This window comes from Cupressus sempervirens, chromosome 6 (genome assembly GCF_028749045.1).
Source record: "Cupressus sempervirens isolate cs-2001-9-10 chromosome 6, ASM2874904v1, whole genome shotgun sequence".
In the NCBI taxonomy this organism is placed as follows: domain Eukaryota; kingdom Viridiplantae; phylum Streptophyta; class Pinopsida; order Cupressales; family Cupressaceae; genus Cupressus; species Cupressus sempervirens.
The window spans coordinates 676,390,250-676,462,338 of NC_143123.1; the positions used below are offsets into that span (position 1 = coordinate 676,390,250).

General features: G+C 34.3%; 1 pseudogene; it reads left to right on the forward strand.

Moving 5' to 3' along the window:
- The first annotated feature begins 14,091 nt into the window (after positions 1 to 14,091).
- LOC149553998 (protein CTR9 homolog pseudogene) lies at positions 14,092 to 57,580 on the forward strand (annotated as a pseudogene).
- Positions 57,581 to 72,089: the final 14,509 nt, after the last annotated feature.

Genomic DNA, 72,089 nt, shown 5'->3' on the forward strand with positions numbered 1-72,089 from the left:
CTTAGTAACAAATTTGTAAACAAGTAGTAAATTATTTAAGGGAAGCTTGGCCTCTTTTCCATAAACTAAGTTAAAAGGAGAGAACCCTATTGACTTTTTTACTGTGATCCTATCCACTCACAGTGCTAGATTTAGCTTCAAATCCCAAATGTGATTCTTCTGATAATCTTCAAGATGTTTTTGTTGCTAGACTCTACTTGTCCATTGCCTTGGGGATGATATAGAGATGAGTATGATATTGCAATGCCATATTTCCTACAAAACTCAGTAAATTCATTAGATCTAAAACACATATCGTTATCTGCTATGATCTTTTGAGGAACTCTGAATCTAGTTAAGATGTTTTCAATAAGAAACTTAATTACCACCTTACTTGTCGATTGCCAAGTGGATATAGCCTCTACCTACTTGGTAAAATAATTAGTGGCAACTAAAATCCAACTATGTCCGCCACTTGACTTATCACTAATCTCTCCTATAAAATCAATTCCCCACATTTGGCAAGGCTCCTCTACTTGTAATGTTCTTAAGGGGAGTGTGTTGTCATACTTCAACTTACTGGAGAATCTCTGACAAGTTTCATACTTTAGAACATAGGTATGACAATCTTTAAAAAGTTGAGGCCAGTAGTAACTTTCTCATAATATCTTATGTGTTGTAGTCCTGGCTAAGAAATGACCACTGCAAACCCCTTCATGCATCTCTTTGAGAATAACTATTGACTGGGAAACATCTAAACAAAATAATAAAATCCCATCTTGATTTTTCCAATGTAAATTTCCCTGATTTATATCATATTTTGTAGCTTGTAACTTAATAGTTCTTTTATGATTTTCATTCAAATCATCTCTACACTTAGTATGCTGCAAATAATACACTATATTTGTGTACCAAGGGCATCTCTCAATACTAACTTTAGTATGATCATCATCAATCTGGTTTACTTGAATGGCCTCCAAATTTGATTTAGTCATAAGCTTAGCCAATCCCTGTCCTCTAAATAATTTTGTGATCTAAATATCTATATTAAATTCTTGGATTTGATTTATCCAATGACATTGTCTCCGAGTAGTTTCAAATGGTCTAATTATATCCTTGATGGCAGCATTTGGCACATAAGTAATGACTTCAGCTCCAACTAGATCGGGTCAAAAGGATTTAACTGCCTTAACAAGAGCATTAACCTACTTTTCATTTATGTCATAATTTAGTTTAGCCGCTTATAAACTCTTGCTAAAGAATGCAATTGGTTGTTCATGCCCCTCATCATTCTTTTGTAACATGACTGGGGCTATAGTATGGTAAGAGGCAAATGAAAATAATTGGAAAGGCTTCTTGAAGTTATGAGATTTTAGAACTGGAGCTTCTTTTATAGCTTTCTTTATCTTAACAATTGCTTCTATAGCCTCATTATCCCAGGCAATCTTTTCTCCCTTTTTAAGCATCTTAGTGATAGGTTTAATGATTTTGACAAAATTAGAAACAAGTCTTCTCACAAAGTTGATTTGTCCAAAGAACGATTGGATTCTCTTGATTATTTTAGGTATTTGAATATTGTTGATGGTTGCTACCCTTTCTAGATCAATCCTTACCCCTTCCTTAGAGATTCTATGACCTAATAGTTTTCCTTCAGTGACCCCAAATTGACACTTTTTAGGGTTTAAAGAAATTCCAAATTCAATGGCTCTAATGAAAATCCTCTCTAAATGCTTACAATAGTCTTCTACTTTCTAAGAATAAGCAGTAAGGTCATCTTGGTAAACCACCATAATTAAATCAATTAATCCATCAAAAGAAACATCCATTGCTCTTTGAAAGGTGGCTCTCGCATTCGTTAGCCTAAAGGGCATCCTAGCATAAACATAAGTACCCCAAGGTGTAATGAAAGCAGTCTTATACTATTTGGATTCTTTAACTTTAACCTGATTATAACCTGAGAATCCTTCCATCATAGATAATAGTTCATTACTAGTTACTTTTTGCAATAAAATCTCCATATTAGGTAATGCATAATTATCTTTAAGAGAAGATATATTCAAATTTTTGAAATCTATACATAATCGTATATTGTCATTATTCTTTCTTACTGGGACTAAATTCAAAACCCATGTAGAGTGCCTGATAGGTTTAATAATTCCAACATCTCTTAGTTTAATGAGTTCATCTTTCATTTTTGGAGCTAGGGTTGGATTTATCGGACGTTGTCTCTGCCTAAAAGGCTTTGCATCAAGTTTTAGAGGTATTTCATGTTGAAACAAGTCTTCCCTATATGCTTTAAGCTCATCGTAACTCCAAGAAAAAACAAGTTTATATTTTCTTAATAGAGCAATTAAGTCAGTCCTTATTTTGGACCATAATTTCTTTCCTATATAAACCTTTTTGGGAGAATTTTCACTTCCTAAATTTATTTCCTCAATACCACTTTGGCTTTTAGTGGATTTGCTATTTTTTGTACTTTCCCTTTCATCAAAGATTCCCTCTAAAGCCACTAAACCCTTAGGTATTTTATTTGGTTTCAATTGCATTATTTCTTTTCCAAATAATGTTTTCTTACCATCATTTTCTTCTACACACCCATTCCAATCAACGAATTGATTTCCATAATCCTCTTAACAAGTTAAAAATCTAATGATATCTTTATCATCCTCAAACACTTGCTAGTTCTGCACATTTTCTAGTATTGAAGGCCTGTTTTTCATCTCAACTTGAATAACCTCATCAAATGGGATATTTATTTGCCTAATAGCAAAATTAGCCATTATATCAGCCAGGTGCTAACCTATTAACCCATTTAATAGAAAAGGCATCAAAGAATTCTAGCAAATCCCACACATAATTTTGACATTGTTTTAACCTTGGGCTTCTAGTTGAAAACTTATGCCTAATTTGAAAAATAATTAAATTTGAATCCCCTAAGACAGTGAGTAATTTAATACCATAAGCCTTTGCGATATCAAGACCAACAATTAATGCCTCATATTCAGCAATGTTATTGTTAGAGTAAATAATTAATTTACTAATTATTTACTCTATTTACTTAAGCTTACTTAGGTTAATGCATTTATTTATTAGTTGTAGTCTTGGATTTAGTTATAAGTTGTTGACAATATGGGAGTTTGTTACCTTCTAAGTCATACTTATCCTCTCACCTTGTTTGAGGACTTTCCACCTCATGTGGATGTATACTTAGTTGTCACACTTATCTCCTAGCATCTTCTAGCTTGTTCTAGGGGATTCTTTGAGCTCTTTATATTCGAGCTCCCCCATTGTATTTCACAACCAATATCATCACATTCTCATTGTAAATACATATTTTCTTGTGTTTGCAATATTTTCTCTCTCATGTCTATTTAGGGTTTTCCCCTTGCTCCATGCTCTTCCTTCCTTGGTTTCCCTTTGATAGGTTATTACATGCAGGTGATCTTGGGCATCTTCGAAGTTGGATTTCATCAACTTCAACATGGTATCAGAGCCTCCCTACTGCTGCTTGGTTGAAAGATTTTTGAAGCCATGATTTGAAGTCACAAACCCTAGTTTGTTTATGTATTTTTTCTTCAAATTAGGGGAATAAAATTTTTTTGGAGCACTTTGGACCCAAATGGACAGTGCCATTGGATTTGAAAGGCCGTTTGCAATCAAGATTCATATAAAACTTTTTATTTTTGGAAACAAGGCTCCGGGAGGCAAAAAAATCTCATTCTAAGGCATTTTGTATAGACTATACGGATGCAGGGTCAAATTTTTTTTTTTAAAAATTAAAATTTGTGCACCACCACTATGGGGCCACCACCACGCCACCGACGCTCAGCCTGCAAGCCATCGCAGCCTACTGAGTGATCGCAGTACCACCGTGAACTGGCCGTCGCCCACCCATAGAGCTCCGCCAATGATAAACACCTGTGCCTCCACTCGTCCAAGTCTTGCCTCCAGCGGCCCCTCAGCTCTACTGCACAGCTCCACCCATGACAACTCAGAGCCGCCCACTCCAGTCTATTGCTATTACGTGGACATTTCTACATCATTAGTAGTGCCTGCATGGGATATCACCTAGTTAGCACTTCAGACAGTCAACCACAGTTTGTTGCACAGTTGGCAGCCCGTGGGGGTGATACGTGGCATGGGCACCACGTGGTACATTGCCACGTGGACCCGCCATGTAACCCCTACCATGTTAGCTCCCTGCCTCGTGGGATTCTTTTTGCCTTGACGGGCTACAGGCTGTCAAATTTAAGCTTGTGATTTGCTGACATTAGCATGATGTCATCTTGCATTAGCATACCTTGCTTGCACATCTCCATGGCCAATTTTTGACCTACCTTCAATTTTTTGGCCATAACTTGAACATACGAAGGTATTTTTTTGATCTGAGAGAAGCGCAAGAAAGTTGGTTCCAAGACAGAGACATTGGTGTAAGTATTTTTAGGTTTTGATGCATTTTTATTGCCCTTTTTTTAGTTAAAATTTGAAGTCTTTTTTTGATCTAGCATGCATATCTTTTGCATCCCATGTTAATTTTTTGAAAACGTTATATTTTTGGAAAGCTAGTTTTGTCACCTTTTCAAAAATGTAGTCCTTTTCCTTAGATTTTGGCCCATGCTCTTTTTATCATATTTTTTGCATTTTTTCTCTATGGTGGATATCTTGGGTGTTTTAGGTCCGAGGATCATTTTCCTAGCATGGTTTCCTTTGTTTTGGGTTGTCCTATCTTTTGTGTCAGCTTTTTCTTTGTTTTGATCATTGTAGCCATCATTTGTAAGCTCTTTTGTATACGCATTGAGATAAAGTGTCACTTTTGCATTCTTGGGGTCATGAATGTTGTTTTTGAGTTAGTTTCATATGCACTATTTTTATAAAGCACCATGGGGGGATAGTTTTCTGCTATTTTAGGCCTTCTCCCTTTGTCAAGTGAGTGTCCCTTTCATGACATTAGCCCCATGCAACATTGTTGTGACCGTGTCTTTATAGGTGTTTGTACCTCTTCCTCTCTCATCATTCTTGGTTCGTTTGTAGGAGACTTTGGCTCACCTTCTCAATTGCCTATCATCTCACCTTGTTTGCATTAAGGGAGGGTTATTTTATTGTTCTAATGCATTCGTGGTTCAATGGTTTGTTAGTGTGAGCTATGTATTTAGTGGTTGATCCTATATACAAGGCGATTGCAGTGGCTGGCTACCTATGCATTTCGATGAGATGGATCATCTACCATATAGAAACGCTCGGTTCATGCCTTCTTCTTCCTTGGAGGTTCTTCAGATCAACAATTTTATTCTTGATGGCAGATTTGCAGCTTCTTCATGCTTTAGTGATGCTCTTCATGATCACTCCTTGTTCCTGTTTTAGGGGACATTCCCCTAGTTGGAGGCTTCTTCAGTTCTTCACTAGGTTTACCTCTTTTTGGGGGAGGGCTTTTCCCATGTGGTTTTCTCTCTTTCCCCATTTTCAGAGGTTGCATCTTTTGCATTTGTACATGGGTACCTAACATGGCCTTGTTACTGGGACCCATTCTGCATTTTTTTCTTAGTTTTGTGAGCTTAAGGCATTTCCCTAAGTTACACTTAAGGGGGGTGTTAGAGTAAATAATTAATTTACTAATTATTTACTCTATTTACTTAAGCTTACTTAGGTTAATGCATTTATTTATTAGTTGTAGTCTAGGAGTTAGTTATAAGTTGTTGACAATATGGGAGTTTGTTCTCTTCTAATTCATACTTATCCTCTCACCTTGTTCGAGGACTTTCCACCTCATGTGGATGTATGCTTAATTTTCACACTTATCTCCTAACATCTTCTGGCTTGTTCTAGCAGATTCCTTGAGCCCTTTATATTTGAGCTCCCTCATTGTATTTCACAACCAATACCATCACATTCTCATTGTAAATACATATTTTCTTGTGTTTGCAATATTTTCTCTCTCATCTCTATTTAGGGTTTTTCCCTTGCTCCATGCTCTTCCTTCTTTGGCTTCCCTTTGATAAGTTATTGCATGCAGGTGATCTTGGGCGTCTTCGAAGTTGGATTTCATCAACTCCAATAGTTATTAGTACATTCAAAATTTAATAAGAAAGAAAATTAAAAAAATTTACTTGATGGCAAAATAAATATAACACTGGCCCCATTTCCTTCCTTTCTACAAGCACCGTCAAAGAACATTTTCCAAATGTCATTACAATCTTCTTTTGCATAAATTGAAATTGGATCAATAGTTTAAGAGGTAGGTTTAGTTATGCTTACCTTGAAGTTATCTATGTCAGAATGGCAAAAGTTGACTTCAAGATCTTTAATATAATCCTCAACTAAGTAATATGACTAGGGTTCTCTCTTAATTTTTATTTCCTTGCCCCCTACAGGTATGGTAGCATAAGACAAATCCAACTACACATGACCTCCAACCAAATTTTACCATTGCCTAGATAACAACATACCATAACTTGTTGATATCTTGACTACTATGATGTTAGTTCTAAATGATATATATGAAAATGATGGAAAATGAAAGTCAACATTTTTAATAATTCCAACTATAGGTATAGATCTAGTATCCATAGCATAGCATTTACCAAAAGGAGTATCATCGTTGAGACCTATTTCTTTCATTACATCAGCAAACATGATATTAACTACTATGCCAGAGTCGATCATACAATTTTTTACCAATTTATTATTTACTAACAACGTTAGATAAAATGGGTCTACTTGATTTGACTTTTTATTCAATGTTGTTCCTAGATATAAAATAGGTGGCTCTTTGTTATTTCTTACATTATCCTTATTACTAATATCTTGCACACTAGATAATATCTTCACAGTCTCATCCCTGTAATTAGAAAATTCCATCATTTCCATTAGAGGCACAATGATTTTTAATTGAGATAAAGCATGACTCATAAAACTATGACAATCACATATTTTCTTACCATTAGTATGCATGACTGGTTTCTTGGTCAACCTATAGGGTTGATTATCTTCTTTTTGCTTGGCTTGAACCTGATTACCAATATTTTTAGATGCTTCTACCTACTGCTAATTTTTTGTGAATATACTAGCAGGACTACCCTAATCAGAATTACCATCCTAGTTTCTTCTTTGGTAAGTGAGTTTAGCATGTTCTACTACTGCAATAGTATAAGCTCTCCTTTCTTCTGTCATTAATCTGCAAAAAGTAGGCGTATCCTCCTCATCTAAAAACACATGTTGAACACAATGTTGCTGATTAGAGTCCCTATAATAACAATCAAAATTTTGGTCTTCATTCATAGAGTCATCTTCATCTTTACCCCATAATGGTTCTGATGATATAGTGTTGACTATAGGTTTCTCTTCATTTTCTTGATTTTCTTCCTCAAAAATAGCTTGTGCAACAATACAATGTTTAGGATCATAAGGCAACCTACAAAAATCACACCATGTGCCATCATAAATGATATTGACCTTCTTTAAAGGATTGGGGGTGTCCTTGGCATAACTTGGTCTTTCTGATTTCTCATCTTTCCAATTCGTATTGTAGGGCATATCCTAGAGTCTTACCCTGTCATTTCTATGAAAGGGTGGTCTTTCATTTCTATTTGGTTTGACCTTTATTTCCTTTAACATATCCATTATTTCTTTTAATTCATCCTTCTTAGGTTTTTAGGATTGTATAATTTTGGATCATCCCTCTTGTTGATTCTTCCTACTACTTTCCTATCATTCTCAATTGTCATGACAATTTTGAAAGCTTGTGGCAGCGAAGAAGGCTTTTGAGACCTTATCTCATAGTAGGTTTTACTATCAAAAGCACTTAAGTAGAAGCCAATAAAAAATGAATCCATGGGTCTAGTTTCCCTCAGAATCCTATTGAGAACTTTGTTAAATATTTTGTTGAATTCTGATACTAATTCATTTGTGTTCTTTTTAATGCTTGTTAATTCATGTGATGCAAAGGATGTATCATTGTGATCACCAAATTGCTCAATAAACTAATCAGCAAAATCACACCATCCAGAAATGGATCCATCCAACAAACTTCTATACTATTCTGTAGCATCCTCAATTGACGATTGAACAAAAAGTTTCATGAATACATCTTCGTGGTCTTCTTCAAAATCTTCAATTACATTCTTCCAATTAATTACATGTCTTTCAGCATATTCTATTCCAATTCCTAAAATTTTTGGAATAGCATTCCTTAAGTCATTTGATATAGGATTCAAATATCCTCTAATCCCATTGAAATCAGGTTGTTTGTATCTTTCAATTGCCACGGGCTACCTTATTACTTGATTTCTAATGCCCTAACTTTGCACCACATGACCCTGGATGTTTTAATTTTTATTATTTTGATTGAACCCATAGGATTGTCTGGTGTTTCCACCATTTTTCTGAATTCCTCTATTATGTTGCCCATTGTTCTATGTTCGTTGATTGTTATGGAAATGTTTGTTAAAGTTATTATTTTGATTTATATCTCTTTTGTTGTCATATAATGGATTGCCATGACTAGTACCAAACTATGCCTCCAGATTCTTTCTATGAGGCAGATTGTACTTTGGTGGTGTATTTTGATCAGACCTTTCTTCCCTCCATCTATCAGACTTTTCTTCATTACAAGCTTTTCTAGGTCGGGAGGTAATAAGATCTTTTGATATTCCTATTTTTGCAAGAATATCATTCGGCTACATTTTTAATGTCTTGTCCAATATTACATTGTTACCATTTGTTGTTTCAACCATCTTTTTTATTATCATATCCCGTTGCATTATTTTTTCTTGTTCTTCGTCATCCTCAATATGATTTATCTCACATTCTAGCTCTTCATCAACCCTAGGAATGTGAAAAAGTGGATTACAATTTTCCTCATCTTTTTCAGGACTGTTATGACTTGATTCACATATTTTGGGTTGTTTGTAGTCCTTTCCTAAAAGTTTTTATGTCCTATGTAAAACATTTTTTCCTTTTGATTTTTACCTTTCTTATTTCTTGGCCTTTTCTCAAAAGTTAATTGTTCAAGTCTTTTAGGTCGGGGATTTACTGATCTTCTACCCCAGATACACTTCAAAAGTAAAAAAATGCTACTTAAAATATATCATTAAAACAAGATAGAGTCACCACTTTCTCTTTAAGAAAGAAATAAAATATAGGTTCTTTATCTAATAGAGTTAATGCCAATAACTTGAGAACAATTAGCTGAAAATAAAAACATAATTTTTTTTGTCTTAGTTGCTTTCAAGAGAAGTGTAGACAACTTAGATTAAGCCAAAACTTAAGACTTTTGAGCACAACTAGAAATCTCAAGAAGAAACTTATGAATTTAACTCAAATGCTGATAAGAAACTTGAATATTAGAATCTAAAAGTTATAAAAAAACAAATGAAAATACTAAAAGAAAGCTTACTAATACATTCATGATTTTGGTAAATGCTCAAAAGAAACAAAATCTAAGAACTCACCACAAAGATATGCTTAAATAAAACTCTATACTAGTCTTGATGAAGTATGCAAAGCTTACTTATGACATCCCAAACAATGTTGCCAATCTGTTAGTAATCAAAATCATTGGTTAGGTACCTGTGATCCTTGCCTACTCGATGCTGGGTATCTAACTGATTTTGTCCAACTTGATAGGATTAATCTAATCGATTCAAATTCTTTGTGCTTTTGGCTCCACCAAACCAAGGCTTGTTCACCAAAATCCTGGATAACAAAAACTCGGATCCAAGATGATTTACAGCAAATTATAACATAAAAACAAATCCCTCAATTGGCAAGTTTTCAAGGAAACTTCTAGATTATGATTAATAACTTCAAACTTTGATTATTTTATTAGATTTGTGTGTTGCGAAAAGAAAAGGTTAAAAAAAATTATTATTACAAATAAGATTCAAACTCTTTAAAAGAAAAGGCTAAAGAATTGCCAACATATGGGTTGAAAATCATGGACAGATTAATGATCAGTGCCAAATTTTAATGGGTAATAGAGTCAAACATATATTTCTTACATACAACTTAATGATATTAATGATATTATATTTGTTGATAATTCAATTATTACGATGCTGCGGATTGTTACATTTTTGCATATTCAAACTAGTCTATCATGATTTAACCTTTATGTGGACACAACAGATACAAATAGAGGAAAGATTATATCCTGCAATATTTGTATTTATCAAATCTGAGAAGCAATGAACAATTCAATGTACCTATCAAAATAGTAAATTATAAACAAATAATCATCAAAATCACAAAGGATGAGTTATACATGTACAAACTCTAAAACAAATAAAATTCTTACTGATTTTATTGCTAGATGGCTTGTATTGAAGACATTCAAATTTGTTGATGCTCTATTCAATGCAACTTGATCATGGCCAACTTTAGTGTTTATGCTCAACAATTTTCAATCTCCAATTGCTTTGCTCAATACTTCAACAATTTCCCTTTGAAGAAATTTGATAGTATGTATACTTCAAAAAAATATTGCAAGGAGTTTCATATAATATGGGCTCTATGCATTATTTTTTAGAAAAACCATATGAATTCTAGGGGTATCCAAACTCCTTACATACATATTTATAAACACCCAAAAAGTGTCAGTTATAATAGCAAACATCACAACCTTTCATGAGAAAAACTAACCAATAATAATATGATCTTAAATAAAACTATCAACTGCTTGTTTTGTTACTTTACATAAACAATCTACAAAGGTATGCTCCCCCTTAGCCATTTCAATTACTATAATACTCAAAATCCATATGTCTACCTTTGAATGGAAAGCCATATAAAATTCTAGGGTAGAAGCAAGGATAGATCCTCAAGCCAAACCACAAATTGCTAGATTAGATAACTAACAACATTCACTTCCACACGATGCTAGAATTAGGGATGCAAGGGATCTCAAGCTATCATCAAAACACAAGTATCATTTAGGAGCCTCATTCCAAAACATATTGGCACACGTCTTTGGAATTCTTCACGCGCGTCTACTGCTTATGTCTTCCTTTCAATCACGAATCTCGTACCTCTAACCAAATCAAAATAACATAAGATATAAGTCATCAAATATCGTGTATGCCATGACAAGGGCTCTTCAACAAATTGTAATGTCTTGAACTTCATAACATGATTCGGGTCACTGTTTGTCGATGACAATAATAGGATAACCTGCCCTTACGCGGCTACCAAACTTCCATAACCAAATTCCCACACTCTGCTTCATGGTGTAGAATCCTTGATAAAAATAAAAACTCTTGATGTTGATGTTTGAGAAGGAAGGATGCCCAAAATGCATAGGTGACAAAACCGAATATGGAAACATCCATCTTCAAATGGTTAAGCCTAACAAGTAATCATTCAAGTCCAAAAAATGCATTGAAGCAAATCTATTGTCATCAAGGTTCCTTATTAATAATTTTTTTATGCCGCTTTCTGCAATATAGTCATATGAGGATTATATGTCTTCTTTGTTAATAGAGAGATGCAAATATCAAATACTCCTTCATTCTCAAATATCATATTCATCTTTATTTGACATTGTTTGGTATTAACTTAACACATCCTGATCTTATGTCCCAAAGTTATGAAGGCCTTAAAATGGTTGTCTCAGACAAATCTAAACCATAATTTTCGGACATTGCATAGTCATCAAATGTTAGCAACTGTAGGGTATCCTCTTTCTTGTGCAGATAATCATAAAGACTCCCTCCAAACATATATCCTATGATTATACATATATGAGAGGGTTTTGTGCAAGCCCCAATGAATTGACAACATTCTCTAAGATCATTATTTCCCAAATGCATTCGTGCTCAAGAGCTTCATTAAGCTGTTTTGGCTTAAGGACCTTAATTGCAACATTATGATTAAAATATGAATCATGATAGAGATCTCCACAGGAACCAGATGCCAATCTTCTCTCAGCTTCATAGTCATCAAATGGTGTGATTGACGAGGAGATTTCCCTATGTTCTGATTTCTTTTGCATAATCTCACAACTCTGTTCATTTTCTTTAGACAATATGATGATTAACACTTCAACCCTATTTAAATATTCTCTTTTATAACTTCCAATTTCCACAAGGAAAGTGCCCTCCTTTCTCTCCATTACTACTAAATTGAAACCTTGACTACTAATAATGAAGCCTTTTGCTAATGTTAACCCATTGGATCATGCATTGTTGAAACATCAAGAACCAATGTTTTAGAGTACCATTCTTTTTGTCACAATCCTTATTCTTGGAAAAAAAACCACTATAGCCTAAAGGAAAATAATGTAGGAAATATCTTGTTTCTAACTAGTTCCCATGTTGCTGAAATGACCACAATGCACAAAAAAGGCCATGCAAGTTCTATCAAAATTTGGAAACCTTTTCTTGCAACAATAGATTATGGCTTGTAGCAACAAGAAGCACTCCAATCATCATTCAAAAGATTCACAACATCTGTATGTTTGCTTCACCACACTAATTATCTGATGATTAGTCCACAATGAAAATGTGTACAATTAGAAGCATAAAAATGAGAGTTCCATCAGGCTATACCTTGATCTTTAAAATGGGGAAAGGGAAAACATTATAAGGGGGAGCCCAAACTAGGAATTATTACTGAGAGCAAGAGGATTCTTCTTTGTATACCTTAAAATTGTAACAAAGTTTTTGGGATTGTCAATACAATAAAATATGTCTTGAGCCCCTTGATTTTGAATGTAAATCACATCTTCTTTGTGAATGTCTTATGTGCAAAACATCAACTTTAATACATATGTGAATGACTATTGATGAGACTATGCACTATTTTTTTGGTATATAGTTGTTATCGTATTGATTGTTATATGCCTTGAGTTTTGTCCTTTAGAGATTAGTAATTATTTCCAATTGGAGGGACTCATTTTTGTACCTTGATATCCTATATTGGGATAGCTTTTGCACTTAGTCTAATGTTTTGGCGTATCACCATGGTTTTCATCAATCTCTTTCTGCACCCATTTCCCCTCCACAAATGAAGAGCCTACATTTAAAATTCCAAAGGTCATCTAGCGAGGCACAATAAGTGTCCTATATTCATTAGACTTTCCATAGAGTTTGTTGCCTCTACTAAGGGAAACTTTGGGAGTCAACAATTTTCTTTTCTAGCATGCTTCATGGGACCTAATCTTATTTCTAAAAATATAGTACTATATTCAATGTTCACCTGATTCAAGGCATTTTCTCAAAGTACTAAGTGATTTGATTATTTTTTATGCACAACAACTCTCCTATTTGAGGGCCCTTTGTGTCTTTTGATAGATCACACCCTCTTATCCACAAGTCTCTCTAATGGAAAGATCTTATGGAATTTTTTTTCCCCCTTCCCTCTATGGAAATCCAAAGGTTTTTTCTTCCTATCAATGATTCACTTATATAATACCCAACTTATATGGCCAACTCTCGAACACATCATTCCCTCCCACCTAGTCAAGAGGATATTAACTATAGAAAACTTTGGCAAAATCTTGAAGAGGAGTTAGTAGCCATTAAGGAGGAGAAAGCATATAGCCACTAACAAGAAGAACATGATCCTAGGTTTTGTGGTCGATTCAGCGAGTTGATGGCTTGGTTAACTAGCTTGAGAATCTAATCACTTCATAGGTAGTTGCTAGAGATGAAAGAACTAGGTAGTTGGTTGAGGACCTAGAATCATATCTATCAATGCAAAGATTATCTACAATCCATAAGTAGAAAGAAACAATTTCAAGGGGATTAATTAAAAAGTAGTCTACATGGAAGGTACAGAAGGAGGATATTGAGAAGGTTTTTTTCAATGACCCCTCCCTACATAAGCCTAGTCGAAGTTGTTACTTCATGAGGAAGGCCACACTCTAACAATTTTTGGAGTTTTCTTATGAAAGTAACCATGGAGCAATGGAGTGGAGTAGTGACAACCAAAGTGGAACACCATATAAGGGGAAGGATTTCACAAAATCCCTTGGAAGCATTACACGCATAGCTTTGAACCTATAAGAGGCCCAAGAGGAAGAAGAAGTAGGTGTTACCATTTTGAGGGAGTTTGATTTCATGTGTGCATTTGTCACCCCCATTTTGAATCCTCAAATTTGGATGGTCCCAAGAAGCCACAATGGGGAAGCAGCCTTTGCAATGTTACGTAAGTTACTAGACTTTGTTTCTAACATAAACTTCTATGGTAAAGGACACTGAGACCTATAAATGGTTGTCATATTAGATACCTAGCTCAAATCTACAAGTTTACCTTGGTTACGCTAGAGCATGAGGGATAATTCAACAAAGAGAATAAGGATTCCCCCCACTTTCCCCATGTCAACATCCAAACATGAGCTGACTTTTGTATTCTCATTTTCAAGGGAGCATTCTAGCCAATCATAATTTCCATGCAAGTTTCCATGTTTGCTTCTAGATGGTCAATCATAAGCATGTAAAATTTGAAAAGCTAGTTAAAAATGGAAGCTACTTTAGTAAGCCCATGGATGGCTTTATTTAGAAACCTTTTTATGTACTCCCTTTTGCATTGTAGAGTAAATTTCCTACTTTCTACAAGTTTGTTTTTACAAAATTGCATGTTCCTTAAAAGGATACAACTCTTAGCTAGGTTTTTCCTATGCACATTTTTCACATTTATTTAGCTCATAGCACTTTGTTGTTTTTTTGGTTTCCATGTGCCTATTGTATAAGGATTGTGTCCACAAGATTCATTATAAATATAAATCAAACTCGAAGGTTTATTTGATGCAAATTCCTTGCACATTATTTCTATAGGGGTTTGGGGGAAGCACCCCCAAGACAGGGTCAAGGGGCAGTGCCCTAGGTGCACTTCTTGTTGCAGTACAGGGTGAGGTTGAGGGGTAATGCCCTTGTGGTGGTTTTTTAGGGGCAACACCCTCAAAGCCAAAAATGACTAATATTGTAAAAGGTGTTGACTATTATTTTTCAATTGGACAAATTATTCTAGCTCGAATTTTGTGAGTGACAAAAGCTTGTATAAAAATCCTTAGGGTTAGGGATTTCAAAATGTATGATGAGATTCACTAGTACATTTGGAATTTATTTGCAATGAAAAGACATTGTAATGGTGAAGGGCACCCATTTCCCAAATGACTCTAACAAAAATTGGCTCCCATTACACAGGCGTCAAACTTTTGCTATCGAAAGTTGTGACAGTAAGGTATTCCGTCATAATTATGATGCCCCAAGCTATCATAAATTGATTCCATAAGGGGAATAAACTATTAAAGGTCCCATCACATGTGCGATGTCTAGGTGATGAGAATTCTATGGATCTAATGACTAGCTGTCGTACTTGTTTGTCGCAATAGTGATGGATAGGTGGCAGCAATGTTGTGGAACCAATGACTAGTCGTCAGAGTTACGATGAGTATATGGTAGGAAAAAAATAGAATGTGTGTTGTTGGAGAGTGTACTTTCCTAACAAATCTATTTCTAAAATTCAACTTTGGTTATGAACATTATCAAGAGACTGCAACGCTCTTACCTCTATAACTAGTTTTCCTATTATTTTTATCTTTTGACAGTCACAAGAATCATTTGATCTCTCCCAAAAGATAAAAATAACAATAAAATTAGTTATAAGGGTAAGAGCATTGTAGTCTCTTGATAATGTTCATAACCAAAGTTGAATTTTAGAAATAGATTTGTTAGGAAAGTACACTCTCCAACACCACGCATTCCATATTTTTTTCTATTACAATTACAAAATAGGTTAATATTGAGCTTTACTTGGTTTTGATAATAGTTTAATATTCTTTACTAATCAGGGCCAACCATGTGAAGGTGGAAGCTCATTTGGCCCCACCCACCCCCACCCCCCCAAGATCTAAATTCCACACTAACATCTAAAATCTTTAAGAAAGAATCAATGTTTAAAGTACAAAAAAGGTTCCATACTAGCAAAAGTGACATTATTTTCCCATCATTTGGTGCATGTCATTTTTCCATCGCATCCAAAATAAGATTTTGCCACTCTAAATCCAAAATGCATGTTGCATTCAAATACATGGATAGGAGGTGGAGCTAATAAAACACAACACAATTATATTTATTTAATACCTAATTAAAGACCTCAAACAAAAATGCAAACCTATTGTGTTTTTCAGCTCCACTTGTTGTCCATGCATTTGAACATCTTCATTGCTCACGAGTAACTCATCACATGGGTACATCCAGGAATGTCCTCATCACCTCCTACATAAAATGAATTGATTATTAGAAAATTCTCCTTGAGAAATAATAGCTCAAGTGAAATAAACACATGAAAAATGAGAGAGAAAAAGTGGAATCTACTTACCAATAGGCATTTCCATCACATCTATGGCCATGCTACCTATTGAGTGAGTTTTATTATTTTCCTATTGTGCCAAGATCTCTCTATTTATACACATACATACATTCATACATACATACACACATGCACACATGCATGCACACACACACACACATACATACATACATATATACATACATAATACATACATACATACATATATATACATATATAGATACATACATGTATGCACGTATATACAAAGGGATCTTTTTTAAGGTGTTAAGTGATGACTTACCTCAAGATCATCCACAAAAATAACATGGATCAAGAAAAATGGGTAGAGTTCATAAGAAATTTTACAAAAAACATATCATAATAGGTATTTTTAGAAAGAAACAAGCCATTCCAGCAGTGAGAATAGCTGCTACAAATTCTTGTGAGCCAAGGGACCCGAAATCTATGCTACATTTTCTAGAGACATGGGAGAAGTTACTACCAGTTACAGTACTTCATAACATTCTAGATCATATAGTGATGCTCAAATTAACAACAACAATAGATACTTGGGATGCAAAGAGCACAAGGGCACAAAAAAAACTTCCTATAGAACTATCATCATACTAGGTACAATAAAATGAATGAGATACAAAGATAGGAAGGGCACGACAACATGATGCATAGATCATAAGGGCACAACAAAAAAATGTAGTGATCACAAGGGCATGGAAACAAAATCCTAGATCTCCACATGATACATACATACATACATACATAACATTCTATATCATATAGTGATGCCCAAACTAATAGTAGAAGTAGATACTTGGGATGCAGAGATCACAAGGGCATGACAACAAATTCCTATAGAAATGTCATCATATTAGGTACAATTAAATGAATGAGATGCAAAGATCAAAAGGGCATGACAACAAAATCCTAGATCTCCATGTGATACATACATACATACTTACTTATCTATATATATACACATACATATACATACATAACATTCTAGATCATATAGTGATGCCCAAGTTAACAACAACGGTAGATACTTGGGATGAAAAGATCACAAGGGCATGCCAACAAATTCCTATAGAACTGTTATCATATTAGGTACAATAAAATGAACAAGATGCAAAGATCAAAAGGGCACGAAAATGAACGAGATGCAGAGATCACAAGGGCATGATACCAAAATGTAGCGATCATAAGGGCACAACAACAAAATTATAGATCTCCACATGATATATACATACATACATATACATATACATGTATGTATGTATCTATACAAAGAGATCTTTTTAAAGGTGCTTATTACATCTTAGCACAACAAAAAAATTGATCGAGCTACATACATATTCTAGAATCCAAATAATTAAACAATAATACTCACTCAACCCATCCTTAGTGACTTAGCTCAAGATCATGTGCAAGAATAATGCTTTCTGATCCTTCCTTTTCATTTCTTTGACCCATGACAAGTCTTGATTAGTAATCCTCTTAAGTATTGGTAGAGACTTTATCTTGAATCACCTTTGGTCTTTTGACAATTTCTAGCTAAAACATATTTTTCAAAGAGGCTAACAGGGTTGCTAACTTCCTGGAAAATGTGGGGATTGATTGAAATGATAAGATAGATTTGATGAGTGGAGATCACATTCCATAGAGTTTGCTAGGTGTTCTGTTAGAAGATATGCAAGTGTTTGTTAGTAAAGGCATTGGTTAAAATCTAAAAGAATCCCCTTATATATGGTTAATGGTGTTCTTGTGAAGTTTTGGTGTTGTTGCTACTATCCTTAGATTTGAATAATCTTTCTCTCAAATATTTTGCACTATTTTGTCAATACTACTTAGACTAACAAGAGATTATCATGGTTTTTTTTCTATTTATTTGGGCCTCTTTTTTTATATATCTCAAATCAAATGGGGTTCTTGTGAATTCAGTGTAGGTGCACATAGGTTATGGTGGTGGAGGAGGCGCCAGAATCTCAAGTGGCTAGGATCTTCAAGCAAGACAATGAGTAGGAGAAGGATACAATCATTATGCTGCTAGGAGTAGATTACTGTCTAATGGTCATGTTCATGAAGACAGGGTGGTCTTTGACATATTCCAACCTATATTAAAAATTTTGGGCCATACTATTTCTATATATGGTGTGGCTAGGAGGATGATTTTTGAAAATCTCTATTTGGAGGTGATAAATGCTCTGGATTTGATACATACAAACTTGGTTGGAGGGGGTCTTTTGAGTGTTTTCTTTCTTGAAGTTGAGGGAAAGAAGAAAAAGATGAAGAAAGCTTGGTCACTTTTCAAATCTGGGGTTGCAAAAGGATATGATTTGAGTAGGTTTGAAACATTTTTCCAATAAAATGGTGATCTTTTCCTTGCTAAAGTCTCTGTCGAGTGGATTTTGGTCGGCAATGGGATTAGATACCTAGTTCATTAACTTGACAGGTTTGGTCTATTGGGATGATACGTAATGGAGTGTTAGCTACTTGATATTATGTATTTCCTTTCTTAAGTAATTAAATATTTTCTTTCTTATGATATTACTATACAAGTGATTAATGTAGAAAGAAATGATGACTTCAAACTAGATCCAGCAAGTTCACATACATTCTTAAATAGACATTTGTGAGCACTAGGTGTGTGAAGGCTCCATGAAAAAACATGTAGAAGTAAAAAAGGTCATGATGAACATTTTCAATGACATGTTTTCCAAGAGCATACATAAGTTCCTCAAGGTGACTTGGTATTACTGAATTTTAATGTTTGCCAACACCACTGCTCTTTCTCCACGTCTTGCACGAATAAAAAATACTGCCTCCAACATTGTAACCATATAATAAATGGGAATAACACACACTCAAGCCATAACCTAGTTAAATAAGTCTAGTCACTAATTAGCTGGGTTGATTACAGATTCCTATATATTTGTTATCAAATTAGTTATGATAAAATGAACAATCTGTTGTTCCTAGCTAGTAGGATTAAATATAGTTTTCCAAGGTGATAAAATTGCATATGTAGATGCATCACTTGAATGCCAGACATGAAGCACATTCCCCAATTTATAATGAATGGTTGGATATAAAGGCTCCATACATTGGCCCAAGAATGAAAGCCAAGGATGTAACCATGCATGTATTAGCAGAGTTAATGTCATTATTAATGGGCATTATATTTCCCCTACATATATACATTACACATACACACACACACACACATTGCCCATTAACTCTGCATTATTCTTGTATAGGATCTTGAGCTAAGTCACTTAGCATGGGTTGAGTGAGTTTTATTATTTTATTATTTGGATTTTGGAATATGGGCTTTGTTTTATAATTGGCTTTGTTCAAGTCCTAATTTTAATGAAGTAACAAAGTGGTTTTAGGGTGGAAAGAACTATATAATAAAGAGGAAACTTGAAAATTTGAATGTTGAAATGCTGAAATGAAAGCTATCGAGGATCAAACACCTATGGCAGAGTTACAATAATAATGTAATGTTGAGTTTAGATATATATATTTTTTAAATGACATAAATCACTCCCCATTTTTTTTAATTGTGGAGAGGTGTGTGAGAAAGAGGGTGGAGAGCTCTGAATGTTGATGGATATTTCATTACTGTGCCCTTGTGAACACTGCATTTGTTTGTCATTCCCTTATGATCTCTTGATTTTGTTGTCATGCCCTTGGTGGAGATCAGTGGAGATCTAAGAGTTCATTGTTGTGCCCTTGTGATCTCCTTGCCCTTTCTTTGCGATTTAATTTTTGTGGCATGCCCTTATGGTCTTTGTGCCCTTTGCAACACACTACAACATTTGGGTCAAATTGTGATGGAAATTTGTGATGGCGGTGTAATTTGTGGTGTTCAAGTTCAAATGTAGGAGTGCTTGCTCTGCAATTTTCTTCAAGGGGAGAAGAGGTACCTATGTAAATGTTCTCTTCTTTTCCTTCTTGTTGCCATGGTTCTTATACCTACTAAATTGCAAGAATTACATCTATTTTTTAAGTCAAAAAAAGTTCAAATGTATCAAACTTCAAACTTTAAAAGGGTCAATTGTCGATTGTATTTTATTATTTTCTCATCTTGATGCACTTGTTTTGTCCTCGCCTCTATCCAGCACTTCAAAAATTTGAAATTTGGTTCCTGATTCTTAATTTATCAAAGGTTGATGAAGCATTCCAAAATACGTGTTTCATTTTAAAATATTAACCTCTTCATCAAAAAGGTTAAGATAAATTTCTAAAATACGTGTTTTCAAATAAATTATTAACCATTAACCTCTTGAAAGGTTAAGGTTCAGGGTTCAAAATATGTGTTTCAATTTGGAATCTTAACCTCTTCACCTTAAAATGGGTTAAGATAAATTTTGAAAATACGTATTTTCTTCCTAACCATTAACCCTTAACCATTAACCTCTCATCCAAAGGTTAAGGTTAGGATCTCAAAACATGTATTTTGAATCCTATTATCAACTCATACCAATGATAAAAATGAGATTCGAGGAGATTATCATTTAAAAGGAAAGTGTCAAGATGGGAGAATGGGATGAGTGGTTATTATGTCATGAACAAGGTGTATGAACTATTTGACAAAATGTTTTCATCACCTACCTAAAGCTCATTGATGTTTTTTGAAACTTGTGGCTTCTAGGATCAAAGAAAACAATATATCATTTCCTTTGAAGCAAACTAGAGGCAATTGCAGTTGTCTTTTCCTATGTCAACCCACTAGTAAAGTCAAGCTCGTTATCCCTTCTATGAGACAATCAATACACATGCATCAAGAATATGTATGTGGTCTGTAAAAAGGCTCTTGCATGTACCATATCTCCTAAACTAGTCTATCATCTTCATTTTTTCTCATTTAGATGTTGCAATCAAATGAGTAAACTCCCTCACAATGGGAGGATGTGCATGGTTTGAGCATCAGTATAATGGGCCCGTCCTTGTGGAGACTATCACAAGAACCACAATGATATATATGAGCAAAGCACAAGCCTCTTAATTTGACATCCATCAAAGCATTTTAAGTATAGGATTTATCATTTGGAAATATATATCATATGGTGATCACAATAAACTATGACCACTCTAAAGATAGTGAATCTTATTGTGCCAAAGAAACCGTTGGCTCATAAGCACTATGAGAAAGGACTTGACTTGTCCTTGCATCAAGAGAGAGACACCTGATTACAATGTTTGGTGATTTATATTCTAATCTGATTAAGAGAAACTCCATATAGCACAGTAGATGCATGAAGTGGATGTTTTTAAAATGCTTGTCACAATGCCTTCAGTTATTTTTGAGTAAATATGCTAGTACTAAGGAATGTATGCATTCTTATGAAAGTAAAGAAAAATAAAAATGCATCACAAAGGTTTCACCTCTTCCTCCTACATATACAAGGTAGATAGTGTTTATTCATGACTCATTCATATTCAAGCCTCATTTAGATTATATTGACTCACTCAGAATGTCCTTTTCTATGAGATTCATCAACAAATAAATCAAATCTATCATCACCAAATGGAACCTTCATACATGATGGATTTCAGAATTATGTCAAGCATTGTAACCTATGAGATACTTGTATATTAAAGCAAGGCATCATCAGGGAGATTGGTTAAGTCAAGCACTATGATCAAATAGCATAATAAGTGAAATATAGAGAGTGTGTGCACATAAATTGTAATAAGATAGTGAACACCAAATTGTTCAAATGAAATCCCTTAAAAAGACATGTCTCTACGGAAAGGCACTTAGCATATGTGGTTTAAATGTGCACAGATTTCAAGGCTAAATTGATAGTATGTTGGCCATGGATGCATCAGAGGAAATCTACACTCTCATGTCCATGAAGCTACCTATTTGATAGTTTTTCCAAATCTCATGTCTTTCAAGTATGACCTTGTAAAGAATAATTTTTTCCATTTTGGAGTTAATTTTGTAGAGGTTAATTAACCTCACCCAAATCATGTATTTAGGAAGTAGTTATTAACCATACAAGAGTAGTTCTTAACATCAATGTCTATATAAGGAATCATATTGGCTTTGTAAAGGGAATTTTTGGACTTTTGAGAAGATTAGGTTAGATTTTGGTGATAAGATAATATTTCAAAAGTGTGTACAAATTGTATCTTTGTAATCAAAAATTCCTCTTAGGTTTTTGGTGCAAGGAAATAAAGTAAAATGTTATTTGAGTTCTCTTCTTTCAAAATCTAAATTTTTAAAAATGTTGATTCTCTTTGTAGTGAGCACTTTCATGGTATTGTGTAGATGTTTATGAATCTTTGGATCAATATTGTGGTAGTGGCAATTCTCAAGCATAGATCTTGATTGTTGTTATTAGTGGTTTAAGTTAGTCCAAGAAAGCTTTGAAGTTGTGTGGTGCATTCATCATCAATGGCTTTCTATTGATATTTTAAATTTTTATTTCATCTTTATTGGAAAACTTCAAAATTATATCATACTAGGGAACTACCCCTCTAAATGTAGAGGAAGGCCACATATCAAGGGCCCATCCAACTTTTGTGAATAATTTGCCACATACACTCCGTTGGGCCATTTTCAAGTGACAAATTTGTTTATCAACACTTCTAAACATGTATCTCTTTATATTTTCCACAATAGTTGATCACAAGGGCATGACAATGAGATGTAGAGATACATACATACATCTGCGTATGCAATTTTATCAACTTGGAAAGTTGTATTCGATCTTTATTCAATCACCAAGAGATAATATAATTTGTATATATAGATTTATACATACTTGGTTTGGTACAAATAGTTTCGATTGAATTCATCTAAGGAGAGTGAGTCTACTCATGATGATAATGGCTCTATGTATTGGGTCTTTAGAGGAGAGAGATTTATAAAAGATTAGATGGTGGGGTAGGAGGAAAATGGTTGTGTGAATGGCTGATTAGGCAAGTTGCAAAAAATTAGGGTGTCAGTTGCAAGTAGTTTCATTAATTTGATAAAGGAATCAACTTTGAAAGTGGGATGATCAAAATTAGCATGTCCATCCTTATGATAGATATCTCTATCTCATAATAGAAAATTACCTCAAACGACAAGTGAAAAATTATTAAATATATGCAAAATTAGAAGAACATTCACCTATAATATTTTTGGAGGACAAAAATAAAATAAAAATATAATTTGGTGGAAAAATCCATGAGCTATGTGGCTCGTCACTGTGGCTATTCCACTGTCCAATAGTGGAAACTCTTCACATCAAATATGAAGATCTTGAAATTAAAAAAGATAACTATCAGAGATCTATATTTTTGTTTTAGTGATAATAAATATACAGTCTAATTTTAAGAAAAATAATAGTCTTAAATGTATATGATAAAATAAAATAAACAAGAGTACTAGTTGTAGTTGTATAATGTATTAATGAGTATGTTAAACAACATGTTCAATAAAACAAGTATGAAGTAACATAAATAGATCATCTAATCGATCCTGTTATGACTTAATGTGAATGCATCTAATCATTACCTAGACGATATTATGCACAAGATATTTACTCAATCACCAAGAGATAATATAATCTATAAGTATAGATCTATGTATACTTAATTTGGTGTGAATAAATTTGATTGAATGCAAGGATAATTGCTTGTGTGAATTGAAGACATGAATGATTAGTTTAATTTAGCACAAGTACTATGCAAGTATGTGTATATGCATGTAAAGCAGTTCACATAGTAAATTGATTTACATACATTACATGCACATATGCATACAATCATCACAGTCAATTATCCTTGAATCTAACCAAAGCTATTATATATAAACAAGAGATACATGTTTATAAGGAAAAGAAAAAAACATTTACATAGGTACCTCTTCTCCCCTTGAAGAAAATCATAGAGCAAGGGCACAAAGATCATAAGGGAACTACAAAAAAATCCTAGATCTCCATTGATCTCCACCAACGTTCATAGCTCTCCACCCTCATTTGAAGCTTTCCACCCTCGTTTGTGTGTAGCTCTCCACAATCAATCAAAACAAATGGGGAATGATTAATGTCATGTTTTCTTTTCTTTTTTGTTTATAATCCATTATCCAAAAGATCTCTCTATATATACCTACATACATATATACATACATATAAATACATACTGTAGACACCTAAAATTGTCCATATCCTAGTTCCTAGCCAATTAAATATATATTTATTATTTATTTAATTACCCTACCTTTAATTAAATAAAGTTTACATTTATTTAATTGTGTTCACCTTTTCTTGATTTAAATAAACTAAGGCTTATTTAAATCCTAGCCTATCCCACTTGCATCCTAACCCATTCACTTTAATTAAGTACTTCGTTTACTTAATTAATCCCTTTCCTAATTCCACTTGGAATTAAATATTAAATTTAATCCTATTTGAGCATATGGCTCCTAACTTTAACCCTCACCTAACCTCACTTTCCTAACCTAACCCATCCTTCTAACCTAGGTCAATCCACTTATCCACTAATTAATCCTAGTTCCTCATCTAATCACATCCTTAATCATTTGCACAATTCTAATCAAAGGATTAGCAAACCCTAGTCACATGTGACATGTGACTCTTACACACTTACACATTTGTCCCCCTTCACATGTGAACCAATTGTGTCTCACACATGTGTGAGGAAACATGATGTTCCACACCTCTTAAACATGTCATTGGCCCATCATTTTCAAAGGTTGCTCACACATGTGTGAGCATCTTACCCTCTTTGAATGGTCAAAAACCCTAATTCACATGGAGTCTACTTGTACTCGACCTCATGGACACCTCATCAATCCTGAGGGATCCTAGCCCTTCATCTTGCCTTTAATCTCAGGTGTCTGTTGCATCCATTTTCCTATAAAAGGAGAGCTCTCTCCTCATTTCATCATCTACCATCTACCTCATTGTTATGTTGCAGGAATTGTGAGCAACCACATCCCATGAGCAAGGAAATCATCTACACTTGATGGTTTCATGAGGTTTGCATAGTGATATTTTGAATGGTTTTATGCTCTTTTTTTTTTCATGTTGCTTATTTTCATGTTTATCTTCCATATTTTGAGGTTTGCATAATCATGTAGGAAGATGCATTAGTTGCTTAGTGTTATTCCTTTATTACATTTTTATGCAATACACATACATACATACATATATACACGGAAAAAACAATGCAATTTCTAAGAGTTTACAATTGTTCAAAAAAATTAATGCTCTACAAGAAAATGCATCTGAAGGTACTATGACATTGGAAACAATAGTTAAATTGGTGTAGTTGCTAACTAACTAGGTTGATTACTTCATTATTATATGATTAAATGGTAATTCTAGTTATTATTTTGACATACATGAAAATATTATTAGTATTCATTATTATATACACATACATACATGAAAACAACAATGCACTTTCTAAGAGTTTACAATTATTCAACAAAATTAATGTTTTACAAGAAAATGCACTTGAAGAACTGTTAGCTTACAAGCATGAACATGGTGTCGAAACAATACAAAAAGTGCCTGACATTAGAAGTTCCCTAGTGAGGGTGTTGACCAATCTTGAAAACTTGAATGCTAAAATGAAAGCTGTTGATGATCAAACACTTATGCTAGAATTAAAACACAATGCAAAGTTAATTTTAGATAAGGTAGAGGTAGATGTTCATAAGTTTGATAATCAAAATTTAAGGCATGAGAGCGAAGGAGAAGGAGCGGCTTTAGAAGGAGAAGAAGAAGGAGTGGCTTTAGAAAGAGACTACATGACATAAACAACAAGTAGACAACATAGAGGATATTATGGGAGCCACTGGATAGAATCTAGGAAAGTGTTGTGGTAGGTACTATGACATTGGAATCACTTGCAAGTGTCTTTGAGAATTTACAGTCCAAATATCAAATGCTTATAAGAGTGTTTCAAGGTTGGGAACCACTTCAACATCATTTGCATGGTTTAGAGCTAATGTCATTGTGCTAGAGACTTCTGCAAGGGACTGAGCCTCATGATTATGACATTTATATAGAATCCTAACTTGCTTCTTCAACTCCTTAAACTCAACTCTTCACTGAAGTTATTCTTCAATTCCTTGTATATGCAATTTTATCACCTTAGAAAACTCTATTTGATCATGCTAGCTGGGAACAAATGATTATTCATTTTATTGTACCTAATCTAATAACAACTCTACAAGAATTTTTAATCAACCCAAAAAATCAACAACTAGATCCATTTAACTGGTTATGGCTAGTTTCTCTCTAAAAATATTTGCTATGATATGTTTTTGTAAAATTTCTTGCAAACTCTGCCCATTTTTCCTGGGCTGCATTATTTTTGTGTAGGATCTTGAGGTAAGTCACTCAACAAAAGTTGAGTGAGGTTTATTGTTTTATTATTTGGATTCTAAAATATATATACAGTTGGATCAATTTTTTTTGTTGTGTAGCTAATATGTAATAAATACCTTAAAAAAGATCTCTAGATATACATGTTCAAAAGGAGATATAAAGAGATACTTGTTTAGAAGGAAAATAAACTAACATTTAAATACCCTTGAGTAAAATTGTAGAGCTAGGGCATGACAAAAAAATCATAGAGTAAGGGTACAAGAGGATAATGAAATCATAGAGCAAGGACACAACATGACAACAAAATCGTAGAGCAAGGGCGTGACACCAAAATCGTAAAGAAAGGGAATAAAAACAGAATGCAGAGATCACAAGGGCATGGCAACCAAATCCTAGAGCAAGGGTACAACAATGAAATGCATAGATATATATCACAAGAAAGAAATGCACCAAAAACATATGCATAATCATGAGGCTCATTCCCTTGCAGATGCCATAACCCACTTAAATATATGTATATATCAACCCAACTAATCAGTAACTAGACCAATTTAACTGGTAATGGCTTGTTTCTTTCTAAAAATATCTTCTATGATATGTTTTTGTGAAATTTCTTGTAAACTCAACCCATTTTTTTGGGGTCTGCATTATTTTTGTGCAGGATCTTGAGGTAAGTCACTTAGCATAGGTTGAGTGAGTTTTATTGTTTTATTATTTGGATTATGGAATATGTATGCAGCTAGATCATATATGTAATAAGGACCTTGAAAAATATATCTATGAATATATAAAGAGATACATACTTAGAAGGAAATATAAAGACATACATGTTTACAAGGAAAAGAAAAGAAAATTTACATATGTACCCCTTCTCACCCTTGAAGAAAATTGTAGAGCTAGGGCACGTAGATAACAAGGGCATGACATGACAATGAAATTGCAGAGCAAGGACACGACAATGGAATGTAGAGATCACAAGGGCACAACAACCAAATGCACCAATCATAAGGGTGCCACAACAACATTCATACCTCTCCACCTCTTTCATGCATGACTCTCTCCAAAATCAAAACAAATGGAAAATGATTGTCGTGTTTCTTTTTTTCTATTAAATCCTTGTGAGGGCATCACAATTATGATGCCAATGTTGGTATTGCGATGTCATCAAGGACAATTGCAAAAAAAAAATGAAAATGTTGGAATTCTTTACAATAACCGGGGGGGGAGTGAATCAGTTATCCAAGGTCTACATGTATAGATAAAACATTTCATAGCTTAGTGAACCCATAAAACATTTATCATCATGCATGCATCTATAAGATTATGAATTCTCTCAAAACTTGTAGGTTATTTTTAAATCAATTTGCAAAAATGTAAACATGAAACATAATAGATTCAACAACACACTTGACATAATGATTTATGTGGAAACCCAATTTGGAAAAAACCATTGGGAACATGCTAATCTTTTTCACTCTTCTGAATTGATGCCTTGTAAAAGGACAACCCTATTAAAGGTTACAATACACTATTAAAAGTGACCCTGTTAAAGGATTTCAATCATCCTATTAGGAGTGAGCCTTGTTAGAGGAATTTAGACCATTCACTTGGAATGTCACTCGGTTAAAGGATTTACAAATGACTATTATGTCAACCTTAATCCAAAGGATTTACCCTAGACTAATACAATTACTAGAGAGTAGCAGTAAGGCTTGATCTAATAACAACTTACAACTCCATTTGCAGATTACAGATCTCTACTTTAGTCTGGTAGCTTGTTCACCCTTCAAGCATCCATATCCTTAAGCTCTCCTTCTTACCATGCCAATGCAGACTATCAATTAGGTCACTGAATGAAGCAATACCCTTGACTCCTTGTCTTCCTTAGGTTCTCGCACATGAAAACCCTTTCTTTTGACTAGCCATCCCTATAAATAGAGAATTAAGATCTTTTGCCATTAATTCTCCATTGTCCAATTTAGGGTTAGGAGAGATTAGGTAGGATTCAATTAATCTACCCCTCATTCCATATCATTTTTGGCAAGTTCTCCTTCAATTCTATTTGAATTCACCTCAAAATGGCTCACCATGAATTTTGTGCCATTAGCTCATCAAACTTATCTTCCATCTAGTTCACATAATCCAAGAAAACAAACTTGTCAGCTTAGATCCATTGAATTCATGATCTTTCTAATAATGTTGGCACACGACATTAACTTGATTTTGATGCTTGACACATACTACATTGCTCAACATCCTTAGTAAAATCACTCGGCATGAACTAAAATTTACTAGTGCTCGACATCAACTAAACTTTATTTGACATCTACTATTTTTTCTCAGCATATGCTAAAATAGACTTTTACTCGGCTCCAACTTATTTTCTATTTGGCTTGCACTAACTTTTCTCAACACGTACTATTCATTTGGTCAAGCTTGGTAGATAAACTTTGTTTAACTTGTTCTTCTAAACTTGCTCAGTGTAACCAACATTTGCAACCTTAAGTAGATTAACAATGCACTATGATATCACTATCTTAGTTGATTCTTGTACTCCTTTTTATACCATAACTCAACCTCTCCTCTAGGTGCTATTATTACATCTTTTGATCAAATCCTCTTCATCAATCAAATAAGTGATAGTACTTAAATCATATAAGTAGTTATCTTACCAACAAAATAGCAAGTTTGACTTTAGTGACAAAAAAAGATGGAAACACATTTATCATACTTGTATCAATTTTTTTTCAAAAATCTCCTTCTTAACAATCTCCCTCTTTGGCATTAATGGAAAACTAAACTGATCAACCAAAAGGACTTGGTTAAAAGCTTAAGACCAATAAAATACTTAAAAGAAAATAATTCCTTGCATTAAAATCACTCCCTTTATCAACAACTTTCATCTTCTAAATAGGTTACAAAATTTCTCCCTTCTATAGTATCTCCCTCTTACTAGGTAGATAGATGTTATCAATAGATACACTTTCTTTCTTGGTAGTTAGCATTTCTCCCTTTAGGATTAGTTCGATCTATTTATCACTCTTGGCCAACAATGCCAAAGATTTTTCATCTTAATATGTAGATATGAAATTTTTTAGTTTCTTTTTAGTCACCTTGCTTGTGACTAATTTATAGTTTTATCTCTTTGATTACTTTAGGCAGCTCCTAAAGTAAGATCCACTGCATCAATGTGTAACATATGTCAATCAACTTGTTTGATGTAGGGCACTCCTTTTGTTTCTTAGATAACCTTTGATAGGAATATCACCCCTACTTTACCTCTTAGATACTCATGAGTATCCTTAAGTAATGCTTTTGTGAAGATATCAACAATTTTCTCTTTTGTGTTAACATATTCCATCTTCACCTCTTTATCTTGATTCACCTCAGTTAAATCATCATTCTTTGACAATTTATGTCCTATCACCATAGGTGTACTTACTGGTTTGGAATCCTATAACCCAAAATTATTTAGTATCTTCTTGATATAATTTCATTGAATGATGTATATACCATATTTCATCTGATCTACTTGCAAACCCATAAAGAACTTGATCTCTCCAAATAGACATGTCAAATTCTTGCTTCACTTCATTTTCAAAAACCTTACATAAAGCATATTGACCTCCAAATATGATATCATCAACAAAAAATTTAGATAACAAATACCTTTTCCTTTCTCTATCTTCAAGTACATATTACTATTATCATTAGTCCTCTCAAATCAAATCTTCACAAGATAGTTATGAAGTCTCTCATAACATGCTCTTGGTGCTTGTTTCAAACCATATAAAGCTTTGTGTAATCTATATACCATGTTCTTATTATTAACATCAACAAATCCTTCTGGTTATTCTATGCACACCTCTTCCTCTAATATGCCATTCAAAAATGCAAATTTAACATCCATTTGATAAAATTTGAAACCTTTATATGCAAAATAAGAAAGAAAAGTTCTTACTCCTTCCTTTCTAGCAACAAGAGAAAATGGTTCTCCATAGTCAAATCCTTCTTCTTGTGTATATCCTTTGCAAACTAATCTTGCCTAGTTCCTTGTGACTTCACCATTTTCATCTAGCTTGTTTTTGTATACCCACTTGGTGCCAATCACATTTTTGTCTTCTAGTCTATGAACTAGAGTCCATGTCTTGTTTTTCTCAATTTGTTCAATCTCTTCTTCCATGGCTTTACTCCAGTCCACATTTTCTAAGGTAACTTTCACTATTTTGGGTTCTTTCATGCTCAATAAACATGCATCATTTCTTAATTTGTTCCTTGTCATTGGCCTATCATCTTTATTTCCAATTATTTGTGTAGTAGGATGATGTCTCTTGAAATATTTAGACAATCTTGGTTCAACTCTAGTTTTTGCATTTGGTCTTTCTATTTTAGAGTTACTATGTACATCTCTATTAGGTAGTCCAACATCTCTCTCATGTATACTAATCTCAGAATTAGAATGTGCCTCAAATATTGGAATTACAATAGGAATGGTAAACTTTTGAGAGCAGGGGGGAGGGGGGGAATCAATGATTTAAAATTTGACCCATAAATATTCACCACACATCCATCTCATATATTCAATAAGTAAACTAAAATACTATGTAAAGCATATACATCTAAAGCATGTAAACAAATAGGAATTTACACATATATGGCATACATATGATTACCTAGAAACCCTCCAATGAGAAGGTAAAACTAGGGTGGGGATGACACCCACAAATCTTCCTTACTATAGTAATAAAGTGTATCCAATGAAGGTTACAATATTTGATCATAAAACATGATCTACCCTATGAAATGTTTGTCCTATTAAAGGCTTACAAAGACTATTAGGTCTTAACCTATTAAAGGATTTCAACACCCTATTAGAAGTGTGCCTCATTAAAAGACTCCAACTCATAATTAATTAAGCACCTTTTTAGAAGATTTCAATAAAGCCTGTTAGGACTACTCTATTAAGAGATTTAATTGATTCACCTGTTAGAATTTCTTAGCATTGATCCTATGATTAGCACTCTGATGCTTGATGACAAATCACCTCTATCCTATTGTGTTCTTGATCCTTCTTGATCAGATGACTCTTTGCTATTCACTGATTCCTTCCTCTATTCTTCTTTAACTAATTTTGCAATTTTAATTCAGATCATAATGCCTTGGTCACCATGAATGTCCTGGTTTGTGCTTTGCAAAAATTATCCTTAATCATTCATTCATTCCCTCTCTCATACATATGAAGTTTAGGAATTTTCCTCCTTAAGAAGAACTAGGTGAATTAAGGTTAGGTATGAATCAAAAACTGTGATTCATCCATATTTTTGCTTAAACAACCCCTTTACTTGATTAGGTGCATGCAATACATAGGGATTACCAATTGAGATTCATCCTTATCACCAAAATATCATAATTCAATCTTTAAGTTGGCTCAAAAATGGTTTACATAGTAGTTTGTGCCAATACAAATAACTATGACAAAACTATGTATCTCGGCATCTGAAGTCCCTGGTGCTTGGCATGTATTGTGACTTCAATGCTATCACTTGGCATCTAAATGACTCAGCATGCACTACTTTCTTAGCTCCTAAATCACTTAGCATACACTGTTTAATTAGCATTTGAGTGACTCGACACTCACTATTTACTCAGCATGCTCTAACTTATATTTTGTGCTCGACATATATTACGTGTTCGACATGAACTAAGTAAATGACTTAAGTGTATAGACACTCACTTTTCAAAATTTTAAGAATTTACCTAAGGGAAAAATTCACCCAAGAACTAAGAACTCAAACACAAGCACACAGTAGACCAAAGAGAGTGAGAGTATGATTAGAATGACAATGTTCATTCAATAACTAGTTAAAAGTACACTAGGAGTGCCTAAATATAAAGGCCTTTGAGATACATCTAGAATGCCTTGTAATAATATACATGATATGTCATACAACCAAGCACATGTCCAACAGATATGGGTTATCCTCCATTAAGCACAGAAGTAAGTGCGGTGATGAGAGGATAAGCCTACAAGGGTGGGACACACAAAACAATGTTGTAGACACCATGTGCTAAAATAGAGTTATGTGTACTCCTGTGTTGTCTACATGACAACTCAAAAAGGTGCGCAAACTCCTAAGTGTCTCACAAATAAAAACATTAAAATAATGCAAAATAATTAAATAATGCATGAAACCTAAGTAAGCTTAAGTAAGTGTAATAATTAAATACTTATTTACACCAACACCCCCCCTTAAGTGCAACTTAGGGAAATTCTCTTAAGCTTATGAACGAGGATGAAGATGCAGAATGGGTCCTAGCTACTAGGCCATATTAGGTACCCATGTACATAATGAAATGCAAATCTCCCATAAAGTGGGGAAAGAAGGAAAACCTCATGAGAAAAACCCTCCCCCAAAAAGAGAGATAAATATGGATGCATCGATGGATGGAGTAATTAAGACCCCCCCATTATGACATACATCCAATATATACATAAGAGAATAAGAGAAGGAAGAGAGATAGAATAGGCTCGCCCCCCACCCCCACAATAGAAGAATCCTGACAAGTGAAAGCTGCTCAGATGAAGAAGCTAGTCCATGAATGCAAAATGGTGTTCCTCCCCTTAGGAAGAAAAAAAGGCAAAGGTGCAGTCCTAAAGATGTATGGTGGCCCTAAAACCTGCTCAAGTATCCATGTACTGATGCTGAAGTTCACCCCTTCCAATTGTACTGAAAAGAAAAAATGCAAATCATTCAAGGATGTTTGTTGAACCTGTTCCACTAAACCATCTGTCTCCTCAACTGAAAAAGATACCTCCACTAATTGTTGTTCATAAGGATCCATAATAATGCCAACCTATGAAGATTGATCATGTAAAGAATGGACATGAGGGTTAGAGTGAACCCTGGCAACAACTGTATAAGAATCATCATCAATGAGAAGATGTAAGTCCTCAAGTTTGTCTCCCAAGTCAAGTGAAGCTGGAGCTGGAAGACAAGATTTACCATGCTATGTTGGACCTTTCACTATGGCAATATAAGCACATGGACTAGACTGATGTGACCTCTCACTATAACTGTCGATAGAACCCCACATGTCTGAACTTGTTGAAGCACTATCACTGGTGTCACTATCAGTTTCCACTATGTATGATGTGTGGAGAGGAGTAGAGGATAAGCTGGGAGAACTTTCCTCAAAATGTACATCCTTCTCCATAAATATTTTATGAGTCTCTGCATCCATTAGTCTATAAGATTTCACATTGTCTTCATAACCAATAAAAGTACAAGGCCTAGGTGTCGGTGCCTTGCAACTCCTAGAAGAAAGGTTTGCCTATGCTGGACAACCAAAGACTCTAAGGTGACTCACAACTAGTTTTCTACCACACCATACCTCAAAAGGAGTCTTTCCATCTAAGGTTGGATAAGAGAGTTATTAAGTATGTGAGTAGCACTACTAATGGCTTCAACTTCAAGTGTAGGATCAAGAGACTTGGCCTTAATCATACAACTTGCCATGGTCTTGAGAGGCCTAATTCTCATAGCTGCAACATCTGTCTTGTGCGGATTGAAAGCTGGTGAGTTCTGAAGATCAATCTCCTCAATTTTGCAAAAGTTCTTAAGTCTTCTGTCTATGTATCTGTTCTCATTGTCCACCCTTAGTACTTTGATAGCTTTCCTTGACTTGTGTTCAACATGAGTCTTGAATTCTTGAAGCTTATGAACCAATTCATTCTTATGGTGAAGGAAGAAGACCCAAGTGAATCTTGAGAACTCATCAAAAAATGTGAGTATGTAGCAGCCTTGGCTAACTGAAGTCATGGCAAAGGGCCCTGCTAATACCATGTGAACTAGCTAAAGAACAACTGGAGCTCGAGAAGACTTCCTTTTATCATACTTCTCCTTGAGATTCATATCCACTGAACAAGATGAACATTCTCCCTTAGAAAAGCTGATATTAGGTAGACCTTTGACCATGTGTCTTGAGAAAAGTTGCTGAAGAAAGTGGAAGTCAAGGTGACCAAACCGCTCATGCTATAAGTTGATGTTTGAAGTAGAGTGAGTTAACAAGGCTTGGGAAGGACTCTTAGGCACAAAGTGGGAGAAGAAGTATAACCTCTTGTCATCATTGACTTTCGCCACTGCTACCAATGAATCATCTTTGAGACTTCGTACCATCACTAAATCGAGAAGGAACTCAACCTTATGACCATCTCCAAGGTGAGTGATTTGGTAAACTGATAGGAGATTGGAGCTTAGATTTGGAACATAGAAAACATCTTTAAATTCCCCATCTTCCACTTCCACGTGTCCTTTCCCTTCAACTTCCATCTTAGTATCATCTCCCACGAAGATGTGTGGTACCTTTGACTACTTCAATGAAGAAAAGTCTTCCCTTGAAGAACCCATGTGGTAAGAGGCACTTGAGTCAAGTATCCATTCCAAAGAACTTGTGTTTGCCATAAGTGCTTGACCTTTACCTTTTGAAGAGGTTGGAGTTGAATCCTTGGAAGTACTTGGCACTTGAATCTTGTTCTTCTTGAGTAGATTTTCTAACTCATCGATTATTTTTGTTTTGCAATGATGCTCGTCATGATTTGGCTTTTTGTAGTATGCACAAAAGAGTTTGTCCTTATTTTCATTAATTCCCTTCTTGTTTCAAGAAGAATTGCCTTGTTGAGAGGAGTCATGTTGTGTCTCAGATTATGTTTTCTGCTTCCACTGCTTCTTCTTCTTCTTGCTTTTTCCCCCTTGACTTGATTTTTGATCATCACTAGCCACCAAGTCTTTGGTCTTAGATGAATTGCGAAGTCCAAAATCCACCAAGTGAGTTTGTTCAACAATCAACATGTCTACAAATCCATCAAATGAAGGCTTCTGGTAAGTAGATCCCATGGTCAACCTATGAGTATTAAAACTCAAAACAAAGTTGGCGTACTCAGAGGGTAGCTTCTTTAGGATATGATGAATCAACTTATCATCCTTCATGTGATTTCCACAATCTTTTAGAAGTGCCCTATACTCATTGACTTTGATGATATAATCTTGAATTGAGTCATAATTCTTAGGATCCAAGAGAAGTAGATCATCCTCAATCTGAAATCCCTTTTCTTCATCCACTTTACCATACAACTGTTCAAGTTTATCCCAAGCTTCCTTAGATTCTGAACAATTTTTAATGTGAAAGAGAAGATCCCCATGTACACAACTCTTGATAACACCTAAAGCCTGTTAGTCTTGATTTTTCCAATCAATGAGTTCTTTAGCATCATTAGGTTTGATAATTGCACCATCAACATAAAGACTATATCCTTTTTCTATTAATCTACTCCATGCAATATCTTTCCATGTAGAATAGTTGCTTGAAGTTAGAGGAGGACATTTAAAACTCATGATGCAGAAATGAAAAGAGCACAGTAGAGAGACACAAAAAAACATGGTACACCCCCCCCCCTTTTCACTCAATCAAAAGACCCCCCCAAAAGAGATGTTGTTGGCACTTTATAAGTAGTGTGTTTACAATGAGCCACTTGTCAAAATGAACAAAGTGGACTTTCTAATTTTTCTTTTACAACTTCCTTATGAGGCTAAAATCTGTCACTTAAGCACTGTAGCTTAGATTTACAACAATTTTGAAAAAGAACCAAAGCTTTACAATGCCAAAGAAGGCCTAATTCTAAAAGTGAGAAATTGGTCCACAAAACCCTAGAATATGACTATAGATTTGGAAATTAGACAAAAAAATACACACTTTCAAAAAAAAAAGAACTTAAAAAAGTGACTAGATGTGCCCGTACGGAGCTTTTGAAGTTGCAAAATGCAAGATTATGTAGATATAGTCGCCAAAAAATGAAATTTCTGCAAAATCTTTGCACCAAAACTAGAAAACAAAACCACCAGTACAAAATTCAAGAAATTATACCTAATTTCAAAAAAAATTGCACATGAATCGGAGTCCAGATGTTTGAGATATGAACTCACAAAGTCAGGCTGCCAAACTGAAAAGCAGTTTGGAGAGGGCTCTGAAAGAAAAACTATGAGTACAAATTTGACATTCAAATGACCATCACTATAGTTGTAAAACACCTAGTTTTGATGGTCAAAAAACTGTCAATTTTAATCAAGGGTTCTGCTGATGTCAGCAAAAAATCCACGCCCTAGGATGATGTGGCAGCTGACTATACCTTTCATACTCTATGGAACTTACAGATGATGTCATGGAAAAAAAGACTAGATTCCACATGGCACATGGCAGTTTCAAATTGGATTTGGCAGATCTTCCTGCATGGTGCAACTGTGTATAGGGTCGTACTGCTAAGTTTGCGATTATTGTTTGAAATTGCGCCACATGTCTCATTTGAGCGAGGTCTGTGCAGGTGGGTTTGCATGAGAGCCAGACTATTCTACAAGTGACGCATGTCTTCTTCACTATGGGAAACAAAATATATGCTGGTAAATAGCACAGACCTTGCTAGAGTGAAACTTGTCGTTGCCAGGGTTTAGAAATTGCAGGCTGCCAGGAAATGCAGTTTTGTAGCGTTGCCATTAGTGAAGAGTTCACCAGGAAATGTCTGTGAAGGTTTATAGAAAAGCCCTCCCAAAAATGCAGACATGAGTGCCAGGAATACTGCAAAACCTCACCAAAATATCCAATGGAAATTGGTGGAGATTAGATCACGGTCTGTTCGTGCCAGAAAATGAACTCACGATCACTGTTAACCTTTAATTATGACAAAAAAGTTGCAGACTGCAGGAGAATCTATGGTTTCCATCGAAAGAACGTGGATTAATCCCACATTTGATGTGGTTATGCTTTAAGCACTCTTTTTAAATAGAAGCTCGAAGATGTTTTGATGAAGCCAAGCTGGGTCATGTGGAGGCCGTCAGGTGCTTAGGAGAAGGCTTGGCCAAAAATGTTAGCCACTGGTTGAGGGTCGTTGCCGAAATCCATTCTAGCCTTCTGATAGGTTGTTGGAGGAAATTTGTAATGAAAATAATCAAGTTATACAGTATAGCCCTCAAATAATATAATATCCCCTTCGACAGTAATAAATTACCTCCAAAAATGGTAGATCCGAGGTGTCACTGCCCAGGTCTGCTAAAAAAATTTCTCTATCAGAAAGTAAATCCAAAAAATGCTGACAAAAATACAGAGAAAATAAATGTAGATCTAAATTAAATTAATTGAATCTGTGAAAAAGATCATACCCATACTGCAAATCGAGGTCTTCGGGTTCCAATTTGCAAAAAAAATTTGCCTCACGATCAACTTTGGGCCAAGGTAGCCGAGTTTATAGTTGATTTTTACCGGTTCAGCATTCTGGATGCAATGGTGATGTCATATCTATCTCTAGACACTCCCAATTTCTATAGTACTCCAGAGTTGGGCTGAGGTGATGAAGCAAACAAGAGGTCTCAAATGGCTTGCGATGAGAAAATCTCCAAGTTGCTTTGATACCATGTAAGAATTTTCCTAATGAAAAAATTCACCCAAGAACTAAGAAATCAAACACAAGCACACAGTAGACTAAAGAGAGTGAGAGTATGATCAGAATAACAATATTCATTCAATGACTAGTTAAGAGTACACTAGGAGTGCCTAAATATAAAGGCCTCTAAGATACATCTAGAATGCCTCGTAATCAACTACATGATATGTCATACAACTAAGCACATGTCCAAAAAATATGGGTTATCCTCCATTAAGCACAAAAGTAAGGACAGTGATGAGAGGATAAGCCTACAAGGATGTGACAGGCAAAATAGTGTTGTAGACACCATGTGCTAAAATAGAGTTGCGTACTCCTATGTTGTCTACATGACAACTCAAAAAGGTTCACAAACTCCTAAGTGTCTCACAAATAAAATTAATAAAATAATGCAAAATAATTAAATAATTCATTAAACCTAAGTAAACTTAAGTAAGTGTAATAAGTAAATACTTATTTACACCAACACCCCCCCTTAAGTGCAACTTAGGGAAATTATCTTAAGCTTACGAACTAGGATGAAGATGCAGAATGGGTCCTGGCTACTAGGCCATATTAGGTAGTGGTGCTTGACCCTGTGTGTCTTCTTCTTCTTCTTCTTCATCTTCTTCATCTTTCTCTTCCTTGGCTCCTTCACCAAATTTTTATTTTAGTTTCTTCACCAATTTGTTTTTCTTCTTGATTATAGAGACAGTCTTCAACTCCATAGTGATTTTTGATTTGTCCAATTGATAGTTACCAAATGATGTGGCTTCTTTGTGTACTTCTTCTCTAAGTAATGTTGTAATTGCTGCAGAGGCCTCATCAGAATTTATCCCATAACCTAATGGCCTTAGCCATCTCACTTTAGGAATTCCTTCTTGAACATATGTGTGATCAGTATCAACTAGGAAGAAAACATCATCATAATGTTTCTCCACTAGTGAGATTGGTATTCTTAATCTCTTCTTCATAGATTTTTTGAAATCTTCAAAATAACTAGTCATTACTGACTCAAAGTTATTGCCTAGTTGTTTAATGAATTCTCCTATCTATACTATAATTGATCTATTTTTCTTCCATGCAACCTTTCCAAAAGTAGGAAATGTATTTTATACATAACAAAATAGATCCAAATTTGCATAGAGCACTCGTTGTTTTCCTTATTGCTCCTAAGTTTTCAATCAATTACTGCAACTGCAACTCAACAAGATCATAAGTATGATCTTTCTTCACAATTTTGTAGCCTATATCCAGTGAAATGCAAGGTACATTGTTTAATCTACTCGACTAATAAAACTTATGTGTAATTACCCTCACTCCAAAATCTATTAGGGGATCTATGATTGTATCAATGGTCATACTGCTTTTGTTCCATACAGCTCTTGTGTTCTTTTCAATGACTTCCTTCAACTCACTTCTCAAAGTCTTTGGCTGATCTAGGGTTGGATATCTTGTTACCCTATGAAAAATTTTCTTTGTGATTCTAACCAGCCCATTATCTAACCATACAAAGCTGTAATGAATTTTTATTAAGACAATCTTGATCCACTTAGTTTTGAAAACATTCAAAAAATCTAAGGCATGAGTTAACCCTTTCTTCCCAACAATGTTGTATTTTGCCTTCAATTCTCCATTCACACATAGTCTTCCATATACTTCCCTAATTTCCATGTCACCTATGATTCCAATCTTGTAATTCTAACAATTCTTGACATCTTGTATCATTAAGACTTTCAGTGGTATCATAGACAATGCACCAAAGGGATCCTTCTTATATGCTATGTTTGGAATAGCCTTGAAAATAGGTTGTTTAATCTCATTACTAATTAAATAAACATCTAAGACTTCTTTTACCTCTATAACTTTTGCTTTTGAATAACTAGATGCCATCACATAAATCTAGGGTTTACAAAATTTGAAATTGTGTAATTTGGCACACAATAAATACCTTACAAATCCTGATGAAATGTGTCGAATAGCCATTCAAATCTCCTACAAATGCTTAGATGAAATTCTTCAATTCACCTTTTTCTCTTTGTCTTCTTTCTCAAATTTGAATGATGTTAAAAGAGCATAAATCAATCAAATAACCCTTAAAATATTGTAATTAATGCTATGTGCTTACACAGCTATAAGCTTAACATCAACTAATTTTTGGCTTACTTGACATCCACATGTCTTTCCATTCACTTAGAAATCATTATGAAATTAGCCTCAATTAACCAATTCTATTATCTTGACATCCACTAAAATTTCACTTGGCAACCAAAAGAAACTTTACATGCTTAGGAACAACATGAAAAAGTTGACAAAACTTTAAAGATTTTCCTTGATTTAGAATAACACTTTGCATCATTATTCATGCACATGTTATCTTTTTAGAGTTAGATCCTTGGAACTGATGTATGTGTTAGGATTAAACCATAGACAAAAATAATAATTACATGCAAATATAACCAATAACAGAAAAAAAAAATAGATCACACAGAAAAGAACACAAGGCACTAAGATTTAACATGGTTCACCCGATCCCTAGGGTACATCCACCAAATAGCAAGTCTAATATTATTATGATACAATGATTACAACTTGATTACAATCTGTAATCCCTTACAGCTCAATACCACTACAAGAACCAATTTTGCATCACAACATTGAAACAATCCCTAACCCTAAGCTCTTTTATACAAGTATTTTTACCGCTTTAGGGTTATAATTAATAATTAAATGTTAGCCCAAAAAAAATTTTGACCGAGCCCCAAAGAATTTATGAAGTATGTACAGTACTTTCCTGATAAGTCACCACAAAATAAAAATCTCCCACTTGGAGACTGATCAGGCTCCACATTAAACAAAAATCTCCCACTTGGAGACTAATCCTATAGCTATGCTGCTACTCCATGAGGCTCCCACTGGATCAAACCACCCTAGACTCTGTTGTTCTTTTATTCATGTTTAGTCTAGAAGACCAACCAAAGTTGAAGTGGAGTTTAGCTTCTCCCTTATCACTACCATTGCAAACATATCTACTGGATTGTCTTCTATATGTATCTTATCTAGCTTTAACTGTCCATCCTCCAAAACTAACCGAATGAAATGGTACTGCAACTGTATGTGTTTGGTCTTTGAATGCAGAGCTAAATTCTTTGCAAGATGAATGGTACTTTGAATATCTATAAAAAAATAATTATCCTTCTGAGGATGTCCCAATTCTTCCATGAAAAATTGAAGCTATATCATCTCCTTGGCTGCCTTTGTAGTAGCAACATACTCTGCCTCTGTAGTGGATAAAGCATTAACATTTTGTAACCTAGAAACCCAGCTCACGGCTACCCCACTAATAGTAAAGACATAACCTATAGTTCTTCGTCTGGTATCAATATCCCCTACCAAATCTAAGTCAACATAGCCCTATAAATCAATAGTAGAGCCCCCAAAGTATAAACACTTATTAGATGTTCCTCTCAAAGATCTGACAATCCATTTGATGGCATTCCAATGCTCAATTCCTGGATGACTCGTATACCTGCTAACAACTCCCATTGCATGTACAATATCTGGCCTAGTACATACCATAGCATACATCAAGCTTCTTACAGTTGAAGCATAGGGTACCTTGGACATATGATCCTCCTCTTCTTATGTCTTAGGAAAAATCTCCTTAGTCAACTTCAAATGACTAGGTAAAGGTGTGCTGACAACTTTAGCATTCTCCATAGAGAAACATTGCAACATCTTAACATAATCAGCCTGAGATAGCATCAATTTTCTGTTCTTCCTATCTCTATAAATCTTCATACCAAGGATTTGTTTTGCTAACTCCAAATCCTTCATAGCAAATGCATGTGCTAATTGGAATTTTAGCCCCTTAATGTGATGCATGTTAGACCTAGCTACAAGCATATCATCAACATATAAACATAAAATAATGTAGCTATCATCATCCAACCTCTTAAAATAAACACAATGATTTGAATTACACCTATTGTATCCATGCTCATGCATTAAACTATCAAATTTTAGATACCATTGCCGAGGTGCTTGCTTCAAGCCATATAAACTTTTTTTCAATTTGCACACTAAGTTCTCCTTGTCTTTGACCTCAAATCCCTATGGCTGAGCCATATATATCTCTTCATCCAAATCACCATGAAGGAAGGTTGTTTTAACATCAAGATGCTCTAAATGCAAATCTTTAGTAGCCACAATACTTAAAATAGTATGGATAGAAGTCATCTTATCAACAAGAGAAAATATCTCATCAAAATCAATGCCCTTTTTCTGTGCAAAGCCTCTCACAACCAACTTCAACCTATAAACCCACTTATTCTGTAAAGCTCTTTTACCTACAGGCAGCTTGCATATATCTCATGTCTTATTCTTCAACAAAGAGTCCATTTTGTATTTCATTGCAGACTCCGACTGAATCTTATTATCCACCTACACAGCTTCATCATAACATTCAAGTTCACTTGCATCAATAAGTAAAATTGAATACAAAGAGAGAGAGAATCTTTCTGGAGGTCTAATATTCATCGATGTGTGTGGTATATGTTTTTGCGGTTGTTGCACATCATGAGGAATGACTAGAACATCATCTTTTGGAGTATCATCCAGCACTACATAATCATCTTGTTTCTTCACATGTTGCTGTAACAAATCTTTGTACAACACTTTCTCATTGGATATGACATCCTTGCTTCTTAAAATTTTATGATTTTCAAAATCCCAAAGCCTATAACTAAATTCATTGCCATATCCAAAAGATAAACATTTCTTTGACTTAGCTTCCAACTTGGTTCTATTTTTAGAATCTATGGGAGCAAATGCTTCACAATCGAAGGTTTTGAGAAAATAATAACTCACCTTCTTACTAGTCCATGCTTCCTCTAGAATACCACAGCCTAAAGGAGTAGAGGGACCTTTATTAATCAAATATACAATAGTATTGATAGCCTCTACCCACATGTGTAAGCGCAACCAAACATGCAACCTCCTGCTCCTTGCATGCTCCATTATAGTCAGTAGTAAATTTAGGGCTAAATTGTGATGCAAAAAGGTCTCAATTTTGACAAGAGTAGGTCACTAAAGCCACCAAAGTTGTTGTCAGACAAATTTGGTCAGTTTCTTGCCACATTCATTGCGAGTCACAATTTCGACTTCATAAATGTGGACTTACCGACACAAATTTCGTCAATTTCTCTGGCCAACCTAAACTGTTATTTTTTCATTTGCGAGTGCAAGTCATCTCAATTCTGACGTAAACCTACCCAATTTTGCATCTGAATTCTGAGCACAAACCCTTAGTTATCTACGCTGGTGCCATACTCGCAACATAAAATTTGCCAGTTTGGTGTCGCAATTGAGACGAAGATATGTCACAATTGAGACCAAGATATCTCGCAATTGAGACGCGCTGTCCCATTATTTTTTGAAAGCTTTGCTCTCATAGGAGCATTCAAAATTGCACAAAACTTGATTATAAAGCGTAATTGCTTGATGCATGAGAGTCAAGGTATCATGCACATTTCTACCTCCACACTATTGTTTCATTCATCAAATGATTTATTTTATACAAAACAATGGGAAGGAGGAAGAAATGTGCACGATATCATGTTTCCACCGAGCAATTATGCTTTAAAACTCAAATTTTGTGGAGTTTAGAAGGCTCCTATGAGAGCAAAGCCTTTGCAATAATTGGCACAGCATCTAAATTTTGGTTCCTGCAGGGAAGAATAAAATTAGAAATAATTATTTATCAGGAATGAAAGCGAATAATTTCATCTATTTTTTAAACAGATAAACGTAACAAAAAAACTTACAGTCCCAATCACATCATCATAAGAGCGCATATATAACTATAACTATAACTGTCTAAAACCAACATAATTTACAAATATCCACAATTCAAATATTATCCCTTGATTTTTTCTTTAATAATGCTCCAATACCTTAGGGCATTCAGTTAGAAGCTTCAAAATTAATGCTATCAAGTTAGATGTCGTTTCATAGCCACCAAGGATAAGGTCCATAATCAGATTCAATATCTCTTCATCCAACAGATTTGTAGTTTTGATGAGTGAATCTAGAAAATCTCCACTCTCATCATCATTTCCATTTCTCCTTTGGTTTATAATAACTCTTAGAGTAGCATGAATTCTGGACCTTGACTGTCATGAAGCAAGAACATTCTAATCACAATCTAATCCAAAAATTTGAAAGTATTAGCATGGATTGTGGAAATCTAATAGATCTCACAAGAACATTCATTATAACACTTGACTAACCTTGCAAATTGAAAACATTGATAATTTATGCATTTAAATCCACACCAAGCTTGCTAATTGAAAAACATTGATTTGACCTAATGCATTTAACACTCTAAAAAGAGCATTTGCACATTACCTTGAGAGATTTTGTATAATCTGTACTAGGGATGTTGAGAGGAAATGCAACTAGCCCATTCATGAATGTCATTAAATCGCTAAAAATTTGAGATGATTGCAGACTCCCTGGCATTAAACTTACCAGCTGCTTCAGCATTAGATTGAGTGTAAACTGCATTAAGCAACAAAGGTTACCTCTCTTAAAATTATAATATTAGAATTTAGAAATAAATAGAAATATTCTACTTAATATTAAAGGTTAAAATGCTTATAAATTATAATCTTAATATCATAATATAACTAGTAGTTTTTGAGAGAATTTTATTGATGCATGTTTTTTTAGTAGTCATTCATAAAAATTCATCTCTTATGAGAATAAATGGTACATTTAGTGGATGCATTATTCAGAAAGTTGATAGATTAGGTATTGGGTTTTTTTGGGGGAGATCACCAATCTGAATACAACTCCAATAAAAACATGTGTAACTATAGAGTTCCTTAAGATTAAGCCCACTAATTACATATAGGTCTATAGATGTTGATAGTGGAAGGGGTTAGTCCATGTTTCAATAATCTTGCACTCCTTGTGTGAGGCCTTATTGGTACTAGGCAAGTAAAGCCATTTGTGCTTGTGTATTGAGTGTATTGATAACAGTTGTTAGAAGAAAATGTATTGAATATTAGAAAAATATGTATTGTACACACCTTTAAGATAGTTATAGTGAACTATTGTTGAGACAACCTAAAGTAATTATCTAATATTAGAAAAATATGTATTGTACAAACTTTTGAAATAGTTATAGTGAACTATTGTTGAGACCTATAGTGGTCTTTTGTTGACATTAATAAAATTATCTTATCTTATCTTATCTATGTAATCACTTTTTTATTGGAACAAGATTAAGTAATTCTCCAATATAACTTGTATGCCCACTAATAACATATAGATCCATAAATGTTGATAATGGAAAGAGATAGCCCATGTTTCATTAATCTTGCACTCCTTGCTCACCTAATCTAATTGAAAGAGTTGCGAGGCTCTATTGAAACTATTATTGAAACAACCTAAAGTAATTATCTAACATCACCTCTATGTAATCATTCTTTTATGAGAACAACAATATGTAATTCTCCAAGATAACTTCTAAATGACTATTTTTAAATCTTTGTACACATACAAATCATCCTGCATTATTCCTCTAAATTCAATGTACCTATCGAACCTAAAGTAAGGTCAAGTTTATTTTCTAAGATAGTCAAATAATTGTTATATTCAAACATCACCCGATCAAAAACTCATTTTGATTAATAAAAAAAAAAGTGTATTCATCATATTTTCATGTGGTGGAGGCTAGGTTTACAATTGATATTAATCTAGATGCTGTCTACGTAGGGCGTGGAAGAATTATTATAAAATGTAGATAAGACCAACTACCCCTAAAAGCGATGAATGAGATATTGTGAAATAAAGATAGCAACATGTGTAGAATACTATTGAAATAGTTAGGAAAAATCTCAACAATAACAACATTAATTGTCTATATTTTAATCTATGTTTGAAATAGTAAAAGCTTAAGCATAGCTTGTTTATTTATTTCTTCGCTCAGGCTGAGGCATTGAAGTGTCTGATTTGGCCATTCCAAAGCTTGGTGAATCAATCATTTTTCTTGAACTCTAGTGTTTTTCATAATGTGGAAAATATTCAAGAGCACCAGTGACCTTTAAAGCACTTAATCAGATCAATGGGTCAGCAATTTTTTGATTTTCCATTCATACTCTCGCACAAATTCATATCATTAATCTTCTTTTGTTAAGGAATTGTGTTTTAGCTTCATTTTTCTCTTCCCCTGCAACCGACCAAATTTTTTTTTTCAATTCACTTCTACGAATGAAATGTACTCTATTTTGGTTTTCTTTTGTTAAGGAATTGTGTTTTAGCTTCATTTCCTCCTCCCCTGCAACCCCACAAATTTTGTTCTTCAAATCACTTCGACCAATGAAATGGACTCTATTTTAGTTTTTTGTGTAAAGTCAGATACTTTTGGAAGGTATGAGCAATGGTTATCCAATTTGTCTAATGTCTAGGATGCACCAATATACAATTAACTTTTATACACCAAATTTATATGTTGGGTTCTTCCTATTTCAATAAATGACCCACTCTTCCTACCCATCTCAAATATTATAATGTGAGAAAATGCCAAAAACTCACCTTGGTTAAGTGACTTGTCCACCCTTTTGATTCCCTCCACTGCTGAAAGAACTAAAATATATCAACAAATTAAGTGTTAGTGAAACTACTTGAACAAATGAAAGCAAAAAGTTAACAAATTTTCTACAATCTAAGGGATTTATTGTGAATTAAGTAGACTTCGAGATCATTTGATTTCTAACATATGATAATAGATCACACTATTGAAACATTGATATAAAAAGCATACAATATATTGAAAATAACAACAAAAAGCATTACATATTGTAAAAAAAATAATATGTACCAGAGATGCAAGGGGTGAGGATGCCATCTCTTATAACCATACATGTCCCCACAAGGGCTAGTATTAACAAACATCTCTTGGCAAAGTTACTTTGTTCAAGAGCTTCCTTTATCATAATGGCTCTATTGGGTTGTCTACCTGCAACTTCAAGTGTATATGAGGAGAGTTTCCTATCTTCTTCCTGGTGATTGGGTATCATGCTAACATTTGCATGGCAGCAAATCAAAGAATAAAGAGAAAACATTCCACCTGCAAAAGAAACCATCCCTTTAAACTTAGAACACATGTTTTCACATCAAAAAGATCAAACTTTGACCTAAAAACAAAGTGAAACTAGAGCTGTTATAATCTTACCATCTCCATTATCATTGGCCCACAATACAATGAAGACGTATTTGATGAGGGGCAAAAGAGTGAGATAATATATGATCAAAGACAAAGCCCCAAGAACGTCATCAGGATGTTTGATGCCATTAGGAAAAGTAATCGCATACACATAACATGGTGATGTTCCTATGTCCCCATAAACCACACCAATACTCTGAAATGCCAATTGCACAACTGCAGCCATGCTCAACATCTAAGAAACACCACAATCAAAAATGTCATCAAAAAATATCCAAAATCATGTTGCCCTAATGAATAATTTCCTTATGTGATAGCTATGATGAGGAGATACCCATTCAGTAGCATAGTCGGTGTTCTACCTGGTAACAACCATAATAGCACTATTTAGTGGGAAAAGCTTCAAGACACAACTCTCTTCATCCAACCTCTGCTGCCTGAAATCTGTACTGAGCTACTCTCTGCTTTCAGTGTTACTGAAGAAACTAATTCATTTTTGTATAGCTGCAAGTTATTTGATTCCATTAGTCCTTGTTCCAAAAATAATTTATCCATTAATAGGGTGGGGGATTTACTTACTAGGTTATCTGTCCCTTCTTCAAGTCATGATGAACAAATTCCATATCCTTGTTTTGGCTATTATTACTGTCTAGATTGTAGTGTTTGGAGCACTGCTTTTCATGGCGTTTCCTCTTTACAACGATGGAATAGTATGGGCAGTATCGGTGGCAACCTATGCCTTCTTTTCTACTCCATTTTTATGACATTCAGTGGTGAAGCTGATGAAACATTTAGTCACATGCTTTGAAGACAAAGCTTCATTATTCTTAAGATCTAATTACAAACAATCTCATCTTTCCAAATTGTCTTGAATGATAGAGCTTGAGGTATATCTTTAATTGTTTTGACTGGTAGAAGTCACCTCCCCTTTCTAGAGTCTAAAATTGCGATATAAAACATGGCAACACATTTCAATGCACATCTGACCATGTTAATGTTTTATTTAGCATGTTCATATGAGCAGTTGCACTTCAATCAATATATAAAAGGTAAAATATGTCAAGCCGATTTCAAACCAACAAATTGTTATCCATACACTCTAAAATAGTTGAAACTGCAAACTTGCTTATGGAATCAACTGTGCACATTTTACAAAAAAACCTATTACATAGTACCAAATATGAGGTAAGTTTTACTTTTTCAAAATTAAATACCTCTGATAGATTCCTATCTATCTGGCATCTATCAATGACTAGTCTATGAGTAGTTGTAATTTTATTTTGATTAAACCCCTAATATTGGTTTGAAGGTGGTATTTTCATAGACCACTATATAAAAATAAATTGTGTACATCTGAGCATAATATTAGTTTTATTTTAAGTACACAATTCAGCATACATCTTATGCCACCATTTTGTGTGAAGAATCCATTTTGCTTATATGTCTTTTCGGTAGTTTCTAAGAGTTGATATGTTGCAAATGATTCCTATGATAAACTTGGATTATCCTGGCTCTTTATTGATAGCACTGTTGTGAAGGTGGTTGTCAATCCCAAGAGCTGCATTTCTATAGCTCCCTATTCTTTTCTTCTTGGACTAATTTTAATGCCAGGCTCCATTGTACAAGATTGTACAATATTTACTCTATGAGTCTGCATTAAATGTAAGACTCCATTGTAGTTCTAAACCATTATGTGCAATTCTAGTATAGCTATAAACTTGCCAGAAAAGCTCTCTTTTTATCATCTTATTAGTCATGTGAATCCTTCCATAAAATATTCAGTTTTCAAATTTCAATTCTAAACTTCTAAATTTCCATGAAATCTCTTGCCAAGATGTGCAGAGTTTGTTTTGGTAGTGGCCTATTACAAATTTCAATATAATCCTTTTGTGTGATGTGGAGATAGCTGACTTCCCCTTATCTTCACACCAAAATATCTTATGCTGGTGATGCCTCTTTGACAAGACTTGATGCACATTTTACCCTATTACCCTAAATAATTGATAATTAAGACAACCCACTTTGTTTCATGTAAAACAAACAGAAAATTTTGCTTTCTACAAGCCTTCCCAGCCAAGCGTTCCTAGGCACAAAATGAATATCCAAATAAGATGCAGTGCTTCAATTTGTCTCTCTCTCTATATATATATTTCATAGAAATTATTTTATCAGTGATCATTACAAGCTGAATATTCTGTTTAATTTTTTAAAGACTTATCCATCCATTACCTACGGTGAGATTGGGTTCTTAAATATAGTTTCACAAACAAAGGAGACATGGAAGATAATGATCATGGCGACCCTGCTAGAAATAGGAGATGAACTTTCAAAATAGTTTTTTTAATGTTAAAAGACATTAGATCTTAGAGAACTATTTTGAACTTAAATGTTTTAATAAATGGCTTAATAACATTTTGATTGGTTATTTTAGAGATTAACCAGAGCTTTCCAGGAGGACTAAGAGAGCTAGTTCATGTCATACTATACTGCAGATAGTGAAGAGCATATTATTCCTTGTTTGGCATAAGAAGTTATGATATTCTTGATTTCAATAGAGTTCACCTATTAGAACATTAGGCTTAAACTTTCTATTACCACTTTATGTTACAATCCAACTCTTTCATGAGAACTAAGTTAAAGATGCATCTATTTTATAATCCTCCTCCTTTTGTATGAGAACTAGGTCAAAGACATTGCATCTATTTCAATGAACAAATCTCTTACTAAAATTATGGTTGCACAATTTAACTTTTGGTATAGGCTATCCTTCAAGAATCCTTGACTTTACTAGCCATCGTGGGCTTTCAAAGGGATTCCCCAATGTAATAATAATAATAATATACATAATATAATGTAGTTCAATTCAAATCAATTAATGAGAGGAAGTAATTTTACCAGTTAGCAAACTTTGCAATTCAAACCTACCATTACTACACTCCTTCTCCCTCTCCCTCTCCAAACATCCTTGCAATTACCATAACCGATTGTAGTAGAGAACAAGATTATAATATAGTAAAAATATAAATATATTAGAGTATTACTACTTCCAGCCTAAGAACAATACAACAAATATATGCATAAACTATGATTGACATGAGAAAGCTTATACCAGTATTGATAAGCTAGAAAACCTAGTAGGATCTTGCTTACCATAGAAACAAAAAGATCTGGGGTGAGTATTCTTTGGTAACTCATCCTCTAAAAGACCCCTCTAAAGGAAAGCACAAATTGGAAGTCTGAAAAACATACCTTTTTAGCCTCCTTAGAGAAAAGTATGTCCTGTTGATGGTTCCATTGATCAAAGACATAGATTGCATGCCACTCAATATCTTCTAAAAAATTGGCACTTTTCTTAGCAGTATTGATCATATTAACTGCCAGAGATCGCATTCTCTTGTGTGCATCACCCATAGTGATGAGCACAGAAAACTCGCCAAGAATACTATTTACTAACTTGGGATAGCTGCTGTGAAACAACTGATCCTCATTCTGCAAAACATACAAACTGAAATCAAAATCACAAGATACAATTGTGGGCTCAAGAGATGCACAAGCCTGTTGACACCACAGAACTTTTAGTTCATCATATAGCATTTAGTTGTCTTCTTTAAAAAAATCCAAAGAGAATACAAACAAACTAATGAGTCGTGTCTATATCAATTGAATAGCAAGTACTATAGTGAGTATTAGGAAACTAATCTTGCGAATAGCATCTAGTTCATAAAGTATTAGGAAAGTGACCTTGCTAATTAGTTTAACGTAGATTGGTGAACAGAAAATTCATAATAAAAATTTGATTTTTTTCCACACTTGTTCAAACCATATAATGAAATGACAAAAAATAAATTGTATACAAAGACCATATTGTAGGCTATCCAAGTTGAAAGTGAATAGATGACCTTTATGGGGTGTTGTACCAAGTGGAGCAAGTATGTGAGAGCTTGAAGATGAAGGGCTCCTATTTTGGGGCCAATATTTGGTGGTTTCGAGGTGCCTAGGGAGAACCTTTGATGCTAAGTCTTAGTTATGTAGACTTTGGCGAATCTAGTGAGCTTTCTACGAGTTTGTACCTACTATATCAGCAGCCACTATGGCCTATTCCAGACCTTCAGTATTCTGATTGACATCAATTATAAGTGTTCATCCAGATGTTACTACAATTGATTGGGGTGGCTTTTAGTATTAGTCTAACTTGACATGTGTGATGGTAGTATCAACATGTTATCAGTATCTTACATTATTTAGAAGAGGTGTAGTTCAATGGGTAAATGTTCGGTCATTGTGGGAATGGTATTCTATGCTTTCTGTTAGGTTAATTTGTGTTGTTGCAGTAGTCTGATTTTATAATCTGAATGTTGTATCAGTTTGTTTCAATAATGTTCTTGTTATTTTTCTATATTGTAATGCATCTCACTATAATGTCCTCTTTTTGACATGACATTCAATAATAAAAATAAAGAGTAAAAATATAAAAAATTAAAATAACATGTAATATAATTATAATTTAATTAAGTTTAGTGAATGATCAAAATGAATGCAATAAAGAGTTATGAGTATTGAAGGATTAAGATATAAAGGAGAGACCATTCTATGAGAAGAGAACATGAAGGAAGCAAACAATCATTTGGAAATAAATTATTATTCCGTGAGGCAGCAATGAAGGGTGCGACTCAATTCCTTTTGAAGGGTGGAAATTCTTTTATAAATAAAATATAAAGGGAAGATCAATATAAATTCACCATCAACTGTCATTTCATTCAACTAGATACAAAATCAAAAATCCATTCAAGAATCAATTTATGAAATCATTACACACCAATATATTAAATCAGCATTCATTCAATCATCACTATCAACATTTGTTAAATCATCAATCCTGAATCCATCAAAGTAAACCATTCAATTGTCCACCTATCATCAATTGGGAATCAAATATCAAAATAACCAAACAATCAGTCACTTATATAGGCAAATATCAACTATTCAAGTATCAACCATTCTAGCATCCAATCATTTAAATATTTATAATTAAGACATCAATTGGTTAAGCATCCACCCATCAATCCTTCAAGAAATGATAATAAAGAGAAATCAGACAATTGACAATGTCAAATACATCAAGATATCGGTTTTGAATTCTAGTTAGTACTTGCAAACTGGACAGGTTCTGGGCCCATAGGGTAGGCTAAGGATTTGAGGCAATTTTATGATACATATTCCAAAAAAATTAGCATAATTGGTATAAATACTAGGTCGTTACTGCAAAGCGTAAAAATTGGTTGATTAGGACATTTAGCAATTCTTGATTTGGGTACTCCATTTCAATTTGTTTAAATTGTTTTGTCCAATGTAGGTTGATGCTTTTTAGTTTCAATGTTGAAACCCAAAGTGTCATATTTGGTAGGCATGTTTGTTCTTATAGCCTTAAATTCATTGACTGTGATTTTAAGAAAAATCTACGGCGAGACTTATTTTTCAGATGCATGATGAGAAATGATTTCCACATTGAAAAGTTTTATGAGAATTCCTAGGTTCAACAGCTATGTCTTTTCTAGGGCTTATAGCATCTCTTCTTTTGAGCTTATGCAAGTGACAAAGTATGAGAAGGGTAGACTTTAGCAATGGCTATTGCTTTTGTTATTATTCCATTGTTTATTATTTTTCTTATCTCATATCTATGTTTATTTTACATTTTTTCATTTCCACGTAAATTTTGGCCTGAGGGGCCACACCTTTTTATATTTTTTTAAGAAAAAAGATCACACATAAGGGTGCATCTATAGCTAACTACTTAACATCTAGAATCATATTAATAAAAAGGTTCATATTCATTCTGAAACATATTAAATTGTACATCAGCATAGCCACCAGGGCTAGCCTCCAAGAGCAATCTAGAAAATTTCCACTATTCAGAAGGGTGACAAGAATCATAGTCCATCTTGCAAAAATCATTTTCCAGACCGATACATAGGCTTTCTCAAGAGTATAGAGAATAGCCCAAGCTTCCATCTAATTTTTAGAATGAGTACTTAAGGAGTAGAAAAGAAAAACTAAACAAGGCTTAAAGTTCCACCACTAGTACCACCCATTCCTGTTGGACATGGATTACTCCTCGAAAACCCATCTATATTGATTTTGAGGAAATCATTTGGGAGGGGAGCACTAAACTAAATGGATCACTTTCTTGACTTGCTGAACTCTGGGACCAAACCTATTTTGTGAAGAAATAGAAAAGCATTGATCCAAGTGATTAGCAATGTGGAGATCCAAATGAACAGTTGACTGAGATAGCTCTTGTTTCGAAAAACCACCCTCTCATGAAATCTCATTCATATTATAAGCTTGCACAATCTTAACATAGCAAAGGTGATTATGAAATTGTTGGCCGCTACTACATGGCATCAGTCAAGGAAAGCTAGAAGCCACAGGATTTTGTGTTGCCATACTTTGGGTTGGGACAGGTTAAATGAAATTGGGAGATCTTAAGAGTTCTCTCTCAAATTTTGAAAAGGTTCTGGAGGTTCACCCTGAGAACTGTGAGAGCTTGAAAGCTGTAGGCCATATATATGCTCAACAAGGGCAGCGAGAGAAGGCTTTGGAAATTCTAAAAAAGGCAACTCACATAGATCCACGCGATGCTCATTCCTTTATTAATATGGGTGAGTTATTGATATCATCAGACCCCAGTGCAGCCTTAGATTCTCTTAACATAGAAAAGTCTCTTCTGAAGAAGAGAAAAGAAGATGTACCCATTGAATTGTTAAACAACATTGGGGTTCTTCATTTTGAGTGTGATGAACTAGAGTTGGCTCAGAAAACTTTCATGGAGGCATTAGGAAATGGCATTTGGGTTGAATTCATCAATAAAAGCCCCAGTATCAATTTTGAAGTTTTTCCTGTGTGTTTAAAGGATATGGAATTCTTCCATCAACTAGAAGAAGAAGGTGTTTCACTTGAGTTGCCGTGGGATAAAGTGACAACACTATTTAAATTGAGTTGCTTTTTAAATACTATTTTAATATAATTTAAAATATGAATTTATCCATGAGAAATCCAATGAATAGGTGCTCTTGCATCATAGACGAAGATGTTGATGCAAGGTATGATGTTACTGACTTCCCTCTTAGCGCCCTAGTCCACCAACTCATACATGAAACCATGGGACAAAAAAGAAAAAATGTTAGATTTAAAAGCTTTTTCGATCGATTATTAGGAGTATGAACGAGGTCTGCATGTCAGATTCAAATGAAGCCCTAAGATTCATCCAAAGCCCTCACACCAATATCGGCATGGAGGCTTCGAGTGAAGCCCCTTGGGACCTTCATTCAAAGATTTGGCTTCACTTGAAGCCCCTAAAATTTAGCTTCCCCACTTTCCATCTGATTTCTTCATTATGGAAAGTGGGAACCATTATTGTGGCCCTACCCAGGAACAAAATTTTATCACCTATTTTTCCTTTTGTTGACTTCATGATCTTTCTATGAAGCAAATAAAATAATAACTAACATTTTCTATGTTTCAAACTTCTATGTTGACTAAAAACCATCTGCTGAAATAACTTTATTTGACAAATTCCATTAAAAAATTATAACCTTTTTCAACCTAGACTTATAGCAAACATTTTATAAGTTACACTAGATTAACATGTTTAAAAGTAACTATACATATCTAAATGTGTGCACTACATAAGTGTGCGATAAAAATATATATGTATATTTCAATCTATCTTGACATATGTTCATAATCACTCGTATGAAAAGGAATGTATTCAAATATTTCAAGCTCATCTTTGTCATTTGGCTCCCCAAAAATGTGCATACAACAAAATATTATAGAAAGTCAAGTATTCATACTATTTGCTAAATGTTAAAAGAGAACGATAGATTGTTCATTGTTGAATATATAAAATATTTCATATACCATAGAATAACTATTTTATAAATGAAAACTTTCATACATGGGATGAAGCATTCTGGTTGTTAGAAAGTCTATTGGACATTGTGAGCTTGCATAAAAAATATCACAATAGTCCTTGAATGCTTGAATTTTATTTTTTCACCTATAAGTAGTGGTGAATATAGAAATAATGAGACATTTTATTTAATCTACTATATGGATTTGAAGCAAACAAAATTATTATAGCAACTCAATGCAAAGGAAAATCAATATATTTAATTTAAAATAGTCTAAATGTGTTCATACAAAAACTATAAATGATTAATCCCTATTTAATTGATCTTTATAAATTCCTATTTTTTCAGCTAATGACCAGCCAAATGAAGCCCATAAAGACAACAAGACACAATTTATACCCTAATTAGCATTTTAGAATATTATGAGTGAACCACTTTTCTTTCTTTGTAGCCTATTTTATCTTGGAAATAGGATACCAAATCATGTTGTTATCCTTGATTTATAATGTTATCCTATTTGATATTTTCTGACAAAAAATTCAATAATCTATTTAGATAACTTGTCTTTTATAGTGTTAACCATTCTCCAAAAATACATTTTTTTTTTCTAAAAGTATCTTCGAACTCAATGGAATGCTCATGATTCAACTACCTCTTGTCTCCTATTGAGGTATTTTGGGGATGATATAATAAATAATTCATTCCATCCTACATTGGTAATACTTCTTATTTGCTGAATACATCATTTCATCAAAAAGACTCTTTGTGTGGTGAACCTTTAGTATTTTACCTATACAGTAGATAGATCAGAAGCAACAACATATTTACATAAACTAAATATCTCTAGAAACATATATGTAATAATGTAATAATGTAAATCAAATCAATCTGGAATATTTTCAAGATATAAGTTAAATTCTCATGGATCATTTACAAGTTATATGTCACAAAAATCTTCAAGTGGGTTACAATTTCTTATTTTTGAAAAATAAATCAAATATTGAATGAATTTGAACCTAAGATTTATTTAAAATATTTTAAAGATATATATTCAATAAAAAAAAGATAATAGAACTATATCATTGAACATAAGAGGAACAAAATTTCATCACTTGATTTTCCTTTTGTTGACTTCAAAATCTTTCTGTGAAACAAATAACATTTTCTATGTTTCAAACTTCTATATTGACTACAAAACATCTTCTCAAATAACTTTATTTGGTGAATTCAATTTAAAAGATTAGAACCATTTTCAACATAAACTTATGCTAGATTTTCAACAATTTTCAAACTTCTATTTTGACTACAAAAGATCTCTTGGAATATAGATCATCCATTGTTGAATGTGTAAAATATTTCATATACCATACTATTTAATCTTGCGAGGTTGTTTGAACAGCTACATGACACTGAAACAGCAAATCTTTTGTACATGATAATATTGTTCAAGTTTCTTGATTATGTGGATGCATATCTACGACTTGCAGCCATGGTCCAGGCTCGAAATGAGATCCAACTAAGCCTAGAATTGATTAGGGAGGCACTTAAGGTGGATAAAACTTGAGTAAATGCGATTACCATGCTTGGCAACCTGGAACTAAAAACAGATGACTGGCTTAAAGAAAAAGAAACAATTAAAACTGCACAAAATGTATCAGATGGTAAGGATGCTTATGCTGACATTTCTTTTGGAAACTGGAATTATTTTGCAGCTTCATGCAATGAGAAAAAGGATCCAGATGCGGAGGGAATACATCTTGATAAGGCTAGGGAACTGTATTGTAAAGTGTTGGCTCAGAGACTTGGAAATGTCTATGCTGCAAATGGGGCAGGCATTGTGCTAGCCGAAAGGGGTCATTTTGATATTGCAAAGGAAATTTTCACATAGGTTCAAGAAGCTGCAGCAGGAAACATCTTTGTTCAGATGCTTGATGTGTGGGTAAATCTAGCACATGTTTACTTTGCACAAGAACGGTTTGGGCTTGCAGTGAAAATGTATCAAAATTGTTTGAGGAAATTCTATTTTGGCATTGACACCCAAATTTTATTATATTTAGCTCAATGATATTATGAAGTAGAATAGTGGCAAGATTGTAAAAGAACATTATTAAGAGTAGTACATTTGGCACCCTCAAATTACATGTTACGCTTTGATGTTGGTGTTGCCATGCAGAAGTTTTCAACTTCAACACTTCAAAAGCAAAAATGTACTACTAATGAGGTTCGTCAAGCAGTGTCTGAATTAAAGAATGTGCTCCTTGTGTTTAGCCAACTGTCAGTAGTGCCAAGCCCTCATACACATGGCAGGTTTCAAGGATTAATATAGACCACCCACGTTACAGCCCTATATGATTGCTTTCACAACCTGCCATCTCCGTGCATTTTTTCTATATGTATGCTAATTTGATTTAAGGAACTATCAGGCTATGTAATTGTATGATTTGATCATGAGCAAAAATTTGTGGAATAATGAAATATGATACAAGAAACAAGGAATATGCACTATGTTTCAATGAATTTTTAAAAATGTCGAGGTTGATTTTGCAAGAGGAGCATCATAGAACTTTACAAAATTATGAAGGCAAGGAAGATTTTGTGTTGCTGAACAAGAAAGCATATTTCTAACTGAAGTATTGACATAAAAATTTTAGTAACTGTCCTAGAAAGTAATCTTGACGAAAGAGAGCACATTCTTAAAGTAGTGGCTTGGTAGAAATCCATTAAAAGTGTCCATTAAAAAACACAATACAACCTGGATATGTCAGTATATGGCAGAGAGTTTTACATGGCATTCCTAGGATAAATAGAATAGTCAAGCCCTATTCAAGAATGAAAAAGCTTGTTATATTCCAAGGAGAGGACTTCTACCAAGAAAAATCATTAAATGTGGAGTGCACTTTGTAACAGACACAAAAGATTGCATGAAAGTTGTGAAAGGGGTGCAAAAGATGCTCACTTTTTCCTTGCAGAGTAACAAGTAGTTGGTGTTGCTATTTCTATTAGTGTGAATTATGCAAAGTAGCCAATTTTGTTTGATAAGAAACTTAGTGTCAATTCAGACGACATCCATTTCAAAGGAAGAAGACCTGATAAAGATAAGGCTCTTCAAGCCCTAAGGAGATCAAAAGCGTTCAAAATTCTAGAACCCTACACAATCGAGAGAAGACAGAGTGTGCAGAATTTCCCCTAATAGTTGAGATCATGAACATAATCCAAATAGGCAGTTCGTGGAAAGTCACATAGTATGAGTGAAGAATCTAATGAGATGATACACTACATATCATAAAAAGTGGGAAAAAAAACCCCAAAAAAAACTTTAAAATACCATGTGATCGGAGCATGAAGGAGGTGGCAAGAACAAGAGCTAAAACAAAAGGGTGATGACATTCAAGAAAGCACAAATGGAAGTCTACAATCATAGTAATAAGTCACAACAAAGTTTTATTACAATGTTCTGCAATCAAATGCACCCGTCAATAATCTGTAGCAAATGTTCCCTTGTGCCCTTTTCGATGGAGACTGGACTTTTTTGCTTCCCTCATGCCAATGTCGTTGGAACCAAAATCACAGCTTCCCTCATGCCAATGTTGATGGAGATCGGACTCGCAGCTTCGCCAAATGAAATGTGAATTAAATTTTTGCCCTTTTTTTTTTGTTTTATGCTATCGTGTGTGTCACAATTTTGACAAAATTAATTTGTCACAATTGTGACCAACACGGGCATGTTATTAAAAAAAAACAAAAATTTTCTTTATAATGTGACCAACCAACCCATTTAAAAAACTTGGTTGCAATTTTTGGTCGCGATTTAGGGTGAAATGCACTGGTGAGTCCTGTTCATGCGTTCAACCACTCTATTGTCGTGTGGAGTCCTTGGAACAGTTTTCTATCTATGAATACCATTAGTGGAGCAATAATCTTTAAATTCATGAGTGCAATACTCACCACCATTATTAGATCTGGGACATTTTAATTTCTTACCAGTCTCATTTTCAACCAAGCATTTCCATTTCTTAAAAGTTTGAAATACATCATATTTCTGTCTAAGGAAATAAACCCATACTTTTCTAGTTGTGTCATCAATAAATGTAACATAATAATGAGAGACACCAAGGGAAGATACTTGAGCTGGTTCCCATACATCTGTATGCACAAGCTCTAATTTCTCCTTTTTGTTTTCCTTTCCAGTCTTCATAAAACTCACTCTCTTTTTTTTTTCATACACACAAATTTTACAAAAATCCATATTAACACATTTTAGACTTGGTAGAAATTTCTTTGAATGAAGTTCTTTCATAACTTTTTCACTCATGTGCCCAAGTCTGTTATGCCACAGTGCTGTATCAAAATTTACAACAGCTATTTGTTCTCCTTGCTCAACTACAAAAACTATTCCTAAACATTTATTTTTCTCTGAAACAATTAAAGTATAAGGAACAATACGACCTATACAAAGATATAAGGTGCCTACTTTCACACCTTTTTCTACTACAAGGGACCCTTTTGAAACTTTCCAATTTTTATCATTAAAAGTAACTACACAACCCTCATCACCGAGTTTTCTTGCTGAAATTAAATTCCTACTCAACCTTGGAACATGTCTTACCTCATCTAGCAGCCAATGATTCCCATTCTACAACTTAATCTTAATTTTTCCCTTTCCAACAATCTAACAAGGTTCATTATCCCCCAAATAAACAAGCCCAAAATCCCCTTGGAAATAATCAATGAAATAACCTCTATGAGGTGTAGCAGGAAATGAAGCACCAGAATCTAAAACCCATGAATCATCAACACTTTCTAAAGATAGAAGTAAAGAATCCTCTTTAGATTTTTTACTTACCACATTTGCCTCCTTGTCTCCATCTAGTTTATCTCCATCATTTTTCTTTCGATTCCAACAATCTTTCTTTTTATGCCCTAGTTTCCCACAGTACCAGTAGTCATTTGGTCCTCTCGATTGAGACCTCCTGCACTTTGCCTTTCCTCTTGATTTCCCATGATTTCTAGAATTATTTGAAGTCATTGTACCCCTACTTTGTGCATTCAAAGAACTTCTTGACGTAGATCCACCTAAGGATTTCCTAAGATTTTCCTCACTCAAAATAACACCAATCAAATTATCATATTTTAGGGTACTAGATCCAAGAATAGAATTACTCACAACCATTACCAAGCCATTCTAGCTTTCAAGAAAAGAACAAAAAATCAAGAGAGCCCTAATTTCTTCTTCAAAATTGATACCCACAGAAGATAATTGACTAGTAACAGTATTGAACTCATTTAAATGATCTGCAATAGATCCACCTTTTGCCATTTTCATATTAATTAAATGCTTCATGAGAAATACCTTGTTTGAAGTGGAGGGCTTTTTATACAATGTTGCTAGGGTTTTCAGCAACTCTTTTGTTGTCTTCACTTTTGTAATATTAAATGCCACTGATGGTGCTAGAAATAATTAAATGCTTCCAAGTGCCTTTCTATCCAAAAGATCCCATTCATCATTTGACATAGATCCCTGATTCTTGGCTTTGCCTTCTAATGGCTTCCATAAATATTTTTGATAAATATAGTCTTCCATTTGTATCTTCCATAACTAGTAGTTATACTCATTAAACCTGTCAACCCTCAGCTTACCCTCATTTTCCACTGTTCCCACTCAACCGTGAGACTTTCCTATAGAGGATAACTGAAAACCAACCTCACTCTGATACCACTTGTTAGGATTAAACCACAAACAAAAATAACAATTACATGAAAATATAACCAATAACAGAAAACATAATATATCACATAGAAAAGAACACAAGGCACCAAGATTTAACGTGGCTCACCCAATCCCTGGGCTATGTCCACCAAATAGCAAGTTTGATATTATTATGATCTAATGATTACAACCTGATTACAATCTGTAATCCCTTATAGCTCAATACCACTATAAGAACTAGTTTCACATCACAAAATTGAAACAATCCCTAACCCTAAGCTCTTTTATAAAAATATTTTTACCGCTTTAGGGTTATAATTAATCATTATATTTCGGCCCAAAATCCTGATAAAATAGGGCCCAAATTTTTTTATAGTTCTTTCCTTATCAGTCACCACAAACTAATAGTATGGTATAACTTTTTAAATATTAGTCTCACATACCTCTTGATTTCTTAGTTTAATGAGCTGTGATCACCTAACCCATTAGGTGAAGTGATCCCATCTGCACTTGATGTGCTACGTCATTCCTCCTTTCTCTTCCATGTCTTATTCATCTCATTTCTAAAATTTTAAATATCTGTCTTGCCTTTTCTTTTATAAAACTCACTACTTGGTGGTTTTAACCTTGTCAGACAATATCAGTTGATGTGACTAGTCTTCAAACAACTAAAACATGTGGTTTGACTCAACCACCTTTTGTAGTCACTTTTGAAATGTGTTCTAATACAATTCTCAAGAACATGTCCATACTCTTGATAGTGTATTATAATCTCAGTTATAAGATTTTCCATTGTTCTTTACCTTTTTTTGTTTGTTTTATGGCCACATGGGTTTGGATCTATACTCAAAAGCTTTCTGACTATACTTCTAATAGTTATAACAATATCGTGATATTGCTATTAGGATTTAAATATGTGATTTTTGAGTCAAACTCATTGACCCATATTTCATGAGTAGTGATTCAACATGAATCCATCTCTTATGAGAATAAATGAAACACTTAGCACTCATTAGATCTAGGTGATTCTCACAAGGGTGAAGCACTGGGACTTCCTGGGAGGTCACCCATCCTAGTATTACTCCATGGAGGAAAATTTGTAGCTAAGCATGCTCAGGCTGGAGTAGTACTGGGATGGGTGATTGTTAGGATAAACCATAGACAAAAATTAAAACTACATGCAAATATAACCAATAACAAAAAATAATAGAACACACAGAAATGAACACAAGGCACCAAGATTTAACGTGGTTCACCCAATCCCTGGGCTACGTCCACCAAACAACAAGTCTGATCTTATTACAATCCAGTGATTACAACCTGATTACAATCTGTAATCCCTTACAGCTCAATACCGCCACACGAACTAATTTCGCATCACAACATAATGAAAAATACCCAACCCTAAGCCCTTTTATACAAGTATTAAACCACTTTAGGGTTATAACATGTCGGCCATATGTCAGCCATAATATGTCGACTACCATGTTGGCCACGGCCCAAAAAAAAATTTTGGGTGATGCCTCGAACCTCACTATTTATGAAGTATGTATAGTACTTTCTTGATCAGTCACCACAATCTAACCATCTCCCACTTGGAGACTGATTAGGCTCCACACTAAATAACAATCTCCCACTTCGAGATTAATCCTGTAGCAATACAACTACCACATGGGGCTCCCACTGGATCAAACCACCCTAGACTCTGTTGTTCTTTTATTCATTATCAGTCTAAAAGACCAACCGAAGCTGAAGAGAAGTTCAGCTTCTCCCTTGTTACAACATTTGTCAACATATCTACTAGATTTTCATTGGTATGTAACTTCTCTAGCTTTAAGTGTCCATCCTCCAAAACTGACTGAATGAAATGGTACCGCAACTGTATGTGTTTGGTCTTAGAATACAGAGCTGAATTCTTAGCAAGATGAATGGCACTCTGACTATCTATAAACAAATAATTATCCTTTTGAGGATGTCCCAATTATTCCAAGAAGAACTGAAGCCATATCATCTCCTTGGCTGCCTCTGTAGCAGCAACATACTCTGCCTCTATAGTGGATAAAGCATTAATCTTCTGTAACCTAGAAACCCAGCTCATGGCTGCCCCACCCATAGTAAAGACATAACCTGTAGTACTCCGCCTAGTATCAATATCTCCTACCAAATCTAGGTCAACATAGCCTTGTAAATCAGTAGTAGAGCCCCCAAAGTGTAAACACTTATTGGATGTCCCTCTCAAATATCTGAGAATCCACTTGACAGCATTCCAATGCTCAAATCCTGGATGAATCTTATACCTGCTAACGACTCCCACTACATGTGCAATATCTAGCCTAGTGCATACCATAACATACATCAAACTTCCTACAGCTGAAGCATAGGGTACCTTGGACATCTTATCCTCATCTTCCTATGTCTTGGGACACATCTCCTTAGCCAATTTGAAATGATCAGGTAAAGGTTTGCTGACAGATTTAGCATTCTCCATACAGAAACGTTGCAACACCTTCTCAACATAATCAGCCTGAGATGGCATCAAAGTTCTGTTCTTCCTATCTCTACAAATCTTCATACCAAGGATTTGTTTGGCTGCCCCCAAATCCTTCATAGCAAATGCATTTGCTAACTGACGTTTTAGCCCCTTAATATGATCCATGTTAGACCCAGCTATAAGCATATCAGCAACATATAGACATAAAATAGTGTAGCTATCATCATCCAACCTCTTAAAATAAGCACAATAATCTAAATGACACCTATTATATCCATGCTCATGCATAAAACTGTCAAATTTCAGATACCATTGCCGAGATGCTTGTTTCAAGCCATATAAACTTTTCTTCAATTTGCACATTACGTTCTCCTTATCTTTGACCTCAAAACCCTGTAGCTGAGCCATACATATTTCTTCATCCAAATCACCATGAAGAAAGGCTATTTTAACATCCACCTGCTCTAAATGAAAATCTTCAGTAGCCACAAGACTTACAATAGTACGAATAGAAGTCATTTTAACAACAGGAGAAAATATCTCATCAAAATCAATTCCCTTTTTCTGTGCAAATCCTTTTACAACTAACCTGGCCTTAAATCTTTTCTTACCTCCTTCCTCTTCTTTCAACCTGTAAACCCACTTATTCTGTAAATCCTTTTTACCCGTAGGCAACTTGCACAAATCCCATGTCTTATTTTTTAGCAAAGAGTCCATTTCATCTTTCATTGCAAACTCCCACTAAATCTTAGTATCAACCTACACAGCTTCATCATAACTTTCAGGTTCACCAGCATAAGTAAGTAAAATAGAATATAAAGAGGGAGAAAATCTTTGTGGAGGTCTAATTTTCCTTGTTGAATGTCTAACATTTACTGATGTGTGTGGTATTTATTGTTGTAGTTGTTGCACATCATGTGGAATGGCTGGAACATCAACTTTTGGAGTATCATCCAACACTACATAATCATCTTCTTTCTTCTCATGTTGCTGCAACAGATCTTTGTACAACACTTTCTCATTGAATATGACATCTCGACTTCTAAAAATTTTAAGATTTTCAAAATCCCAAAGCCTATAACCAAATTCATTAATGCCATATCCAAAAAAGACACATTTCTTTGATTTAGCTTCTAGCTTGGTTCTATTTTCAGAGTCTATATGAGCAAAAGCTTCACCACCGAAGGTCTTGAGAAAAGAATAACTCACCTTCTTACCAGTCCATGCTTCCTCTAGAATACCACAGCCCAAAGGAGTAGAGGGACCTCTATTAATCAAATATACTACAGTATTGATAGCCTCCGCCCACATGTGTAAGGGCAACCCAGCATGAAATCTCATGCTCCTTGTGCGCTCCATTATAGTCCTGTTCATGCGTTTAACCACTCCATTTTCCTGTGGAGTCCTTGGAACAATTTTCTATCTATGAATACCATTAGTGGAGCAATAATCTTCAAATTCATGACTACAATACTCACCACCATTACCAGATCTGAGACATTTTAATTTCTTACTAGTCTCATTTTCAACCAAGCATTTCCATTTCTTAAAAGTTTGAAATACATCAGATTTTTGTCTAAGGAAATAAACCCATACTTTTCTAGTTGCATCATCAATAAATGTAACATAATAATGAGAGCCACCAAGGGAAGATACCTGAGCTAGTCCCCATACATCTATAAGCACAAGCTCTAATTTCTCCTTTTTGTTTTCCTTCCCTGTCTTTACAAAACTCACTCTCTTTTGTTTTCCATACACACAACTTTCATAGAAATCCATATTCACACATTTCAAACCTAGTAAAACTTTCTTTGAATGAAGTACTTTCATACCTTTCTCACTCATGTGCCCAAGTCTATTGTGCCACAGCGCTGTATCAGAATCTATAGCAGCTATGTGTTCTCCCTGCTCAACTGCAACAATTGTTCCTGAACATTCATTTTTCTCTAAAACAATCAAAGTAGAAGGAACAATATGACCTGTACAAAGATATAAGGTGCCTACTTTCACACCTTTTGCTACTACAAGGGAACCTTTTGAAACCTTCCAATTTTTATCATTAAAAGTAACTACACAACCCTCATCACCGAGTTGCCCTGCTGAAATTAAATTCCTACTTAGTTTTGGAACATGTCTTACCTCATGTAGTAGCCAATGATTCCCATTTTGCAACTTAATCTTAATTTTTTCCCTTTCCAACAATCTGATAGGGTTCATTATCCCCCAAAGAAACAAGCCCAAAATCCCCTTGGACATAATCAATGAAATAACCTCTATGAGGTGTAGCATGAAATGAAGCACCAGAATCTAAAACCCATGAATCATCAACACTCTCTAAAGATAGAAGCAAAGCATCCTCTTCGGATTTGTTACTTACCACATTTGCCTCCTTGTCTCCATTTGATTTATCTCCTTCATTTTTCTTTCGATTCCAACAATCTTTCTTTTTGTGCCCTGGTTTCCCATAGTACCAGCAATCATTTGGTCCTCTCGATTGAGACCTCTTCCCCTTTGACTTTCCTCTTGATTTCCCACAATTTCTAGAGTTACTTCCTCTTTCAGTCGTTCTACCCATGCTTTGTGCATTTAAAGCACTTCCTAATGTAGATCCACCTTAGGATTTCCTACGAGTTTCCTCACTTAAAATAATGTCGATCACATCATCATATTTTAGGGTACTAGATCCAGGAACAGAATTACTCACAGCCATTACCAAGCCATTCCAGCTTTCAGGTAAAGAACACAAAACCAAGAGAGCCCTAATTTCTTCATCAAAATTGATACCCACAGAAGATAATTGACTAGTAATAGTATTAAACTCATTTAAATAATCTACAATAGATCCACCTTCTATCATTTTCATATTAAATAAACGCTTCATGAGAAATACCTTGTTTGAAGTGGAGGGCTTTTCATACAATGTTGCTAGGGTTTTCATCAAATCTTCTATCGTCTTTGCTTTTGTAATATTAAATGCCACGAATGGTGCCAAGCATAACAGAATTCTTTCGAGTGCCTTTCTGTCCAAGAGATCCCATTTAGCCTCTGACATAGTTCCCTAATTCTTGGCTTTGCCTTCCAACGGCTTCCATAAATCCTTCTGATATAGATAGTCTTCCATTTGCATCTTCCATAATTGGAAGTTCTACCCATTAAACTTGTCAACCCTCGGCTTACCCTCATCTGCCATCGCTCCCACTCAACCGTGAGACTTCCACTTAATTGTGAGACTTTCCTACAGAGGATAACTGAAAGACAACCTCACTCTGATACCACTTGTTAGGATAAACCACGGACAGAAATAAAAACTACATGCAAATATAACCAATAACAAAAAATAATAGAACACACAAAAATGAACACAAGGCACCAAGATTTAACGTGGTTCACCCAATCCCTGGGCTACGTCCACTAAACAACAAGTCTTATCTTATTACAATCTAGTGATTACAACCTGATTACAATCCATAATCCCTTACAGCTCAATACCGCCATAAGAACCAATTTTGAATCACAACATAATGAAAAATACCCAACCCTAAGCCCTTTTATACAAGTATTAAACTACTTTAGGGTTATAACATGTTGTCCATATGTTGGCCATAATATGTCAACCATGGCCCAAAAATTTTTTTTGGGGCGATGCCCCGAACCCGACTATTTATGAAGTATGTACAATACTTTCCTGATTAGTCACCACAATCTAATAGTAACCTCCCGAGAAGTCCCGATGCTTCACCCCTATGAGTGTCACCTAGATCCAATGAGTGCTAAGTGTTCCATTTATTCTCATGAGAGATGGATTCATGTTGAAGCACTACTCATGAAATATGGGTCAATGAGTTTGACTCAAAAATCACACAGTTAAATCCTGATAGCAATATTTCAATTTGACTTGCTGTGGAAATTATCTCCTACTTATAACAATATCCTTCAAATATTTGAGTGTGCATGGTCTTGGTTTTGAATTAATGTACTTGATGACCTTGTTTATTGCACTTATGGAAGTTACCTATGCTCTTCTGCTTAAAATTTTGATTTTCAGTCATGCTCCTACGCACATTGGAAATATGTTCTTTCTTACCACAATTATGACAAGTAGGTTTTGAGTTCTTACCTTTGTTACTTCTTTCTTCAGCACTTTTGGATGATTCTCCTTCTTTAGTACTTGTGTATATCAGTACTTTAGATCTGGGAGACCTCATCAATTGTTCAAAGTACTTGATAGCTTCACTTGGTTTATTGAGACTTTTAGCAAACTCCTTTTCCCTTTTCAGATCATTTCTCAACTGTTCATTCTGCAACTTTAGTGTTGTTATCTCAATATCCTTGGCATTCAGTTCATGATTTTCAATCATTTTTTGTCCCAAATTTTCCAATTGCATGTTGGAAATATTAGTTAGATCTGATGATTTTTCCTCCAGTCTACTGGTCAAAACTCTTTTGTCATCTTCAACCAGGGCTTTATCTTCCATACCTTTATTTTTGTTATTCAGTCACTTCACATAGTAATATGGCTTGTGATTCTTGCTCTTTCTTAAGATTTTTGATCTCTTCAGCTAGGGTTCTATTCTTTTCCATTAGATCTATAATTTTTGCATCAAATTCATTAGAATCTCCATTTGAAAATAAATTAGTAGTGTCCATCTCTTGGTATTGTTTATCATTCTCCTCAATAGAAATTTCCTTCCTTCTCTTCAATGACTTCTTTAGATCTTCTTTGCTTCATTCAATTGATGTAGAATGAGATGTATTTCAATCTCTTGGTTCTTAATAATCTTTCCCAACTTGTAGACTTCAATTTCCAAGATCTTTCCTCAAAGTTGTTATGCTTCACTTTCAAAGAAAAAGGCTCTAATATCAATTGTTAGAACTACAATAGGAAAGGTAAACTTGTGAGAGGGTGGGGGGAGGGAGGGGGTGAATCATTGCTTTAAAATTTGACCCACAAATATTCACCACACATCCATCTCATACATTCAATAAGTAAGCTAAAATACTATGTAAAGCATAGACATCTAAAGTATGTAAACAAGTAGGCATTCACACATATATGACACAACATATGATTACCTAGAAACCCTCCAATGAGAAGGTAAAACTAGTGGGGATGACACCCAAAAATCTTCACTACTACAATAATAAAGTGTATCCAATGAAGGTTACAATATTTGATCATGAAACATGATCTACCCTATGAAAGGTCTGCCCTGTTAAAGGCTTACAAAGACTGTTAGGTCTTACCCTAATAGAAGTGTGCCTCATTAAAGGATTTCAATGCATAATTAGGTAAGCACCTCGTTAAGAGGATTTCAATATAGCCTGTTAGACTACTCTATTAAAAGATTTAACCGATTCATCTATTAGAATGTCTCAGCATTGATCCTGCAAATAACACTTTGATACTTGATGACAAATCACCTCTATCCTGCTATGTTCTTGATCCTTCTTGATCAAATGACTCTTTTCTATTCACTAATTCCTTCCTCTATTCTTCTTTAACTAATTTTGCAATTTTAATTTAGATCATAATGCATTGGTCACCATGAATGTATTGGTTTGCACTTTTCAAAAATTCTCCTTAATCATTCATTCATTCCCTCTCTCACACATATGATGTTTAGGATTTGTTCTCCTTAAGAAGACTTAGGTAACTTAGGGTTAGGTATGAATCAATGAATGTGATTCATCCATATTGTCACTTAAACCTTCCCTTTACTTGACTGGGTGCATCTAATACATAGGGATTCCCAATTGATATTCATCCTTATCACTAAAATATCATAATTCAATCTTTAAGTTGGCTCAAAAATAGTTTACATAGTAGTTTGTGCCAATACAAACAACTATTACAAAACTATGTATCTCGGCATCTAAAGTCCCTAGTGCTCAGCACATACTTTGACTTTAATATTGTCACTCGACATCTGAATGACTTGACATGCACTACTTGGCTCCTAAATCAATCTACATACGCTGTCTACTCAGCACTTAAGTGACTTGGTACATGAATGACTTGGTACTCACTGTTTACTTGGAAAGCTCTAACTCATATGTTGTGCTCGGCATATGTTACTTATTCAACATGAACTAACTAAATGATTTAAGTGTATAGACACTCGTCAAAACCAATCTAAGATTAACATAAACTTCATTCTATAACTCAACATCTAAATGTAGGTCGGTTCCTTAATGCAACTTAGAATTCATAGTATGTGACTCTATAGTCACTAAAACTTGTTTTTGGTTTGTAACTTGATTTGAAACATCTTCTTCAACAAGCATACCTTCATAAAAGTATACAAATAATTTGTATTCTTCTAGTTCTTTCATAGGTTCAGCCTCATGTACTTCTATATATTCATCAAATTTCATATTTGCACTTTCCACAATTTTCTTAGTGTTAGTATTTAAACATTTATAAGCTTTACTTCTAGTGGAATAACCTAGGAATATACCTTCTTCACTTCTTGCATGTAGTTTACCATTCCTAAAATCTTTGAGAATAAAACATTTGCTTCCAAATACTTTAAAATATTTTACATTGGGTGAGTATCCATACCATAGTTCAAAAGGTGTTGAATGAGTACCTTTCTTGACTTGTACATGGTTCAAGGTATAGATAGCTAAACTTACTGCTTCTCTCCAGTATTTTAAAGCAACATTTTTCTCCATCATGAGTGTCCTAGCATAGTCCATTACAAACTTGTTTCTCCTTTCAGCAATTCCGTTTTGTGGAGGGGTTGTAGGTGAATATGTTTGTCTTTTGATTCCTCTATCATTACAAAACATCTCAAACTCATTTGATGTAAATTCTCCTCCTCTATCAGATTTCAAACATTTCAGACTTTTACTTGTTTCCTTGTTAACTCTTACTAAGTACCACTTAAACATTTGGAAAGCATCAAATTTCTATTTTAGAAATAGAACTGTCATCATTCTAGAATAATCATCAACAAGCATCATAATGTACTTATCTCCTTTGTAGCTTTGTAATTCAATTGGTTCACACAAGTTAATATGAACAATCTCTAGTATTCCTTTAGAGGTATGAGTTTTACTCTTAAAACTTCACTTTGTCATTTTTCCTAACTAACATTGTTTGCACATTATAATTTTAGGCTTCTTCAACTTAGGAAAACCTCTAACTTTTATCATGTTATTGATACTAACCAAGTTATCAAAATTAACACGACATAACCTCTTATGCCATGGCCACACATCATCAAATTTTACAATTAGACAAGTAGCATCCTCTATATCAAGGTAGAATAGATTGCTCCTAGTTTGATCACCCTTTCCAATTAGTTTTTCATCAGTATCATATATCTTAGAAATATTTTTTTCAAACTCAAGCTTACATCCCGAATTATTCAATTGTGACACACTCAATAGATTATAGTTAAGTCCTTCAACATAGTATGCATTGTCACCTAAAATCTTTCCTGTGAGTTTGATAGAACCTTTTCCTTTTATCAAACATAGTGCATCATTTCCAAATCTTACACTATTTCCATCATAACAATTCAAGGTAATGAACTTGCTCTTATCTCTAGTCATGTGATGTGAATACCCATTGTCAATGATCCATCTGTCATTCTTGTTCACATAAGACAAGTGGAGTTGCCTCACCTTCATCAGATTCATCCTTCATTGTAACATACACCACTTCATCATCATGTTCATCAGATTCATCTTTTGTTTCCTCTTCAATAATGTAGCAAGACTTCTTGCCATTTTCTTTGTAATCTCTATTGTCTTCATCTCTTATACATTTATACTTGTCACCACATTTGTAGTTCTTCTTCTCTAGACATCTAGTAGCAATATGACCAACCTCATTGCAATTGAAACAAATGGTAGATAGTTTAACTTTAAAATTTCCTTTACCTCTATGAAATCTCCTTTCCAATAGTGGTTCAAGTTGATCTACATCCTCCTCATCTGTATCACTATCACTGAACATACATTTTGTCATTTTCTTCTTCACATTAGGTTCTTTCAATGACAACCTATGTTTAAAAGAAGATTAAATATTTTTAGGTTTATAATTATCAAAGTTAAATATCTCAAAAACAATGAGTCTACCTACCAAACCTTCAAGACATAGAGTATTCCCTGGTATACATCTTAATTCTTGTATTGCAGAAACTCTAATAACATATATAGGAAACAACGTTCTTAAAAAAATTCTTAGTACAATATCATCATCTATTGTACCAGTAGCTCCTATTATTGCATTAATAACATCTTTTATCCTTGAGCAATATTTTCACCTTCTTGCATTCTCATATCATCAAACTTACCTCTAAGACTCTCAAATTTGGCTCTTAGGACATTCTTGTCTCCTCTATAGATGGTGTGTAAAGAATCCCATATTTTCTTTGCACTGTCAAGACTTTTAATATCATCAAATTCTACGTAGCTTAGGGTAGAGGAAATCTCCAACATTGTGTGGTTGTGTTCTTTCTTCTTTTTTCAGATCCTCAATGGTTAGGTCTCCAACAAGATCAACATGCTCAGTAGTAATGGTAGATTTTTCATGATCTCCAAGTCCTCCAAGGTGCAACTTCATCAAAAATTTTCATATATGAAAGTTATCTCTATTAAGCCTGGGAACATCTCTTTTTGACATCT